Consider the following 72,089-nt stretch of genomic DNA (forward strand, 5'->3'; position numbering starts at 1 on the left):
CTTTATGCCCAGTTAAGGACTTTAGGTGGCTTAATTAAGTACTGACTTGGGGTTCTTGCATCATATTTCTCTTTCGTCACTCATACGGCATGCTATTGTATGAGTGCCACTTGTTTGAGTGGTAGTGTATGGATCATTTGCCTCTACGCCTCGGTAAGTGTGAGTTGTGAGAGCATGATCGGATACACCGCCGATCTAGGGTGAATGCTTATATGATGCTGGAGTAATTACATGTTCTATGCATGTTTTACAAAGGTATCTCATGTGTGGGTCTTCTGTCTGTTGAGGCGATGCCGTCAATAGGACGATGGTTCGGGTAGTTACTACCGTTGTACACGTATCTAGGGATTCGTGTAGAGCGTGTAGATAAAATTTACTGCTTTTATGCATTCATTGGGAATTGGGCTAAAATGAATCTTCTGTAGGTACATAACAACGCTATCATGTAGAACGTATTAGCTACGTATTTGAGAGATCGTTTGTATGCTACCGAATTCGTCGTTAGAAATTATTCATTTCATAAGTTTGTGAGAACGTACGGCACGTACATACATCATATTACTTGTGCATTTCATTCATGCCATGCATTCCTCCCCTTATAAATTGATTATCTCATTTTGATAAAAGTTGTATCACCTAAAATATGTTTCCCCGGGGTAATAAAAGAACTTTTACTACATATGGCCCGCACAAAGCAGACCGCCCGTAAGTCCACCAGAGGAAGAGCACCTTGACGTCCGTTGGCCCTGAGGGAGCACCGCACCATGGATACCTTCTTGAGCGAGTTTGGCATGCCGACCTTGCTTTGAAGAGTGCTCCATGATGTGGGGTACCCAGAGGGTCAAGAGCCGGTGTACTCTTGGAATGAGAGCCAGTTAGCAGAGGATGGACTTGCAGTGGTAGAGATCACGGTTCCTGCTCTCGGTGATGCTCCAGATTAGGATGGTTGGCACGTGGAGTTTGAGGGTCGCACTCCTGCTGAGGGTGCAGAGGGAGCAGCCTTCCGTGTCATCAGGGATATTATGAGCAGATTTCCCAGTGAGCTTACAGCAGCTCTAGCGGGCACCTTTCCTAGGGATGATCCTCGTGATGCCATTTGGGTTCAGCCTTAGGGAAGCGCCTTGGTCAGAGGTCCAGCTGAGGGACAGGCTAGCGACAACCATGCAATGAGTGCTATGTTCACCGCCATCAGAGCATATGAGGGTCTCGAGAGTACCTACTGGACTTTGACTGGCTTGCGTGGTCAGGATAAGCTCAAGGGGAGAAAGCAGAAGAAGAGACAGACACGTGCTATAGCTAGCTTGTAGGAGCAGTTGGCTGATATGAACTTATAGCGAGACTAGGCGATTGAGAGAGGTGATAGAGCTATGCAGCGGGTGCATACATTGACTCAAGCCAACAATAATGCAGACCGCATAATTGGACAGTTGGTTTAGGAAAGGAATGAAGCCTGGGACGAGAGAGACCTTCTACTATAGTGGGTCGATGAGCTAGAGGAATACAACGGCAACCTGCACGAGGAGTTTCACGTGCTCTACAATGGGGTTGTCCCATATGCTCCACCAGATGCCGCTGGCATGGACATCGACAACGACAACGAGGACGAGCCTGTAGTTTCACCTGGGGGTGATGGTGACGTCTCCAATCTCGACGATGGCCCCGAGGAGTAGGCTAGTTGTCTTGCGCTAGTATCTAGGTCCTATCACGATGACCTTTCTTTTGTTGGCATGTAACCTATTGTATGTTGCTTCGAACGTATGAGACTTGGCATGGGGTTGGAACTTGATTTCGAATGCGATATCTGAACGCATAAAAAGTCCAGTGTATGTATGCTGGCAATTTAGTTGTATGGACGTGATGTTTGCTGTTGAAGTAATTTGATTAAGTGCTGTTGTTTTAATTGGGATGTGATTATTGTGCCTCTGTTTTATTGCATGAATTTATTCTCTCCAGTAAATTCGGTACGGCATAATTTTTTCTTCACTCGCAATTATTACAACTTCACTCAATCATTACTTGTTGCTGAAATATGCAGATGACAAACACTCGCCGAACCACATATGTGGCCGCTGAGACCGGTGCTAATGGTGCGGGGACCGGTGGTGGAAACCACGGCAACAACAATGAGCCTCCCCATGAACCGCATTTGCCACCTCCTCCCCCGTTTACCCCCGAGATGTTCCTTGCACAGTTGCTCGGGAGTCAGCGCAACGCGGAACAATCCCAGAAGAACATGGAGGATTTTCTATGCACCATCGCCAACAACGTTCAACGCGGTAACAATCAAGGTGGTGGCATGGGAGTGAACCAATATAGCAGCTTCAAGATTTTATGGACACCAGGCCGCCAGTATTCAAGGAAGCAACAGAGCCACTCGATGCTAAGGAATGGATCAACACGATGGAAGATAAATTCCGTGTGTTGAGGATGACTGAGGTGTTGAAAATGGAGTATGCTGCACTTTAGTTGCAAGGACCAGCGAGAATGTGGTGGAAGCACCATCGCACCACTTTTCCTCCAAATGCTCAGATTTCATGGAGAGAGTTTGCTGAGGCCTTCCGTGGAGTCTATATTCCACTCGGGCTAACCGAGATGAAGTTGGGAGAGTTCCTGGCATTGAACCAGGGCACCAAGACCGTGACGCAATATCTGCATGCCTTCAACAACTTGTGTCGCTATGCTCTCGACATGGTTGACACTGATGTTAAGAGAATAGCCAGTTTTAAGAGGGGACTCAATCCAAAAATGATGAAGCATGTTGGTACCAACAACCATGTCAGATTCAATGACTTCATCAGTGACTGTCTAAAGCAGGAGAAGAATAATAATGCTAGCACCGCAGCCAAGACACGCAAGAGAGCCCTTGAAGGTGGTCCGTCGCAAGCTAGAGCACCTATGGGATTTTGTCCTCCATATCGCCCATCGGCACCCAGCGCTAGGTTCAGGCCACCTCAGCAGAGAAGTTAGAATTTCCGTGGACCCCAGAGGCCTTACAAGATGGCAGTATAGCCCAACAAGGTAGCCACAACTGCGGTACAAGGTAGTTCCAAAGGAGCTATGGGATCTGTCGGGACAGTGAGGGGACCCTGCTATAACTGTGATCAACCCGACCATTTCTCGAGGTTTTGTCCATATCCGCCGAAGAAGAAGCAGCAGACTTATAATGCTAGGGTGCATAGTACGACTATGGATGAAATTCCTGAGGGAGAGCCCATCACTACTGGTAAGTTTCCTGTCAACGAAAACCCTACAGTTGTTCTATTTGATTCTGGATCATCACATTCTTTTATGAGTCAAGCATTTACATAGAAACATGAACAACTATGCACAGAATTGGGTTATGGTTACCGTATAAGTTCAGCAGGGGCTGATGTTTTGACCAACCGGATGGTTCAAGGGGCAACCCTTGAATTAGGTAGCAGGAAGTTCTGAGTAAACTTGATAGTTATGCCTAGACTAGTTTTGGATGTCATTATAGGGATAAATTGGATAAAGGATTGGGGAGCAGTCATAGATACTGGAAGTCGAGTACTTACCCTTAAGGATCCCCTAGGTGAGGGTACTTTCCAAGTACCATTGCCTTGAAGAACAGACCTTATAAGTGTTACATGTGCTACGGCAGTCATTCCTATTTATCAGATTCCGGTAGTGTGTGAGTTTTCGGATGTATTCCCGGATGAGCTACTTGGTCTTCTGTCGGATAGGGAGATTAAGTTTGGAATTGAGTTAATCCCCGAAATAGCTCTGATTTCAAGGAGATCCTATCGGATGCCTCCAGATGAGTTAGCTGAGCTGAAGAAGCAATTAGAAGATTTATCAAAAAAGGGGTTTATTCAGCCAAGCAAGTCTAAATGGGGATGTCCCGCCTTGTTTGTGAAGAAGAAGAAAGAGGGCACATTGAGAATGTGCGTAGATTACAGGCCACTCAACGCTATAACCATAAAGAATAAGTATCCCTTGCCTCATATTGATGTTCTGTTTGACCAAGTTAGCCAAGGCCAAGGTGTTCTCAAAAATAGATTTGAGATCCAGGTTATCATCAGATCAAGATTAGGCCACAGGATATACCGAAAACTACATTTTCCACCAGATACGGGTTGTATGAGTATCTTGTCATGTCCTTTGGCTTGACGAAATGCTCCTGCATACTTTATGTTTTCGATGAATACAGTTTTCATGCTAGAATTGGATAAGTTTGTGGTAGTGTTCATTCGATGACATTCTGGTGTACTTCGAGAACGAGAAAGGATCATGAAGAGCATCTGAGAATTGTCTTGACCTAGACTTAGGGATCATCAACTATATGCTAAGTTTAGCAAATGTGCAATTCTGGTTGAAGGAAGTTCCTTTCCTTGGTCACATTCTGTCAGAGAATGGAGTTTCAGTCGATCCAAGTAAGGTGCAAGAAGTTATGAATTTGAAAGCACCGACCATAGTTCCTGAGATTAGAAGTTTCTTAGGACTAGCCTGGTTATTACCGTTGCTTTATACCAGACTTCTCGAAGATTGCCAAACCGATGACGAGTCTGCCTACAGAAGGATCATAAGTTTGTGTGGACAGAGGAGTGTGAAGTAGCTTTCCACACTTTGCAGGAAACTATTGACCACTGCTCCTGTTCTAGCACAACCAGATATCGAGAAACCATTTGATGTGTTTTGCGACGCATCGAAGACTGGATTAGGGCTGTGTTCTTATGCAAGAAAGGAGAGTCATTGCCTATGCCTCACAGTCAATTGAGGAAGCACGAGGTCAACTATCCAACACATGATCTTGAACTTGCTGCAGTTGTGCATGCCCTAAAAATTTGGAGACATTATCTACTTGGTAATGTGTGCAACATTTTCACAGATCATAAGAGTCTTAAGTACATCTTTACCCAACCAGAGCTGAACATGAGACAGCGTAGATGGTTGGAATTGATCAAGGATTACAACATGAATGTGCAATATCATCCTGGAAAAGCCAATGTAGTGACAGATGCTTTGAGCAGAAAGTCACATTACTTGAATGTGCAGCCATTACTTGAAGATGGGTTCGATCTGATGCATCCTGCTGTGTTACATAGTATTCAGATTAGTTGCTCTTGGGAGAGTAAGATAATAGAAGGCCAAAAAACCGACAAGGGAATATTCCACATCAAAGAGAAAATAAAAGAAAAGTCGTCTCAGCACTTTAAAGTGGATGAACAGGGCGTGTTGTGGTTTGACGACCGTCTTGTGGTTCCCAAGGATCGAGAGCTTAGGAATAAACTTATGGATGAAGCTCACCTTTCTAAGCTATCTATCCATCCCGGAAGTAGTAAGATGTATCAAGAACTAAGATCTCATTATTGGTGGACCAAAATAAAGAAAGAAATTACAGCATATGTTGTCAGATGTGACACATGTTGTCAAGTGAAAGCCATTCATATGAAGCCTGCCGGTATGTTGCAACCCTTGTTAGTCCCTAGTTGGAAGTGGGACGATATAAGTATGGATTTTATCTCAGGTTTGCCCACTACTCAAAAAGGACATGATTCGATTTGGATAATTGTGGACCGTCTTACCAAGACCGCTCATTTCTTGCCTATCAAAATAGAATATCGACCACCTCAATATGCCGAGAAGTATATCGCAGAAATTGTGAGGTTGCATGGTATACCAAAGACCATAGTATCCGATAGAGGCTCACAGTTCACGTCTCACTTTTGGGAACATTTACATAAAGGCTTAGGAACTAGTTTGATTCGCAGTACCGCTTATCATCTTCAGACAGATGGTCAGACTGAACGAGTGAATGCTGTTTTGGAGGATATGTTAAGAGCCTGTGTATTGTCTTCTAAGGGATCATGGGAGTCATGGTTGCCATTAGCTGAGTTTTCTTATAATAATAGTTATCAAGAAAGCATCAAGATGGCCCCCTTCGAAGCTTTATATGGCAGAAAATGTAGAACACCATTGAATTGGGTCGAGCCTGGAGATAGAAGGTATTATGGCATTGACTTTGTAGAAGAAGCCGAGAAAAAAGTTCATATTATTCAGCAGAATATGAAGGCGGCCCAATCATGTCAGAAAAGTTATGCAGACAAAAGAAGGAGACCCCTTGTGTTTGAAGTTGGTGACTATGTTTATCTGAAAGTCACGCCAATGAAGAAGAAAAGGTTTGGAGTCCGAAGAAAGCTTGCTGCTAGATTCGTAGAACCATACAAGATCCTGGAACGAAGAGGTCTGGTAGCCTACAAGTTAGAGTTACCTGAGACAATGAGTACCGTTTTCCCAGTTTTCCATGTATCACATCTTAAGAAATGTTTGCGTGTTCTAGAGGAAAGAATAGAACCTCAAGGTATCCAACTCAAATCAGATTTGGTGTATCGTGAGCAACCAGTCTAGGTGTTAGACACTAAGGAACATGCTACTCAGAATAGTGTGGTGAAAACATACAAGATACAGTGGGATCATCATGATGAGGGAGATGCAACTTGGGAAACGGGAGAGTATCTACAAAAAGCTTATGAAGATTTTTATAACAAATGGTTCGTAACCCAAATCTTGGGACAAGATTTTTATAAGGGGGAGGGCTATAACACCCCGGTGTTATGCCTACATTTAGGCACTGCAAATCATGCATATCATGCATCATCAAGCATCCTAATCATACATGCCTAATCATGAAAATAATAACTGAAACACTGCTTCGAAACATATGAAACATGTTGTGAAACCTGAATGTTGCATACACTTGTTAGAGTTGTTTTGCCCTGATTTTGCTTGCTAGGTTAGTAGAACTTGTTTGGTTATGCTTGTAAATCATCTAGGATTATTTAGTTCAATTCTTGGAGCAAAGGTTTGTATTCAAATTATTTCAAAAATTTCCTTTAAAATTAATTCCCAAAATTAAGGTTTTGAGTTAAATTGACTTAATTTTTGCATTCAAAATCTATCAAGAACTTTGGCTTTGGTCAAAAAATCAAAGTTTGTAGATATTGCAAACTGGAACAAATTTCATTTTTACAAACCAATTTGTGAATGCTTTAATGGCTCAAAAATGGGATTTAATTCTGTTTATTTGAGAAATAAAAAGAAAAGATTTCATTTCGCTAACAGGCCGCCGCTCAGCTCCCTGGCCACGGCCGAAGCCCGCCTGGCCCCGCGTCCCCGCCTGCCGCGCGTTTTGCCCTGGCTAGTACCGCTTCGTCGCGTGGCGGCCATGCCCGTCGACACCGCCGCGTTCGCAGCCAGCCTGCGCCCTCTCCCAGTGCACGCCTACATCTGCTGAAGCTGCTGCGCTCGCCTTCACTCTCCCGCTGCCTCTCTTCTCGCACGCCGAGCTCGCTCTCTCCCCCTCGCCGCGGCCACCGACGCCGCCGAAATTCGCCGCCCCTCCTCCACCTCGGCCAGCAATCGAGCGCCAGCAGCTCCGCCTCGCTCTCCGTCACTTGGTGCTCGCGCTTGTGCCGACTGTTGAGCCCAGGTAGCGCCTTCTCGCGCCTCGCCACCATCGGCCATGGCGTCGCCGTGCTCGGCCGCCGTGGAAGGCACTCTTCCTCCCTTCTCCTCCCTACCTAGCTACATGCCCGCATTCGCCAGCTTCTTGCGAATCGATGGCTCGCTCGCTTGCCATAGCACACCGGTAATGGCCGCCGGCCCCTGGCCGAGCCACGCCGCCGACGTCACGGCGCCGGCATGGCCTTCGCCTCGGCCGAGCTGGGCCAAGAGGCCATGGGCCAACGCCCGGCCAGGCCGCCTCCCTTTCCCGTCGCTCGGGCCACGCAGGCCAAGTGTGGCCGTGGGCCGGCTGATTCCCGCGGGCCGGCCCAGTAGCAATAGGGTGGTTTGTTTCAATTTTTCTTTATTATTTGAAAAGAGAAATGGTTTGGAAAATGTTTGGATACTCAAATTTGCTCCAAATCTGTTGAAATAAATTTTGCTAGTTCCTTATCACTAGATCTACTTGGGAAAATTATTGTATGTCATTTTTGAGATACTTTTCTGTAGAACTTTATTTAATCATGTATATTGCTGATAACTTGAAAAATATGTAGAAAAACCTATAAGCTTCAGAAAAATATGATTTCCAAGATTGTTAACCTTCTTATGTAATGTACTTCCTAGGAAAAATATGTGTCATGCTTGTGCTGTAGAAAAATTTTGAGGTGTAGTTCAAGTACCTTTAATAGCTGATTTTTGTTATTTTTGCTAGAGAGCAAACTTTGTATAAAACATGCATGTGATAATTTTTGTACAGTGATGTATGCTATGAAGATCATAGGAAAATGCTAACTCTGTTGTTTGACACTTTTCACAGTACAAAGTAATTTCATGTTCATAATCCCATAGTTGTTATTTTTGTGTAGGCTAATCCACTCATTCAAATACCATGAAAATCTGTATAGACTACTTAGGGTAGTGCTGTCTATGTAATTTCTAAGATTTTTCTAAGCAATAAAATAGATGTTGCTATTCAAACCTATTATTAATTAGGGTTTAATCAAGTGTTGCTTTATGTGTGATTAAGAAATTAGTGAAGCTTTGGTGTATCTTTGAAGCATTTAATAAGATGTGTTGATTTAGCATATTAGTAGTAGAAGAGAATAGTAGATGACATGTGCTTGTAGTATATGTTCTTGGATGATGTTGACTACCTTGCATTCAAGCATATCCATTTATTCATCCATCCGATGCACCGATTGCATAAGCACTTACGCACATTGCATCATACAGGATCGCAAACTGAGAACCCAGTCGTCATACCCGAGGAACCCGAGGAGCTGGTTCGAGGTGCAGCCACAGGAAGTGCCCGAAGCCGATGAGGAGGACGTTGAGGAACTTCTAGAGTGTCCCGATCACCTGCCTAAGCTCCTTCGAGAGAGGCAAGCCCCGGAGCATTTTCTCCTGGTTTGCAATTATTAATTAAATTCTTTACTTTAATTGATGCATTACTGTTCAGGAGTTGTTTGCAACCGTTGCTGCATTATACCTTGTTTACCTTTGTTATACTATATCCTTGTTACCCTGGTATCCTATAGTCGAAGTCAATGCTTAGCTGGCTTAGACCAGATAGAAGTCAGGGTGATTTTCTGTCACCTACGAGCTATAGGTAGGTTACCTGGATCTGCTTGGATGACTATGAAGTCATGGTATAACTAAGTGTTAAATGAAGTTGAGACCGGACGGAGACTTGCAGAGTTTTGGACTGTAGTGCTTTCCGTCTGTGTCGATTAAGGACCGACCGTTGTTGGGCCTCGAGTCATGTTGAACGCATACCTTACATTTAGCTGGCCGGATAAAGTACCTTCCGACCGTGAAGCTGGGAGATTATTCGGGCCGAGTAGATTGCCCGCAGCACACTGTGCCGGAGCAGGTGTGGTAGGACACGGGGGCGAGATGATAAGACCAAAGTGCAGTCGGTCGGCCCCCGGGTACATGTGGTTCTTGGCAAACTCGAGATACCTGGATAGTTGACTCGATGATCAATATCTCACTTTAGCGGGTGAGTGAGGTTTGTGTAAGGAATAAATCACCAGCTGGCTAGGAATCGATTCGAATCGCCATCGCTCCTGGATAGTGAGCACTTGACTTGAGTGACTTCATCGTAGTAATGTTGATGGAACCCTTGGACAGTTATAATGAATATGACAATATGGAAGTTGTTAATGATCATTGGTTATCATTATCTGCTTAATCACATGTTTGCTCTAGTATAGGTGCAAATCTAGTCGACAGGTTAATAACAATTAACTTGACAATAATGCTTTTGAAAAGGGTCTTGAAATGCTAAAAATGCTTCTTTTTGCAAATGAGTCAGCTACCCTACTATAAAGCCTTCATAATCCTTGGTGTCACTTATTTTTGGTTATGTCAGGTAAGTCTAGCTGAGTACCTTCTCGTACTCTAGGTTTTATTCTCACTTGTTGCAGATGGGCAGATGTATTACGGCTACTGTATCAACTGCCTTTATCCTGCGATGGGTGATGCTTAGGACCATGGGCATGGTCATTCCTTATGTCTCATCTGATGCTTTTGTTGAAGATGATCATTCGCTGGCACTGTAATTGAACTCCGTGTGAGTGTGTGCGTGGTTTGAACAAATGGTTTCCGCTACTTTTATTCGAACTTGTTTTGTAATAACTATGTTAAACTCTGATGTATCTGAGATGCAAACTTTTATGTAATATGTGATGGTGACCGCTAAACTTATTACGATCTTGGCTGGAATGGAAGTTGGTTTGAAATCCTTCGTGATTTCACGGACTACCGGGTTATACGGGCTTAAGTTTGCTAAATTGTCTGCTCTGGCGGATGATTTTCTTACTTAATTTCGTATAATTGGTCGGTTCTGTTACACTTCTCAAAGTATGTAACTTTTGCTTTGTAACTAAGAACGATTTATAATTTAAAACAGATAGACCAATAGCTCTTTCAGAAAAACAGCTGAAAAACAAAAAATTTGGCCCACCACTCTGATGCAGGGTTGATCCATACAAGTTGCCGGGCCGGGAAGACTTACCGAGTCAAGTCGTCGGCTCCCACAACATGCATGTTGGTAGCTTCTCCTCGCTTTCTTTTCTGTATACATAAACACGACTACTCTTTCCATTCTAAATTATACTCCCTCTGTTCCAAATTATAAGTCGCTTTGATTTTTTAGGTTGATTCATTTAGACATATTGTTATATCTAGATGCATAGCAAAATGGATATACCAAAAAAGTCAAAGCGACCTATAATTTGAAATGGATGGAGTACTAACTATATTGTTCTGTCTTCTCAAAGTATGTAACCTTTGCTTTGTAACTAGGAACGAGATAGACGAATAGCTCTTGTTCGTAGCTGCGGCTGCAAGTTGCAGACGTCTGCGAGGTGCATATCATCGCTGACGTCATCGTGGGGTGCAAGTTGTAGACGTCTGCGTGGTTTTGTACCTACCTGCCTGTTTAATTCCAGCTGAGCCCACGGTTTTAGTGAAAGTGATAACTAATAATAACTAATTAATAGTACAGTTGGCCTGCACCAAATAATTATTTTATAGTGCTTCGCTTTTTTGAGGGAATAATAGTACGTGCTTCGCTTCATTCACTTTCTTTCTGAGACACCTAGTAATAAGCCTATACAACCGTGACTACACTTATTTTGTTGATATCATTGAAACTTATAACTTGTAGGCCAACGATCTTAACCGTCAAATTCTATGTAAAAGTTATAGTACTGTAAGATACAAGTCGAAAAATCTAAACCGGTGATATTAAAGGGAACTCCCAATTGAAGATACTAAAGGGAACTCATATTTTCTAATTGCACATAAGGAATGGTTACAGTGTTTGGTTCCAATAACATGGGACCAGACGAGATGTTTCCATTTCCATGGTGTTTGGTTGGGAGACAGAAGGGACAGAGTCAACTAGCGAATATTCCCCATATATATACACATGGCAACTCCATCCCTTCAAAAAAGGCGGATGAGCTCATCGTCTTCGGGTCATGCTTTGCGTTTCCCGTCTCCTCTCATCCTTGCATAACTAGGTGCGGGTTGGGCGTATAGGGTGCCATTGACCATGGTGCGCGACTAGGTAGGGGTCAGGCGGATGACGACCATGGCACGGATGGGCAGGGGTCAGGTTGGTCGGGCGGACAAGGTAGGGGCGCGGCCGAGCAGGGACCTCGTGAGGACGCTGATGGCCATGGCATGGGGACGCGCAGGAGCCATCCAGAGCGGAGTGGTCAGGAGGCGGCGCAGCAGGACGGGTGTCATGAATGGGCGGATGCCAACCGGGGCGTGGCGAGGTCAATGTACAGAGGCCGGCGAAAGGAAGTAGGTGAGGAAGGAAACTGATAGTTGTGGCCTACGTAAGCGTAACGGTGGCAAACGGACCAAAAAATACCATCCATGTAATCTCTTCTCATCCTTTCTACCAAACATAAAGCAGGGATATCCTCATTCCCTAACCAAATAGAGATATATGTCCCATCATAGAAAACTAGAACGGTCCATTCCATCACTTCTCGTCTCTGAATTAAACACAACCTAATGTATTGATCTTTTCCTTGTCTTTTATATGGTACTATTGCGCTAATAACACGGATGGCAACACAACCACAAGTTCACCACCCACGGAAAGCTAGCTAGCTAGAAGCTACTACTACCTAGAGCTGATGACGAAGTACCCAACGGCAAGGCTTCTGCCCTCCATCTCTCCTCTCCTGCTCTGCCTCCCGGCGGCTGTCTGGGTGCTAGCCGCAGCCGCCGACGTCCCGCCGGCGCACCGGCCCGCAGGCTGCAAATCGAGGTGTGGCGACGTCGACATCCCATACCCGTTCGGCGTCGGCGATCAGTGCGCCATCAACGGTGGCTTCAATCTCACCTGCAGTCTTGTCAACGGCACCGAAAGGCCTTTCAGTGGGCCGTTCGAGGTGACCAAGATCTCAGTGCCCGACGCCAAAGCATGGCTGAAGATGGACATCACTTGGTGGTGCTATGATTATGGCGCGCGCCAGATGAAGCAGGGCACGGGGGGCGAAGGAAATTTCACACTCGGCATTCAGGTTCTCACAAGAGGATAACAAAATCTTTGTCATCGGCTGCAACACGGTTGCCTATATCACGACCGAATATGTAAGTTTCATTGAACTCTTTTTTCTTCCAAGAAAAACAGTATAGATAAATAAATAATCATCTCTTTATCCCTAAATAAATCAATTCCTAGAGTTGTCTTAAATAAAAAAATTTCAACTTTGACTAAAATTACAGAAAAAGCACAAATATTTGTGACACCAAATGTGTACTTTATAAAAACATTGTTTATAGCGTATCTACTAATATACTAATTTAGTGTCTTAAATCTTGACTTTCTTTTCTATTAATTATATTAAATTTAATCAAGTTTAACTAAAGACAACTCTAGGAATTGATTTATTTTGAGACGAAGGAAGTATTTGTGTATACGCACATATACTTATAAATTTGTGTATATACACATATACTTATAAATAAATAGATACATATGTATACACACATATATACTTATTCCAATCAAACATATGCATATATATATCCCTAAAAACACCTTCAATAGACTATGGTAGTATGTTAAGATTGACAAAGTCACTGGAAAGATGCCTCACTATTGAGACCCACATCGTCAACTGTCCTCAATTGAAGACTCAAACTTAGTACGTGAACTGATTCCGTTCCACCACAAGGAGCCTACCTCATTAAGCTGCTCTCTCGATATAGATGTTTGTAAGTTTTTTTTTTTAATTTAAGATAACACTAGGTAGCATGCCCGTGCGTTGCTACGGGATAGCTAATATTTTATACTAAAAACACACGGATCGCACGACAAGATAATAATACTGTAAAAATTAAATATCTACATTAAAGTGACATATAATCCAAAAGGCAAAGTTTATGAATTTAACACAGTCACGGAGAGCGCAACGTCGCAGATTTACAGGCTCTACTGTATAGATCTTTCCGTGATACGACTAAGATAATGTTTTATATCGACAGGAAGAAATCTCCGATATTCATTTCTTTCGTGCGCCAATAAATCCACGGATAAGTTCCGCCGCATCTCCACACCATCTTGTACATAGGTTCGAGTATATATGTAAATATAGGTAAATGCTCGTGCATTGCAACGGGAAAAAACAATATTACGATAACATATGTATGAACATGTGTTGTACTATTACCTATAAGTACGATGTACGGAACACCAATATTACATAAGTCTTCATGTTGTATAGACCATTATAAAGTTCAAGAAATTATTAGTATTTTACCTTCTAACTTGACTATAAACCATAGGTTTAAGGGCCCTAGCATACATGAAAAAAAACAAAGGAAATATCTTTCAGAACAAGATAATTAGATTTGGACATGTAACTATAAACGTATCATACAACCATCTGGACCAATTCCCAACCTACAGAAGTATACATCGTGTGTCCGACGAAAAACTTGTTCGCCGAGTGCCCGACAAAATACACTCGGCAAAAATAAAAACATTCGATAAATTTGACGTTTTCGGCAGTGACAAGCACATATGGACACTCATATGAGAACCCATAGAAGAGTAGCCCACACGAGATATTTGACGTCGTTACATGATTCAACGTACTCACTCGCAATGATGTACCCTATGCTAGACAAATAGAGTGTCAAATTGGTATTTTATCCCTGGCGGGAAGAGGTTTACAAGTCACAACAACCTATGTGTACATTATATACTTGGAAGTTACACACAGAACACGCCGGGTAAATAAAACAAGACGAACACAAGATGGTAGTTATATTTCCCTGAGGAGTCGGTGAAATGGAATCTATGTGTACTATCTTAATACTGTGTTATTACAAAAGGCAGAACGTTAAAGCAGAATTTTTATTTTAAAAAGCACTTTTTATGAAAATATATAAAAATATAGCTTGTATAAGTTAAATTCCAAAATTAATATATTTTTGTCTTATAGTAAAATGACTTTCAAAAATCGTTCTCAGGGAAAACGAATTTTATGAAATTGCAATCATTTATCGGAAAAATGATCTTACTTAAAGTATAATTTCTTTAATGATTGCTCTATTGGGAAATGCTTTTTTTAGGTGATCTAAAAATTTAAGAAATTGTTTTCCTAGAAAATGAATTTTCTGAAAGTAGTTCTCACAAAGAAAGACATTTAGTTTTTGTGTTGCTTTTCCTTAATAATTTCGTTGATCTAAAACGAAGAATACGAGAAATCTAAAATTAATATAATTCTTAAATAGATCTTAAAATCAAGTATGACCCATTTTACTTATATCGTCTAGCGTCATAGGTTTTGCTTTTTTATAAATAAATATATTTTACTTTGTAGTTAAGTTGTTTCATCCCAAAAATACAAAAAATCCTATCTAAATTCATCATCTTGAAATCAATACTTTTCCATTTAACCCTAGCATATGTGCTCAAGTGAAAATTCTTAACAAAGTTTGGATTTCACTTGAGCACGTAAGCTAAGTAATTAATGAAAAAAAAATACTAATTCTGAACCATAAATTTAGATGAACTTTTTTATTTTGTGAAATACATTTTGGGTTAAACAGTTTAACCATAAAGTCAAATACAATATTTTCTATTTTGGGAAAAAAAACATTTACAAATTTGCAAAACCTATGATGCCATGTAAAAGCAAAATAGTCCGCGTTCAATTTTTAACATCTATTTAAAAATATTATACAACTTTTAGAGGTTTTTGGGTTCTTTTTTAGATCAAAAAAATTATTAAGGAAAGAAGTTTTAAATGTCGTTATTTGGGAGAATGACTTTTAGAAAGTCTTTATCTAGGAAAATGATTCCTATGATTTTCATTAAAAATCATTTATTTGGTAAAATCATTTTCCCATAGAATGGTTTTCATTAAAAAAATCATATTTTGAAGCGGCGTGAACTTCTACTGCTACCTCCAAATGCTGACACATCCTCAACTAAAATATGTCTCTAGGTTATTCTCCTCACGGGACACAAGTGTCTGCCCGGATATACATAAAATCGTTTCTCACAGGCGGATAATTTCTGAAAGTTGTTCCACCACAAGATGGCAATGAATTGTTTTTTAAGTTTAGCAAAAACAAGGTATATTTTTGTAATTACCACGTTAATGGCTAGAAAATTTAGAAATAATAAGGGAGTAAACATACCATCAGCCCGTTCGCCTGGTACACAAAACTACTGTGTATTAGTTTGTTCCGGCTAGTTTTGGTTGATTCAATAGTGTTCTATGAGAGAGAATAAGCTGAAACAAGCCGAGCCGAATACGCTGCATAACATTTCTTAAAGAGAGTGTCGGTACAGAAAGTGACCAACTAGTGAATATTTATAGTTTTGCTGTACGTTGTGATCGGAGGTGGCCTAGCACTCAATGACACAGGATTTATACTGGTTCAGACAACGTGCCTTACGTCTAGTTTGGGTCGGTCGGTGACTTTATTCCTAAGCCCAGGTGCTCGAAGTCTGCAGTGGGGTTACCAACGGGAAGGAGAAAGACGGGAGGTACCAAAGGCCCGGTTGGCTCCGGTCAGAAGGGCCGAGAGCGACGGGAACTCCGCTATGAGCTAAGTTTTCAAGCGTATGCTTGAGGTCCGAACCTGGCGGTTCTGTGGTTGTAAGCTATTGGACTAATGAATCTAAAGGAACTAAGCTTGAGTGAATCGGTCCTCCCGTTGGAGGGAGTGCATCCCCTTTTATAGATGAAGGGGATGGCTTTTATAGGTGAGAGGGTGAGGGTACGGATGCTTTTAAGCCTTGTTGCCCACGCTGATGAGGATTAGATAATGGTAGGCGCCCACAACAGTGTTGATGTCACTGTAGAATGTCAGGTGCACGTGGGAGGTTGCGTTGTCTTCTTCAGGAAGGGTTGACGTCGGTACCTGCAAAATACTGCTGGAGGCCTAGAGGTATGTGAGGAGTCTCACCATGTTTACCGGGTATGGTGAATCCCGGCGCCTACAACACTATTGATGCCCAGAGGCATGTGAGGGGCTTTTCGCCGTACGGGAGTCCAATGGCGCCCACAATACTGTAGGGATAAATGTTGGTGCCTACAATACTATTTGATGAGTACAGGCCCGATCTTCCGAGAGGTAGCCGGTAAGTTCGATTTGTGGAGATCTCGACGTTGGCGATCCGGCTTCAAATCAGACACGATTCGAACCCTGCAACCGTTACACCACCGCTCCGTTGGTTATCAACCAAGCACAACTTGATTGACCTCGCCAAGAAGGCTTTTCCTGCAAGCGAATCGAAGAGCACAAGCAAGAAGGTAAAACACGCAATCTGAAATTGCAAATATGAATGACGCGAATATCAATAGAGGGTTCAAGAACTCGGTTCCAAAGGACTAATCGACACAGTGGAGGAGATCAAGAACGGGGGCCCTGGATCACTGCAAAAGGATTTGTCACCACAGTTACAATGAACGATTCAGTTTCTCGATGGAAAACTAAACTCTAAACAAAACCCAATTGTGTAGCAGCGGCGGCGGCTGTGTTTATAGTCTAAGACTCGACCTAGGGTTGGGGACGGCCAGGGGTTGGGCGCCCACAACTTGGGCTTAAGGCCCGACACGATACATGGCCAAGTTGGCCCAAATAGGTGACGCAGCACCTTGCCGTGGTCACACAGAATGATCCACAGACCTTCTGGAGCTGGGACCAGATCCAAAACGACGGCGTCGTCGTCCCCTTTCCAACGCATCCAAGAACGGCCTGTTTCGATGTCGTATGAGGAAGTTATGACCGAAACAGTGACGACGTGTCTGCTGAATCCGAGGACGACGTGGCAGCTGAGTTGGAAACGAATTGCAACTTGGGGAAGACCATGGCGTCGATGTGTCCAGCGTGGCGATGTCCTCATCATCCTCCCCTTCTTGAATTGGAGTCGTCCTCGACTCCATCTTGGCGATGTCCTCATTATCCCCTCCTTGTAGAATTGGAGTCATCCTCGACTCCATCCCATCATCAGCGAACTCCTGCAAAAGGTTAGTGACAGCAGGCAATGCACCAGACATAAAAGGTTGACAAAACATAGTATAACATGGTGCATCAGGATTATCACATAACTCAGCAGTAGCAGGAGTTGTAGCAAGAAAAGCACCTCCTTTTAACTTAATCCCATTATTTTTAGCAATGTCTGTTGGAGGTTTATTTTTTATCTCATTAGCATGTTTAATAATATCCGTAGGAGACAAAGGTAGCAATGTAATTTTCTTGTCCTTATGTATGATAGTGTATGTATTAGTTCTACCATGGTGTAAAGCATCATTATCAAATTCCCATGGGCGACCTAACAAAATAGAACAAGCTTGCATAGGGACAACATCAAAATCAGCAGTATCATGATAAGAGCCTATGAAAAAGCTAATGCGTGCTGATTTAGATACCTTAGTCTTAGCACTATTATTGAACCATTGAAGTTTATATGGATACGAATGTTGTCGTGTGGTCAAGCCAAGCTTGTCAACCAAATCTGAACTCACCAAGTTGTTGCAACTCCCGCTATCAATGATAGTGAGAACACGACAACCCTGCACAATGAGATACATGTGGAACAAATTGTGGCGTTGGATCTTCATCTCTTCTTCATGTACCACATGTGTACTCAACACACGCTGCACAAGAAGGCTAGGGTAGTCCGCGGCAGCAGCCACGGAGTCAATGGTGATGGCCTCCTTGTCTTGATCGCCCTCGATGGGATCTGCATCAATGTTAGCAGCAAGGGCTAAATCATCTTCAACATCACTAGCACTTACATATCCATCCTCGGTAGCAATGAAAGCGCGACGACTGGGGCATTCCTTCATGACATGTCCCATGCCTTTGCATCGGTGGCAAATGATTTTAGAGCTGGACGAGGAGGAGCTAGTAGAAGCACCCAGAGTGCCACCTTTCTTCAGCTGTGGAAACTGCACATTAGACAATTTACTTACCCCGGAAGAAAATGGAGGTGTAGATGGCTGTGGTGCAACAGGAAGCTTGGGCGTCTCTGGCTCGGAACGCTGTTGAAAATTCCTCCCATTGTTAGACCTGAAAGGCTGGTGTTGTTTGCGTCCCTGTACTTCTCGTTCGGCCTTAATAGCAAGATGATACAATTGGGAAAAATTGCGCCATTCTTTGTAATCAAGTATGTTCTGTATATCATGGTTTAAACCACCAAAAAATCTAGCACTAGCATCATCATCATCTTCATTTATACCACAACGTGCTAAACCAATAAGCAATTGTTGATAGTATGCTTCTACTCCTTTATCACCTTGTTTTAAAGTTTGTAGTTTCAAACGTAAATCACGTTGGTAATAAGGAGGAACAAAACGAGATTTCATACGTTGCTTTAAAACATTCCAAGTTTGAGGCACAGCAGCAGCATTATTAGCATTGCAAAGATCACTCCACCAGAACAAAGCAAAATTAGTAAACTCACTAGTAGCAAGTCTAACTCTATGCTCAGGAGGAACATTATGAGAATCAAATTTTTGTTGAACAGCAAGCTCCCAATCTAAATATGCCTCTGGATCAACATTACCAGCAAAAGGAGGTAGACTAAATTTAATTTTAGCAAAAGGATCATTATTACCATGATTATTACCTCCCATGCCGCGACGATTGAAGTTGAGGCGGCGACGGGCACCACCGTCAGCATACGCATCTTCATCACCAAAAGCATCCGCATCTTCATCATCAGCACGATAAGGCGGAGGGCGTTGCTCAAGCTGTTCAATGCGGGTGACCAGATTATTCACGTTGCGCGTCAGCTCGGTCATAAGATTGCGTTGTTCAGTCATGAACGTTGCAAGCTCGCCCTTGGACACGCACTCATTGAAGTCCGTCGGAGTTCCTGCCATGGTTAGAAGATAGAAAAAGACAACACCAAAGTATTATCCCTATCAACTAAAAGGAAACAAGTGGTGGTGATGGTGGTGAAAGTGGAATGCAAAATCACAAGCGGCTTACCACCGTCTTGCCTGTATTCTTACCAACGCCAAACAGGAGCAAAACCAAAGTGGCGAAGCAATCTGTTGTTGAGCGTGGGTAACAGTTGCAAGATGAACCTGTGCTGACAGAAGAATATGTGGAGCTATGGGTAGGCACACAATATGACAACAAGGATTAGCAATTAACGAGTGCAGAGTAGCGATTGTTCAATCTGGATCCAAAGTACAAATCACAGGTGCTGGCTAAGACGTGTCGAGACGTAGCGCAACAAGGTGAAAACAAAGGACGATCGAAAGAACTCACGGAACAAGCAAATAGCCCGGATTTCGCCTTTTTCCTGAATTTTTCCCCGGATTTTTCCAAAAGGCACTAGTAGGAATCAAAATTTTTTTTTTTTTTACTATTTTTTTTATACTTTTCTCTGAACAAGGATCACAAAAGATGCAACCACAAAAATTGGCACCTACAACTGAGGTGGGATGTGGTCTACAGAAATTCAGCACGTTCCCTGAAAAGCGTGCAAAAACCTTGACAATTTTTTTTCTATATTTTCCCGAATTTTTTTGGCAATTTTGACGAAACCAAACAGGGCGAAGCCGAGTTTGGGTCGGGTCCAAATGGTGTCAAGAAGCTGCACAAAAAATTTCAGATTTTTCTGATAAACGAGCGAAAAGTTATGCCTGTTTTACCGAAGGTATCTCAAGGTATGTTTTCCGTGAGGCACAACACGGCGGCGGCAGTTAGGGCAAAACGTCCCTAAACTCTAACACCGATCACAGTAGTAGGTATTCGCCTGATGATGTAAGGAGGGCTGCGATGCAGGCAAAATAAGAGCGGCTGGCAACCTATCTAGGGTTTGCGCGGCGGCGAGAAGTTACACAAGGCGGCTAGCGGGGCAAGTCGAGTAATGTGGTGGCTTCGACTTGTTGTTTGGGAACGGTGGATGGGATAGCGGCGGAAAACAAAATCACAGCAACGGGCGATTGAACTACGACCACGAACACAATCCTAAACCAGCAACAAGACTCGACCACGGACACAAACTCAACAACACGAATCTGAAACGAAATTGCAAAGGCACAAAGGGCGATAGGACAGCGGAAATTGAAATATATTTGGGCTTTTTGTGGACTCTAGGTAATGAACAAATATGAATCTAAGGCAAACGAGATTATACCTCGCGGTAAACCTGAAAGCTCTGATACCAATTGATGAGTACAGGCCCGATCTTCCGAGAGGTAGCCGGTAAGTTCGATTTGTGGAGATCTCGACGTTGGCGATCCGGCTTCAAATCAGACACGATTCGAACCCTGCAACCGTTACACCACCGCTCCGTTGGTTATCAACCAAGCACAACTTGATTGACCTCGCCAAGAAGGCTTTTCCTGCAAGCGAATCGAAGAGCACAAGCAAGAAGGTAAAACACGCAATCTGAAATTGCAAATATGAATGACGCGAATATCAATAGAGGGTTCAAGAACTCGGTTCCAAAGGACTAATCGACACAGTGGAGGAGATCAAGAACGGGGGCCCTGGATCACTGCAAAAGGATTTGTCACCACAGTTACAATGAACGATTCAGTTTCTCGATGGAAAACTAAACTCTAAACAAAACCCAATTGTGTAGCAGCGGCGGCGGCTGTGTTTATAGTCTAAGACTCGACCTAGGGTTGGGGACGGCCAGGGGTTGGGCGCCCACAACTTGGGCTTAAGGCCCGACACGATACATGGCCAAGTTGGCCCAAATAGGTGACGCAGCACCTTGCCGTGGTCACACAGAATGATCCACAGACCTTCTGGAGCTGGGACCAGATCCAAAACGACGGCGTCGTCGTCCCCTTTCCAACGCATCCAAGAACGGCCTGTTTCGATGTCGTATGAGGAAGTTATGACCGAAACAGTGACGACGTGTCTGCTGAATCCGAGGACGACGTGGCAGCTGAGTTGGAAACGAATTGCAACTTGGGGAAGACAATGGCGTCGATGTGTCCAGCGTGGCGATGTCCTCATCACTATTTGTGTCAGGGTGGTTGTGGAACACTGTTTCCATAGGTGTACAAGGTATGGTCCCTGTACCATGGTTTGACTCGCGTGCTGCTTTCTTCGTTCGTCCCTGGTCCCTTCCGATCTGGCATCCCTGGTCGGACGGCCCCAGTCGGCTTAGGTTGCACCGGTCAGAGAAGAGCGGCGAGTAGGGTTCTTACGTACCCCGGTCGGAGAGACGCGGGGTCAGAGTTGGAAGTAGGGCTCGGGGTAGGCCTTCCGATCGGAGAGGCCATCCGGAGGCGGCTGGAGCCCGAATCGAGCGCTCCGATCGGATAGGTGGGCCGAAGTAGCTGACGAGCGGGGGTTGCTCTTCTTGGGCCAGGCCTTCCGGTCGATTGCTGGACCGCCCCTTTGCCCTGTTGTTTTTACTCTCAGGTCGAGCCTTGGCATGGAAGTCGGTCCCTAAGGGACCCCGGGTTTATGAACCCGACAGGAGCCCCTGAGTCCCTTAGCGATTCGGGTAGAATTGTTCGAGGGATTTTTGTCTTACCGGCGGGTGCGCGCGAGCGCACCCGCGGGTGTAGCCCCCGAATCCTTGGGGGGGTTCGGGCAGAACTGTCTGGGAGTGTTGTTTTAGCGAGCGTGTGTGCGTGTTTTTAGTCTGAGATGAAATTTTGTCAACCAAGGCGTCGTTGTGCAGCCGAGGCATTTTTAGGCGTGAAGATGAGACATAACTTATTGATCCCGGTGTCGATGCGCGCCATGGATCGGGTGAGGAAGTTAGTCCAAGCATGGGTGAGGGAGTTAGTTTGGACGTGAGAGAGCTCACTGGTCCTGGCATCGATGCGCGCCATGGGATCGGGTGAGGGAGTTAGTTCAGGCATGAGAGAGCTCACTGATCCTGGCATCGATGCGCGCCGTGGGATCAGGTGAGGGAGTTAGTTTGGACAACCCCTGGCATCGATGCGTGCCATGGTTTCTAAATAGTTAGTTTATGGGTCGGACAAGACCGAGACCGTGGGTCCTGGCGTCGGTGCGCGCTGTGGGACCGGGCGGGTCGGAGTCATGGATCCCGGCCTCGGCGCAGCCTGCGTAGCCGAGGTAGTTAGTTCAGTTAGTTTTCACACGAGTTCAGAGTCGTGGTCCCTGGATTTTTGGAGCGCAGTCAGAAGTGAAGCCGTTACGTGAGTTCGGAGTCGCGGTCCCTGGATTTTTTGGAGCGCGGTCGGAAGTGAAGCCGTTACGCGAGTTCAGAGTCACGGTCCCTGGATTTTTGGAGCGCAGTCAGAAGTGAAGCCGTTACGTGAGTTTGGAGTCATGATCCCTGGGTTTTTTGGAGCACAGTCAGAAGTGAAGCCGTTACGTGAGTTTGGAGTCGCGGTCCCTGGATTTTTTGGAGCGCAGTCAGAAGTGAAGCCATTACGCGAGTTCAGGGTCACGGTCCCTGGATTTTTTGGAGCGCGGTCAAAAGTGAAGCCATATGGAGCTGAAGCGTAGTTAGTTAGTTAAAGATCGAATGAGACGGTGCTCGTGGATCTTGGCGTCGATGCGCACCGTGGGACCGGGCAAGTTGGGGTCGTGGATCTGGCGAGTTCAAGGTCACTATCCTTGGCGTTTATCTTGAGCCCCCGATCCCTGTCGGGACTTTATGGGGGTCGATGTGAGTTGTGTGCGTTACCCCATCCTTGGTTCCTCACAATCGGAGGGGCTGAGTTTCATTGCTTGTCCCGATCGCTCGGGCTTGAAGACTAGCTCAGTGAGTTCGCTAACGGGTGTGATCGAGCAGAATCCGAGTCCGTCGTTCATGACAGGGTCGGCATAGCCCTCTTGTGACATTCCACTACTCCTTTACCTATAACCTGGCAGATGCCTAGGTCATTCCGGTGACCGGCCCGGGTGGCCTAACAGCCTCCCCTTGACAGAGATTCTATGGGCCTGGCGAGAGGTTCAGGATTGAATGAGAAGGTTAAGATGACCCGGTTTGCCGGACCGAGCGAGGGCCACACGGTGCACATCTACGGTTTTCTCCCCTGGCTCTGTTGGTTGCTCATGTCGAATGAGGCAACTGCCACTTCGTGACGCAACATGGAGCCTTCTAATGCATTTCACTGCACGTGCGATGCTTAGTTCCTGAGCCCCCAGGCGGTTCAGGGCCTAAATCATCCAGGAGGCGTGGGCGTATGGAATGAATGTGCGCATGGATGTATGAAATGATTTATAATGAAATAGAGGGGGTTTGATAGTGTTTACCTTGACGACTGGAGTGACGGGGCTTTGGAGAGCTTCAGTCAGAAAATGTCCGACCAGGACCTATGCTCGTCGTTCGTGATGGAGTTGGCATGGCCTACATGGGGCATCCCTTCGCTTCCTACCTATGTCTCGGTGTGGATACTGAGTGACTCGATCGACTCAGGGGGCCGGTTGGTCTCTCACGGCGGAGATTTCATTTTTGGTCTCCTAGGTCTGTCCTGGGGAAGCGGGGAGCCGCCCATGTGCGGTGACACTTTGGTTTTTGTGCCCGGTCGTGTGATAGTGGTGGGCCATACCTAGGCCATGTTTCGCCTTGCCAGGCGATGTTTCGTCTGACACGGTGTTGCTCCATCAGTCAGTGTGCGTCCCTTCGGCTAGGGCGTGTCCCATCGTTTCCCATCCGCATTGAATGGGGGTAGAGTTTTGCGCTCTGATTGTTTGCTTTTCTTCTTTAAATAGGGGGAGGGAGAGGGCTCTCCGTCGTAGTCCTTTGCCTGTTCTCCAACTATTGTCTCTCTTCCTTCTTCCTTCTTACCGAGAGTGCCTGTATGCCGTGGCGGTTCCTAAGTGAGAGAGAGAGTGAGCGAGGGGGAGGACTTACAGATCCTTTTGTGAACCCAAAGCGTGATGTCGGACTAGAGGCCACCGCGGATGATGCTAGATCTGATCTGCGAGGCCTTCTTTGGGATGGAGCTATGTGTAGATTTTCTCTGGTGGATCTTTATTGGGCAAGCTTTGTCGGAGGGGAGGTTACTCATGATTGTGCCGGTGGAGGGTTCCATGCCTACAGCTACTCAAGTCGTCCAGTTCATAATGTTTGATGAGATTTCTTCCAGCCATGGTGACCATACCTTGGTAGCGGCGCCCCTACCCAGGAGCTGCCTCGGCCACATGAGTAGGTCAGGAGCTCCATGTTCTTCTACTGAGCATCTATAGGTGCGATGCCCTGGAGGTATCCATTGCGTTTGCCGAAGTCAAGGGAGCGGAGCCGAGCGGGTCCCTGGTGGTTGCATTTGGTTTCTTCTTTGGCTTCCAGGCAATGTCGTTGAGCGGCCGCAGTAGTATTTGTAGCAGTAGAGAATGTAATAGTTAAGTTTGTGGGTGAGTCCCCGTGTGAATAGTTTTCTGTATCAATGAATATATCCTTGCTGCCCTTGTGATAGAACCACAATATTCATTCTTTTATGTTTATCTTAGCATAACTTTTGTTTTTATCCTTTCTTTATTGTACCTGCCTATTTGTCCCGTAGGGTGCGACCTCGGGAGCCCGTGGCGTGGCCCACGAGGCTTGTCTGTTCGTACCCGTAGGGAAAGGCGGGGTGCGTCCAGTTGGGAGTAAGAACAGAGTTACATAAGGTAATCAGAGGAATGAAATGTGTTTCCGTTTGGGGACAAAGTTGTTTTATCGTGTGATAGTAAAAAGGAACAGAGGTAATATTCAATATTGTACCCTTATGGAGCCCCCGAGCAACCCGGGCTGAAAGTGTTTCGGGCAGGGGTGCTCTTACGGGAGCATGTTTTAACTAAAAAAGCAGTTTAGACCAAATTTAGGGGGGAAACGACGTAGCTGTTCAATATTCTAGGTATTGTTGAAACGTTGCCGTTGTTGTCCTCCAGTCGGTAGGTGCCCAGTTGGATTACTTCGGCTATCGTATAGGGTCCTTCCCATGGTGGAGAGAGCTTATGTTTTTCCTTCGTTGATTGGGTTCTCCGGAGTACGAGATCGGTGACTTCAAGTATTTTTCCCCTGATCTTCCTTTCGTGGTATCTGCGGAGGGTTTGTTGGTAGTGGGTGGAGCGGATGACGGTCGTCTCATGGGCTTCTTCGAGTAGGTCGACTACGTCTTGTTGAGCCTCCGTGGCTTGGTCGCGGTCGAAAGCCTTCACTCTTGGTGTGCCATGGTCGAGGTCGGAGGGCAATACTGCCTTAGGTCCGTAAGCCAAAAAGAAAGGTGTGAATCCCGTGGATCGGTTTGGGGTCGTCCTTAGGCTCCAAAGGATCACTGGGACCTCTGCAACCCATCGCCCAGTGTACTTGTTGAGTCAGTCGAAGATGCGTGACTTAAGTCTTTGGAGGTCCATGCCATTGGCATGCTCGACCTGACCATTGGTACGCGGGTGTCCGACCGAGGCCTAGTTGATTCTAATGTCGTACCCATCACTGAAGTCCAGGAACTTCTTCCCGGTGAAGTTAGTCCCGTGGTCAGTGATGATGTAGTTGGGAATGCCAAACCAGTAGATGATGTCGAGGAAGAATTTGACCGCTTCTTCTGAGTGGATGTTGGTGATGGGCTTGGCCTCTATCCACTTGGTAAACTTATCAGTTGCTACAAGTAGGTGAGTGAAGCCACCTGGGCCCTTCTTGAGGGGTCCCACCATGTCGAGATGCCAGACCGCGAATGGCTAGGTGATTGGGATGGTTTGGAGCTCCTATGCCGATAAATGGGTTTGCCGAGCGTAGAACTGGCATCCTTCGCACCTACGGACGACCTCCTCTACATCTCGTAGCATGGTGGGCTAGTAAAAACCTTGGCAAAAGGTTTTTCCAACCAGAGACCTTGGGGCCATGTGATGTTCGCAGATCTCGACATGGACCTCGAGGAGGATCTACTTCCCTCGGTTGACGGGGACGCACTTCATGAGTACCCCCGACGGACTCCGTTTGTAGAGTTTGTTACCGAGCACGACAAAGGTCTTGGTGCGTCGAGCGATTCATTGGGCTTCAGTCCTTTTAGGTGGGAGAACCTCCTCAAGGAGGTAGGCAAGTAGCGGTACTCACCAGTCGGTTTGATCGAGTGCCAGTACGGCAACGTTCACGGGTGACGTAGAGGTACTGGGGTTGGAGCCCCCGGGCACTGGCTGGGCATCGGGGTCGGAGCCCCCGAGCGCTTGCTGGGCATCGAGGTGTGTCTAGGTCAGACCTTCTAGGATGCGGGCAGATGGCTCATGGATGTCGTTGATGAAGACCCTGCTTGGGGATGGATCCCGCCTGGCAGCCAGTTTCGCGAGGAAAATCGGCGGCATCGTTGTCCCTTCAAGGGACTAATGCAGTACGATCCCCTAGAATTTGTCCTCGACCTTGCGCACCTCTTGGTAGTATGCTGTCATGAGGGGGCTTTTGCAGAACTCCTTCATGACCTGATCAATGACTAGTTCCAAGTCGCCGTGGACGTAGAGTTGCGTAGCACCGAGCTCGATGGCAATATAGAGTCTGTTGATAAGGGCCTCATATTCTATGGCATTGTTTGAAGCTAAGAAGTGGAGGCGGATGGCATAGTGGAGCCTACTCCCATCCGAGGAGATCAGAACCACTCCGGCCCCTGAGCCGGGCACCATTACAAACTCGTCGAAGTACATTGTTCAGTAATCATGGGTGACGTCTAGGGTCGGTAGCTGGACCTCTGTCTATTCGGTGACAAAATCCGTGAAAGCCTGAGACTTAATAGCGGTGCTGAGGGTATATCTGATGTCATGGCCCATGAGTTCAAGTGCCCACTTAGAGATTCGTCCTGCGGTGTCGCGGTTGCGGATGATGTCTCTGAGCGGGTACGAAGTGACGACTGTGACTTCGTGGTCGGTGAAGTAGTGTAGGAGCTTCCTGGTCACCATTAGTACGGCATATAGGAGTTTCTGCACCTAGGGGTACCAGACCTTGGGGTCAGTAAGTACTTCTCCAACGAAGTATATGGGTCGTTGTACCTTGAGCTGGTGTCCCAGTTCCTCCCTCTCGACGACCAGGGCGGCGCTCACCACATGGTTACTTGCCACGATGTAAAGGAGGAGGGGTTCTCCCTGTTCAGGAGCGACGAGGATTGGGGCTGACATCAGGGACGTTTTGAGGCTTTCGAGAGCCTGTTGGGCTTCCTCAGCCCAGACAAAGGCGCCCGTCTTTTTGTGGAGCTTGTAGAGTGGCATCCCTCGTTCGTTGAGCCGGGAGATGAAGCGGCTTAGGGAAGCTAGGTAGCCGGTGAGCCTCTGCACGCCCTTGATGTTGCGTATGGGACCCATGTTGGAGATGACTACGATCTTTTTGTGGTTGGCCTTGATGCCACGCTCGGATACGATGTATCCGAGCAGCTTCCCCTTCGAGACCCCAAAAACACATTTTTGGGATTCAGCTTGATGTTGAACCTTCGGAGGTTTGCGAACATCGTGGCCAAGTTTGCGATCAAATTGCACGCTCGAGCTGTTTTGACCACTATGTCATCAAAGATGATGATTGTTGGTTTCGGCCGTTTGGCCTGATCAGGCTGATCGGGCGGGTTGATTTGGTCGACGAAGCATTGCTGCATGCACCTTTGGTAGGTGGCGCCAGTGTTCTTCAAGCCGAAAGGCATGGTCACGTAGCAGTACGAACCATATGGGGTGATGAACGAGGTTGTGAGTTGATCGGACTCTTTCATCGCGATCTAGTGATAGCCTGAGTAGGCGTCCAAAAAGGAGAGGATCTCACAACCCGAGGTGGAGTCAATTATCTGGTCTATGCGCGGCAAGGGAAAGTGATCCTTTAGACATGCCTTATTGAGTCCAGTATAGTCAACACAAATTCTCCACTTCCCAATCTTTTTTCTGACAAGGACGTGATTGGTGAGCCAGTCGGAGTAGAAAACCTCCCTGATGAATCCGGCTACCAGGAGCTTAGCGATCTCTTCGCCTATGGCCCTACGCCTCTCGTCGTCGAAATGACGCAGGCGTTGCTTGGCGGGCTTTGAGTCTGGGATAAGGCGTAGTGCGTGCTCGGCGACCTCCCATGGTATCCTCGGCATGTCAGAAGGCTACCATGCGAAGACATCACGATTATCGCACAGGAAGTCAATGAGCTCGCATTCCTATTTGGCCAGGAGCTGGGTCCCGATTCGCACTGTTTTTGCTAGGTCGGTGGGGTCGACACCCATCGCCTTGGTTTCCTCGAGCAGGCAGAAGGCCATTGAGGAGGTCGGTTTGTTGCAGTCTGGGACTGCTAGGGTTGATGACTCCCCAAGCTGCAGGAGCTCGGATGAGTTGACGACCACAGTGGTGAGCTCGTAGTGCTCGCGGTCGCACGCGAAGGCGTGCGAGAAGGCGCTACTCAAGGTGATGATGTCGTTTGGTCCCAGCATCTTTAGCTTGAGGTAGGTGTAGTTGGAGATTGCCATGAATCTTGCATAGCATGGCCACCCCAAGATGGCGTGGTAGGATCTTGGAAAGTCCACCACTTCGAAGGTGAGGACCTCCGAGCAGAAGTTGGCCCGGCTACCGAGCGTGATGGGTAGATCTATCTATCCAAGCGGGTATGCCTACACTCTAGGGATTACCCCATGGAAGGGGGAGCCTGCTAGGCGTAGCTCTGATCGAGGGATGCGCATGGCATCGAGGGTGTCGATGTACAGGATGTTGAGGCCGCTGCCCCCGTCCATCAGTACCTTGGTGAGGCGCTTCTTGCGGATGATGGGGTTGACGATGAGCGGGTAGCATCCCGGTCTTGTGACGTAGGAGGGATGGTCCCTCTGATCAAAGGTGATCGGGGATTCCGACCAGCTAAGGAAGGAGGGGACGGCCGTCTCGGTGGCGCATGCCTCCCTATAGTGTACCTTATGCTGGCGTTTAGTCCAGATGGCATCGAACCCGCCGAAGATCATGATGCACTCTTTAAATTCGGGGAAACCGTCTCTGTCTTTGCCTGCCACGCCTCCCTTCTTGGCTGTCGGCTCCTTACCGTCTCGCTCCTTTGACCCGCCGGCCTATCAGAGGAAATGTTTGAGGAGCTCGCGCTCCTTGTAGAGGTGTTTGACGGGGTAGGCGTGGTTGGGGCATGGACCATCCATGAGTTTGTTCAAGTGGTTAGGCAGTCCCTGTTGGGGCTACCTAGGTGTGCGATCAGCCACGGCGACCAATGTGGTATTGTTCGACCGGTGCCGATCCTTCTTGTTCTTCTTGCCCCTCTGAGTGGAGGGGCCTTCGTCTGGATCCGCGCGCATGGGCTTGCCTTTGTCCTAGCCTTCGCTGTAGACCTCTTTGACTGCCTCCTCGCTAGAGGCGTGGTTGGTGGCAACGTCGAGCAGATCACGGGTGGTATGGGGTTTTAGGCAGCCAAGCTTGTGGATCAGGGACTCACAGTTTGTCCCGAAGAGGAATGCGCTGATGATGTCTGTGTCGACGACATCAGGGAGGGAATTGCATCATTGAGAAAACATGTAGATGTAATCCCATAGGGACTCGTTGGGCTCCTACTGACAGCTCTTGAGGTCCTAGGAGTTTCTCGGGCGGACGTACGTCCCCTGGAAATTCCCGACGAAGACCCTCTTGAGGTCTGCCCAGTCACGGATGTTGTCGTGTGGAAGGAATTCAAGCCATGCCCGAACATGTTTCCCCACACAAATGGGACGATATTGGATGATGAAATAGTCATCATCCACTCTTTTGGCTTGATAGGCGAGCCAGAAGTCTTCGAGCCAAATGCCTGGGTTTGTCTCCCCAGTGTATTTGGTGATGTTGGAGGGAGGCCAGAAACACTGCGAGAGCGGTGCTCTCCGAATACGTTGGCTGAAGGCGCATGGCCCTGGGCCCTCAAGGCTAGGGTTCCGGTCGTCCGGGCGGTGACCGTGCCTGGGGCGCGTTTCACCGCTTCCCTCGATGGTTTGGCTAGGATTCGTGTCACCTACTACCGTACGGCGGACATCGTTATCGTGTCAGGCCTGATGCCGGTCGCTGATGACGCTACGAGCGTCCTGGTGCGGATCGGGCCGCTTGTGTACCAGCGATCGGTGTGGAGCAGGCGCCCAGTCGGACCATGGCGCAGCTGCTGCACCCCGAGCCGAGCCTGTCGGCTGCATCGGCGAGCGAGCCGGTGGGGAGAGAGGGCGTGGGTTGGAGTCACAACGCGGAGCTTTTCGCTTGTTGGACAGCGGCGGCCTCTACTAGAACCCAGAGGTTCGAGTAGACTTCCTACTCCTAGGGGTCGACGGGCTCGGGAACACCGCACAAAATCATTGCTGCAGCAGTGATATTCTGGCCGGCCCGGGTGAATTGTGGGACATCACTCCCCTCATTTACGATGTCGTGCTGGACCTGATGAGCGTGACCCCAGGCGCTACTCGTCGGGCCATGCGCATGGGGCGCAACGTGCCGCACCGACTATGCCAGCGTAGACGACGACTGGTTCTGCCGCCGTTGTCGTAATTCCTCGATGTCCGCTTACGCAGACGCGAGGGCCTCTACACGCGGGTCCAGAGAGGTGTGAGTTTGCATAGACTCCACAACCACTAGCGGCTATCCTAGACCGTCCGCCATAGCGCACTCCCGGGACGGATGGTGGCGGGGCACCACGTCACCGATGTTGGAACCGTCACTCTCGCCCTCGTTATCCAGGAGTTCGTGGGAAACGATAGGAGCGAAGCCTGCCATTCCTACGAATTCAGACATGAGTGGGGATGGTGCCAGCGCCCTTCGGAGCCCCTGAGCGTAAGCATCCGTGGAGGACGTGAGGCCATAGGGGAACCATTTGTACGGTGTTTGTGGTGTAGGCGGTGCAGTCCCTCCGGGTGATTGGTGGGAGATAGTAAATAAAGGGCGAATAGAAGTATGCATATTACTTATAGTGGGGTTTGAGCAAAGAGTTTGCTTGGAATGAAGCGCAGATGCCACATCGTTGAAGTCGCGTGTCCCGGAGTCGATGGAGGATGTCTCTCCAACGGGTGCCAGGTCATGAGTCTCCTCATGGAGGTAGAGTACGCCAAGCCGGTCGGCGACGAAGTCTAAGCTTTCAAAGAGGAAGGCCTGGGATGGCTCGAAAATGGGTGGAACCTGCATCCCGACAGGCGAGAGTGCGGGAAACTCCAATGAGCCGAAGCGAATCGTATCGCCCGAGCCCGCCACGGCGGGGGTGGTGGAAGAATGGGCCATCCAATGACAAAAAAGTGTTGAACATACAACATCTTCTCCATGGATGACGCCAACTGTCGGTACAGAAAGTGACCAACTAGTGAATATTTATAGTTTTGTTGTACGTTGTGATCGGAGGTGGCCTAGCATTCAATGACACAGGATTTATACTAGTTCAGGCAACATGCCCTATATCCAGTTTGGGTCGGTCGGTGACTTTATTCCTGAGCCCAGGTGCTCGAAGTCTGCAGTGGGGTTATAAACAAGAAGGAGAAAGACGGGGGGGGGGGGGGTTACCAGAGGCCCGGTCAGCTCCGGTCGGAAGGGCCGAGAGCGACGGAAACTCTGCTATGAGCTAAGTGTTCAAGCGTATGCTTGAGGTCCGAACCTAGCGGTTCTGTGGTTGTGAGCTATTGAACTATTGAATCTAAAGGAACTGAGCTTGAGTGAATCGGTCCTCCCGTTGGAGGGAGTGCATCCCCTTTTATAGATGAAGGGGATGGCTTTTACAGGTGAGAGGGAGAGGGTACGGATGCTTTTAAGCCTTGTTGCCCACGCTAATGAGAATTGGATAATGGTAGGCGCCCACAACACAGTTGATGTCACTGTAGAATATCAGGTGCATATTGGAGGTTGCGTTGTCTTCTTCAGGAAGGGTTGACGTCGGTACCTGCAAAATACTGCTGGAGGCCTAGAGGTATGTGAGGAGTCTCACCACATTTACGGGGTATGGTGAATCCTGGCGCCTACAACACTATTGATGCCCAGAGGCATGTGAGGGGCTTTTCGCAGTACGGGAGTCCAACGGCGCCTACAATACTGTAGGGAGAAATATCGGCGCCTACAATACTATTTGTGTCAGGGTGGTTGTGGAACACTGTTCCCGCAGATGTACAAGGTATGATCCCTGTACCGTGGTTTGGCTCGTGTGCTGCTTTCTTCGTTCGTCCCTGGTCCCTTCCGATCGGGCGTCCCTGGTCGGATGGCCCCAGTCGGCTTAGGTTGCGCCGGTCGGAGAAGAGCGGCGAGCAGGGTTCTTACGTACCCCGGTCGGAGAGACGCGGGGTCGGAGTCGGAAGTAGGGCTCGGGGCAGGCCTTCCGATCGGAGAGGCCGTCCGGAGGCGGTTGGAGCCCGAATCGAGCGCTCCGGTCGGATAGGTGGGTCGAAGTAACTGACGAGCGGGGGTTGCTCTTCTTGGGCCAGGCCTTCCGGTCGGTTGCTGGACCGCCCCTTTGCCCTATTGTTTTTACTCTCGGGTCGAGCCTTGGCATGGAAGCCGGTCCCTGAGGGACCCCGGGTTTATGAACCCGACAGAGGGTGTCAAGTTTCAACTTGTTGGCCATCCAATTTTAAGATCTAGCATTGTAATTTCAGTGTAAACTAACTATAGCCAGATTTTAAACACTTGAATTTAATCACAAGATAGGTGGGAGAGGTCAGAGGTGTACAACGAGCCAACTGATTTTTTTGGAATTCATTGAAATATATATACTTCTTGTTATTATTGACTTTTTGTGTTGTTTAAGATCTAACTTTAAACCGAGTTTAACACGCCAATAAAGAAATTCAGGTTCATTCCAAGTCAGCCAATTTGGACTTTGAAAAAAGTGCAATAGGAACAATTTTGAAACGAGATCGAACCTATCCTTTTGTCCAGTCTCTTGTGACCTTTTCCATGTGTGGATCCATATTATCCACTGTGGGTGCGGTCATATCGCCTAAACAAAAAAAATCAAAGACGAACCTTAAAAATTCTTTCCACTATTATATAGTAGCTAGATAGTAATAAAATATGGCTTTCTCCTTATTTTGCTCTAGCTAGGGATCAAAACGGTACGGATATTTTTTGACCGTATTCGAGACCGAATCTGTTTAGAGGGATTCAGATCTGTCCGTATCCAAGTCCATATATTCGACATCCAATACCGTATCCGTATTCGAATACTCAAATCACATATTTATAATGTTGACATCCAATCGTATCCTATGCTGACACTATCCGACCTAGACCCAAGTCGTGGCCCAAATGTTAGGCCCCTACCCCCACAAATGTTAGGCCCAACGACAAGACAAGGGCATGGTAGCCAGGGAGCGGGCTTAAGGATGGTAATGGGTAAATCCTCATCGGGTGTGGCCACCCCAGACCCATCCCCGCCATAAAAATTTGGTACCGCCAGAATACCCATACCCGCCATGGGTGGAGAATTTTCCCCAGACCCATACCCGGCCGAGTAAATCATACCCGGCAGGTCACCCGTACCCGCCAATAATTTATTCACGCACATGAAAATCAATAATTCAACAGCAACCACCACTAACCAGAGCACATAAAATTAGACAAATAATAGCATATCACCGTTCTTGCTTGAGTTGCTCCATCGCCGGCATGGCGTGGCGAGTTCCTGACGCTTCGATGCGATGCGAATACACGAGACGCCGAGACGAGGTCACGAGGGGCGGGCAGGCGGCGTAGTTTTTTTTCGACGGTGGCGGCGTTTTTTTTTTGCGAGTGGTGATTGCGGTGCCAGGCTGCCAGCGCTGAGATGAGGTAACGACGCGTTTTACTCACGCGCCTATTTTTTCGGCGGCGGGAGGCCAGGTGTCGAGCCTCCCTCGAGCAGTCGAGGGCTCCAGCGGCCAAGTCGTCAGGCGGGACCGGTGGGTGAACCTAAGATTTTACATGGACTAGTGGGCTTATTTAGTTTTGGGCCGGGTATTTTTCACCCATGAGTAAACGGGTACAGAGATTGCTAGAACATACCCATACCTACGTACCCAATAGGTGAAAAATTTGGTCCATTTACGTACCCATGAGTAGTGTGTTTAGTCCGTATTTAGGCTGGCCAGTCCCGATGACCGACCTCCCGTTCCCGTCCTCCGCCGGTCCCCCACGCCAGCCGCCACAATCACCGATCCGCGCCACCACCAGCCGCCGGAGCGGCGGAGCCGGCTTCCTCCATCCTCCCTTGTTCTGCCGTCGTCCGTCGACCGTGCGCCCCTTGCCCCCCTTCCGGGAAGCGGCGGCGTATCCGTGCACGACGGCAAGAGGCAGGCCACGGCCACCGGTCGCAGGCGCAGGCACAGGCGAAGGCGAGTGGGGACGGGGCCAGTCACGGGCACGTGACCGGCGGCTCGGCCGATCGGCGGGGCGTGGGGTAACCGGCAGGGTGGCAGGCGCGGGGGCACAACCAATCCCCAAATGGCGTTGCTCCCTTTGCCGCTCTGCGCGTGCAGGCCCCTGCTCCGGCGCCGGCTGCCTGCGGCGAGGCCGCCCGCCTCCGCGTCCAGGGGCCAAGCAAGGTATGAATCAGTAATGGTTGGGCATTGTTTCATTTCTTGCTAGCTGTTGGTGTCACTGGCTCACTGCCATTAGTATTTTTTGGGGCTGGGGATTAATTGGTAGAACTACCATACTTAATTTGGCATGCTAAACTGTATACTGTGTCAAAATCTTGCATTGAGGTGAACATAACTCACTTTTCAAGTGCATACGACTCTGTAGCTAGTTAACATTGGGTACATATGACCTTATTGCAATGTACTCCATCTGTCCCAAAATTAGTGCACATCTCGCACTTCGAGAAGTCAAACATGAAAATAGCTCCTATTTTCTAAAAACTCGCCTCTGTTAATGGATTTTTGGAGGTGGTGTTGTCTCCCAAAATGAGATGTACGCCTCTGAAAATCGGTGCCTATTTTTAGAGATTGGCTTACTTTTTATCCGCCTCTGTTAATCAAACACACTGTCCCCCAAAATCATTTTTTTAGTAGTGAGTGACGATGATTAATAAGGTGAATATGAATTTTGATGGTATAAAGCAATACATACACATTGAGTTTTTCATACTAGCTCTGCCTGGTTTGTGGCTTCTCATGGAACTCCTGTATATTATATATTACTATCAAATCACAAGGATCGATCACCTTCATTTAGTAGACTAGGTTTCTTTCAGTTTCCTTTTAATTACCAGCAGAAGACTACCAGGGCTAACGCGTGTCGTGCATTTCTGCTAATTGTGCAGTATAGCATAGGTTGCTTGTCTGAATGCTATGGTGAACCGAGAAACATGAGTTCATGCTCCCCTGGGTCTGGCTGCTGTGAGGCAGATGTCCCAGCTAATATGGGGTATTGCAAATCTTACTTCAATCCAGACTACAACGACACCACTGCCTGCGGCTATACTGTAGTGATGGAAGCGAAGGCGTTTAGCAATAGCACAACATATAGGTCGTCCTCATCGTTCTGGTATGCAAACAACGGCACAGTTCCAGTTGTAATGGACTGGAGGATTACATTCGACACATGCGAGCGTGCACAGTTGAACGACCCCAGTTCATATGCATGTGTTAGCGACAATAGTGAATGTGTCAATACCACCAACGGGCCAGGCTACCGTTGCAAGTGCCTGGACGGGTATCAAGGCAATCCCTACGTCAGAGAAGGAGGATGCACAGGTTCATTTTCTGTGCTCTCTCTTGAGAAATTAGCATGAAAATTCGATGCGACGATTCTAAGCGGTGGTCTATATATATATATGAAGTATTGTTATTCCCTTTCAGATATCGACGAATGCCAGAGTAATACTACGAATAATTGCGCGGCAAGAGGTGCGAAGACTTGCATAAATATACAGGGAGGCTATACATGTTTATGTCCACCGGGAAAAACAATGATGAATGACAGGTGCATAGCAAATCAGAAGTCCTCTTCTTGGGACCAGTCATAGGTAGGTTCCCCTACTCCCCTGCCCTGCAGCAAGGCACTCCCTTCCTGTTTGAGCTGTGCTCCAAACTGTCCAAGCATGCCCTTAACAATTTGTTTGTTATACTATTTCCTACAAACAGTTGTGATTTTCATAGCCGCTGTCTATATATTCTTCTTCTTTAATTTTATAACAAAAAACATACTAATCTATTAGTGTGGTGAATCTTGCATGCAGGTTCAAAGTGGTCCTAGTCGTTACCATAACATGTGCATACTTGATCCTACAAAGGAGAAAGCTGCAGCACATCAAACAGAGATACTTCCAACAGCACGGAGGTATGATGTTGTTTGAGGAGATTAAATCACAACAAGGTAGTAGTATTGCTTTCAAAATATTCTCTGAAGCAGAATTGCAAGAAGCCACCGACAAGTTCTATGAGAAACGAGTGCTGGGTCAGGGAGGACATGGAACTGTGTACAAGGGGCGGCTTCTCAAAGGCAATGTGGAAGTGGCTGTAAAAAGATGTATGTCCATTGACGAGCAGCACAAGAAAGAATTCGGCAAGGAAATGCTAATCCTCTCTCAAATCAACCACAGAAACATCGTTAAGCTACTCGGCTGCTGCCTCGAAGTGCAGGTCCCCATGCTGGTATATGAGTTCGTCCCGAATGGCACATTGTTCCAACTCATACATGGGAACCATGGCAGGCAGATTTCCTTGGCAACTCGCATACAGATCGCCCATCAGTCTGCTGAGGCGCTTGCCTACCTGCACTCATGGGCATCCCCACCAATCCTCCATGGAGATGTCAAGTCTTCCAACATCCTCATCGATTGTGATTACACCGCAAAAGTATCAGACTTCGGTGCTTCCATCCTGGCACCAACTGATGAATCGCAGTTTGTCACACTTGTTCAAGGAACTTGTGGGTACCTTGACCTGGAGTACATGCAGACTTGCCATTTGACAGACAAGAGTGATTTGTATAGCTTTGGGGTTGTTCTCCTTGAGCTGCTCACACGCAAGAAGCCCTTTAACCTTGATGCACCTGAAGATGAGAAGAGCCTAGCATTGAGGTTTATTTCTGTGACAAAGGAGGGCAGGCTGGAGGAGATACTGGATGATCAACTCAAGAATGATGAAAACATGGAGTTTCTAGAAGAGATTGTCGAGTTAGCAAAGCAGTGCTTGGAGATATCTGGTGCCAATAGGCCGTCGATAAGGGAAGTCTCTGAAAGGCTTGATAGGTTGAGAAAGGTGATGCAACATCCATGGGAACAGCAGCAGAACCCTGAGGAGATGGAGTTGTTGCTTGGAGAGTCATCCTTGGCAAGCTCCGAGATTGTCAACACTGGAATTTTAAGCATCGAGAAGAAGGCTGCCAGGAATCTAGAATCAGGACGTTAATCACCAGGAATTACAAAAGGAAGGTGAGATTATTTTATTGATTACCTGCGCCTATAGCCTATGGTAAGCTAATGTCAAAGTTGGGTCACACTGATCCAGGGTCACTTTAGGCTATTTTTGTAATGTTAGAGATGTGTATTTTAATTTTAAAAACATAATAGAACAGTGGCTATTATTACCAATGGCGATTACAATAGTGTAAATTGATGGTTGAATGTCTCTAATTTTCTTTTTTTAAAAGAATCTATGTTTATATTTTCCTAGTGCGTCTTGTGGGAACAAATTAGTAACCATAAGATGGTATGATACCTATGTATGCTTTGCTTTAACCAATTAGATAGTATGATACCTATGTATGGTATTGATACCTATGTATGCACCTGGATTCCCCTGACTAACAGTGTGACTACAGCTTCCCAGTTGTATGTCTCAGGAACAGCAGGCATCCATATGGATGGCAGCAGAACATACAGGTGATTGACCAGTCAGTGATGCATTGAAGCTACCATAGACAGACTGATAGCTTCTCCTGAAAACTGCATGTAATTGGACAGGAGCCGGGAAAAGGGACGAAATTAGATTACAATCAATGCCACAACCTGTGAATGTGATGGAACTCTCATGGAAGGCCATACCAAAGCATGGATCGTTGTTGGACCAGAACTTACATGAGTTCTATTGACATTGCTGTCAGCCTGTCACAGCTCAAAACATGCATCTTCAGACGAAGACCAGCACTTTCGTGTCTGAATATCTGATCTGATTGAGGCCCACATGTTTGATTGCTGTGACTGCAACCAGCTTGCTGGAACACGGGCAGAACGCAATCGCGTATGGAGTCCGGAGGATCTGAGAATTGAGATGGCCCGTGGCCAGGCTATGCCAGGTCGTATCGTATCGACAGTTCTACCAAGCTTGTCCTGTTGGATTTCGGGCCTGTTTGGATGGCGCCCTTGTCTGAGAGAGCTCCTGTCTAGGCACATTGATCTAGTCCCAGCTGCTAGAAAATGAACGCTTAGGATTGATGCCTGGCAAAGCAAGTCTGCCTGGAAGCTGGAAAAGCAATCCTAAAGGGTCCATGCATGGTCATGGAAGCTGCAGTTCAATCATTCCCTTGACAAGAAATAAGGGCAGGCAGGCAGGTGTAGTAAGGCACAAAGGAAGTTATTTCATAGCAAGAATGGATCATGGATGTAATCCATAGCTTCTACAAATAGGGTACTTGCACTTTCTATTTGTCCTAACCAAAAAACTGACGTGAAATGCAGTCCAGCATATCGTGGTGATCCATTCCAATGCATCGCCATGGCTAAGACAAATTTAACTAAGGTGTTCTGCAGAATTTAGCAATCATGAGTGAAGGATTTGATTTGTTCTCTGAAACCAATGTTCGACTCACACATGCATGTAGCAACAAGTTTTCCGCTTGGCTGAATAGTGATCAAAAGTTTGGTTTCTTCTTCCTGGCTCTTCCTATCGTGTTCATTCAGTTATCTGCCCAGAAAAAGATAGAACTAGAAAAGATAAATAATGCCTAAATTGACCTACTATCGTTCCCTCATCTTTAACACATTATCTTCCTAAAGACACTCTTGTTTATGTTTTTCAACAGAGAAGATTTACTCTCGATTGAACAAGAACTCTGGAATAATTTCCTTGCCAGGTTGATCAAAGTCAAATAGCCAAGCCCGAATCAGCTGTCGAGCATCGCAGGAGACAAATAGTGTGTGCTAACCGGTAACAAATGCGCCAGTATAATCTCATTGATATCCAATACGAGTTTGCTACCATGAACCATAACATGAATACATAAAAAAAAGGAAAATATCAGGAAACTAATTGCATCACGCTGAAGTTCTGCCTTCTGCCAGCAGGAACTACTCTGCTGTGTAGTTTTATCAAAGGGTTACCGAAGAAAAAAGTGGGTTACCAAGGACAACAGTGTCTGCATCTGCATCTTCGAGCTTATAGTTTATACCTTACATCTAGTTTGTCCCATATCAAACGCTGTGTATACAACAGTCCCTCCCAGCACCCGAAAATCGTGAGAACATTCAGCAACTTCTGTTTCGTCGTTCTAGTTTTATTGCTTCATAAGAATCCATAACCTCTTTGAATTTTGCCTCAGCAACCTCTGCCATAGTCAAAAGAGGAAGCTTCTGAGCACATGTATACACAATGAGCATATTAGCCTTACATAAGGGACAGGAGAGACAAGGAAACTGTATTTACCTTTATTACTTTGGTTTTGGTCTGGATGATACTCCATTGCTTTTCTCCTGAAAGCATTCTGTAATGAAATTATAAGCAAGTGAGCAAGATGTACAGATAATTGCCTGAAAAATTTGGCCATCTGACATGAACGAAAATAACAAAGAATACATACAAGCCTAATTTGCAGGTCACTAATGAACACTGAAATTTAAAGACTTGGGCACAACAGGGGATGATTGAAAACTTGCAGGAGAATGTCTCTTTGTGCAACCATACCTTGCTTACATGACTTATCTACCCTTGGTATAGACTACAGAGTAAATATGTGTTTATTCTACCACATCAGAGGACACTTATGGGCAAATGTCAATTTTCATATACAATATATTTAATTAATAGAACATCTCCCCTCCCTCCTTTCGCTCATAGTTACCATTTCAGGATTGTAGAGAGCTCCTTAGAAGTTCAGTACAAAATTTCAAATGCGTAAACTTTAGTTTGCTTTTTATATTTTGAACTGTTCAACATAAAACTTGACTGTAGGTTGTACAGAATTAAACAAAGGACATTGCACTCTTTTCGGTAGAAAAATATTCAGTAGACACAAAATGAACAGGTAGAAGGCACACCTTGATTTCAGCATCTGAAAATGGCTCTGACCTTGACCTGGGGAATGGAGAGGAAAAACTTTGGTTACGGGCAATTATGATGATATCAGATGCTCAACATCACTACAGGCAGTCGGGCATGTTAGCGTCAATTTCAGGGTAACATAAACGCAAAGTGTGTGAAAGACTAAGCAGCTGTTTCTTCTCTCCACAAAGCAGGGTAATATCTTTTCTTTAATCAGGTGCAATCATAAGGTACAATGGTGACAAAATTTGTGTTATATACATTCAAAGGTAAGTGGTGTAACAATGCTTCTTTGCTAATATTGACTGCCACAGATAGAACAGGTGATTAGGGGACCAAGAATGACAGTGGTTCACAACAAACTAGGCCATCGTCACATACAGCTGGCAAATATATAGGAATGTTCATTGACATGAAAGGCTGTTAGTACATACCTGTCAAGGCCCAAAACAGAATAGTGATGTGACATAGTGTAACTCATAGCTTCCCTGGGCGTTGCCCTGAAATTTGTCCTTTGATTCGCATAAAACGTTTCTGCGTTCCAGTACCAGTCATCTCTTTGATGATGCTGATAATAGTTGGGATTATGGCTTTCCCAAGTTCGATAATCCCAACATTTGCATCTCTCCTTTTTAAATACATCTTGCATGCGCCGTATGCGTTCCTACAGAAATCACTACTGTTGGCTCAGGATTAGTTGAAACGAATCAGCATGCAAACAAAAAGAATGAAATGTGACTAACATAGTGACACCAATTTGTGAGATGGTTCTTTATATTGTCATATCAAAGTTTTCATCTGCTTGTTCTCAAGGGGAAAAGAAAAGTTGAGGAAATATTACTTGCTACCATGTATGACCTTGGCTGCTTCATACTAACATTTTCCTAAGTCAATAATCCATACAAATTGATGTTTTTCCGGAACTTCATGTTCATCTCTAAGAAGCAACTCAATAATAACAACACGCCTAAGGGCTGTAGAGTGAATAAGCTAATGGAACCACTTTCGATGTGCAAATGTTTAAATGCATTTGTAATAAATATCTTGTATGCAAACAGGGCACTGACCACTCTTTCCCTTTGATCCTCGGTCCTTTCACACAGGCACGGAGCCAACGGTGGGGCTAGGGGGGCTCCAGCCCCCTCTACCGCTCGCGAGCAAGCGAAACCCCGTAGAGCCGGTGTCTGAAATTTCAACTGTAGATGTACAGGTAGGAGGGGCTGAGATTTGTTGAACCTCTTTTCTTGCTAATTACCGTTGTTTAGCCCCTTTTCCTAGCTTCCTCCCTGCTTTCACACATCCTCTGGTGATACCGTTCCCAGGCTTCACCACGCCGAATTGGTCGACGACGAGGTATGTCTTCCCAGAACACATACGGTTCCGACCTACTAAGCTTCAATGGAGGAAAAAAAGGTTTCACCGATCTGCCCCCAAAACTCACCTTCAAGGCAATGCTGCTCCAGAAAGCAAATGCTAAAATGACACCTTTTTTCGTAAAATTTTTGGAAAAAGTCTACTTAACCCCCCACCTATCATACTTGGTCTACTTCACCCCCTCAACTATGAAACCGTCTGTTTTACCCCCTGAACTATCTAAAACCGTCTGTTTCACCCCCTGGGCGGTTTTTAGTGGCGGTTTTGCTACAGCAACAACGGGCTGCTACAGTAAAGATGGGTTTGCTACAGTTCCTGTGGTTTTGAATTTTCTTTTTTTTATTTATTTTCGGTGAATTTTTGAAAAATCATAGAAAAATCATAAAATGAAAAATCTAATTTTATTGGACTCCACATGAGTAGATCTACATAGTAAATATATAATACGGTATGCTTTAGTACAAATTTTTTACTGTAACCTTAGATTAATTGGAAAATCTAATTTTGTATTCAAATTAATTGGAATAATTCATAGCTGCAGCTTTTATTGTCCAATTATGGTGAAATTTTTATGGTACGCTAATTATTGTATGCTTGAACTATAGTAAAAATTTTGTACTCATTGGACTATGTATAACTTAGTTATATATAAATTCTAATTAATTACAGACAAAATTAGATTTTTTCAATTAATCTAAAGCTACAAAAAAAATTGTACTAAAACATACCGTATTATATATTCACTGTGTAGATCTACTCATGTGGAGTCCAATAAAATTATATTTTTCATTTTATGATTTTTCTATGATTTACTATGATTTTTTAAAAATTCACCGAAAAAAGAAATTTCGAAAGAACATGCACTGTAGCAAACCCGATGTTACTGTAGCAAACCCGCCGCTGAAAAACCGCCCAAGGGGTAAAACAGACGGTTTTAGATAGTTCAGGGGGTAAAACAGACGGTTTCATAGTGGGGGGTGAAGTAGACTAACTATGATAGGTGGAGGATTAAGTAGACTTTTTCCTAAAATTTTTATACCTGTGTGTCGAACCAGCTGACCGTCCGGCGCAGTTGTCCGACCTACAAGTCCGCAAGCAAATGCATCATCGCACTCGCACACGGAAATCCACGAGCAGTAACAGTTGAAAGGGACCATCATTTCAGAAAATTTGTCTCAGCGTCGGGGCGAGGGATCGAGGGAAGGGAGAAGCGAAGCCTCAGGGAGGCCGGGCCGCGGGACCGATGAAAGGGAGAAGCGGGACACGGAGAGCAGAGCAGCAGGCTTACGGCGGCGGTGGTGGCGGTGGTGGCGGTGGCGCCGACGAGGGTGAAGAGGATGATGGCGGAGGGGAAGGCGCCCGAGTCCTCCTCCACCGCGGCCGTCCCGGATGGCCACAGGCTCGGCTGGCGCTTGCCTTCGCGGCGGCCGGCCATGGCTCGCGGAGCAGGTGGCTGGCTGTCCGAATTGGGGATCTGGAGTCGCGTGACGCCGGCGAGGGGACCCGCGTGCCGGATCGGAGAGACGAGAGAGTGAAGGGGCTGAGGCTGCAAGTGGGCCCTTGTCTTTTCCTGGAGTTGGGTGGGCTAGTAGAAGGAACGGACCGATGGGCTGACGCTTGTGCATGGCCCAACTTTGATTGCTGTTACCAGGCCGCGCCGGCCTTCGTTGCGGAAAAACGAGGAGGGGTCAAGCCCAGTGCCGTTGCGGAAAAAGTCCATTTTACATCCCTGAACTATTCTAGGTCTAGTTTTTCTTCCTGAACTCTAAAATCAGGTAAACCACCTTCCTTAACTTTTAAAACAGTTCATTTTACCTCCCTGATCCGGTTATAGCTGGTTTTCAAAGATGGTTTTGTCTTTTTCTTTTTTATTTATTTATGTTGAATTTTTGAAAAATCATAGTAAATCATAGAAAAATCATAAAATGAAAAGTAAATTTTTCTTGGACTCCACATGAGTAGATCTACACAATGAATATATAATATAGTATGTTTTAGTACAAAGTTTTTGATGTAGCTTTAGATCTATGTTTTTCTGTAATTAATTCAAAGCTGCAGTTTCTATAGTCCAACTGTGGTGAAATTTTATGGTGGGCTAATTATTATATGACTGAACTGTAGTAAAAATTTCATGCACATTGTATCACGTATAACTGAGTTATAAATTTATTTATTTTTATGCTTGTTTAATAGTTTTAAAATAGTTAAAAGTGTGTCAAAATAGAAATGAGTACGAAATTTTTACTACAATTTAATCATACAACAATTAGACCACCATAAAAATTTAACCACAATTGGAGTATATAACTGCAGCTATGAATTAATTACAGAAACGCATAGTTCTAAAGCTACAACAAAAACTTTGTATTAAACCATATCATATTATATGTTTACTGTGTAGATTTACTTATTTGGAGTCCAACAAAATTATATTTTCTATTTTATGATTTTCTATGATTTTTCAAATATTGAGCCGAAATAAATAAAAAAGAAAAAGACAAAACCGCCTTTGAAAACCACCTGTAACTGGGTCATGGAGGTAAAATGAATGGTTTTAAAAATTGAGGGATATGATTTACCCTGTTTTCGAGTTTAGAGAGGAAAACTAAACTTCGAGGATAGTTCAAGGAGGTAAAATAGACTTTTTCCTATCCCAATAGCTAACTCGAGGCTCAGTCCACCATGGTTAGTAAGCAATGAGAGCAGGCGTAACATTTACGTGGTCTTGATCTTCTAAAAAAATACATGGTCTTGAAGAAAGGATTATCTTTTTTAATTAAAATATAAAAGAAAAGATGAGCTCTTGAGTGTTGTCTGAGTGTTTTACATCCCTTTTAAAATATATGTTGTCTTAGTTTTCTATTAAGTCAAAGTTTTATTACCTTGATCATGTTTATAGTATGACCATTTGTTGTCGCGAATGTTGATACAACTTTTTACGAACTTGGTTGTGAGACCCAGCCCAAATGGGCTAGTTGGGCCAGGCCAGATGCGAGTACTGTAGCATCACGGGAAAAACATTGTAGCACCAGAATTAGTACCACCTCGAAAGCTAAAGCAGAGCCGAACCAGCTTAAAAGCCTGGACCTCAGAGACTGTTAACTCCAGATTAATTTTTTTGCGTGAAGCGAGAACGAAAGCGTAAGCAAGTTAATTAGCAGGTGTGGTAGGGGCGTTACATTGGTCCAGCTAAAAAGTGTTTAACCCAGGAAACTAGAAGTACTTGTGAGATGGATGGATCAATAGTTATAGCTTAAAACTAGTTCTGAGATTTATCCTTTCGGGTTAAAAATAATATTGTCGCATTTAACTCTAAATGGTCTTTAATGTACATCATTGATCACTAATATCTTGTAAAATATATTCTTAATAATTTATTAGATCTTGCAAATATTTTTCAATACTATATATTACATGTTTTTAAACTAAATAATTTAATAATATAGCCATTGATGTCTATAATTTTTAATGTTTGATGACCGAATTTTACTTATGATAAGTTTAGCTTAAAGTAGAAGAAGTTTTAATGTTTGACCAAACTAAATAATATTCTTTATCAGTTGGATGGATTAGTAGTTATAGCTTAAAATATAACAAGTTTGAGATATATTCTTTCTGGTTAAAAAAATACTTTTGTGACATTTAACCCTACATGGTCTTTAATGGATATTTTGATCACTAATATCTTGTAGAATATATTCTTAATAATTTATTGGATCTTGCAAATATGTTTTAATACTATAGATATGTATATGATATGTCTTCAAACTAAATAATTTAATAATATTTATTGATGTCCGTAGTTTTTAATGCTTGAACAAATTTTACTCATGACAAGTCGCCAAGCTGGCCTCCAATCCATGGCTACTACCACTATAAAAATACCTCACTACTGGAAACTTAAAATTCCCTGTCGGTTCAAGACAAACCGACAGGAAAATTGAATATTTCTGTCGGTTACCTACTAACCGACAAAAAATAATGAAACCGACAGAATAAATATAATTTTACTGTCGGTTTTCCAGCTACCGACGGAAAAATATATAGTTTTTCTGTGTGTTTTGGTGACACCGACGGAAAAATTCATTTTGACGAGCGCTGGAGAACGAAACGCGCAGCCAACTTGGGCCTAGGCTGCGTTGGCCTTTCAGCCGGCCCAACAGCGGGCGGGTTATGCCGCGGCATATAAAAGCGGCGCCCCAAACCCTAGCGCCACACTCTGTCTCTCTTCCTCTCCCACCCGTTCGCCGCCTCCTGCACTTTGTGAGACCGCGACGGCGGGAGATCCGGTTCTCGGCTCGCTTGCCCCACGACGGCGCGACCCCCAAGCGGCGGCGCCTCCTCCGGTCACCAAGCTACGGCGCCTCCTCCAGCCACCAAGCAGCGGCACCCTCCCCGTTGGCCCCCAAGTGGTGGCGCGCAAGGCTAGGGCGGCGGCGGCGGTGGATCTGACTCCCTCGCGCGGCCCCAAGCAGCGGCGTCCCCGGTACGAGCGGCATCCCTGGTATAAGCGGCGACGATCCTACTACCTCGTGTCCCCAAGCAGCAGCGGCGCCCCGCCCCCGGATCTGACTCCGACGACGGCAGATCGGGCACCCTCACCTCGTCTCCACCTCGTTTTGGGGCTACGGCGGCGGATCCGGCTACCTCGCGTGCTCTCCATGTTCCTGGTCAAGCCAACACTAGCTCCACGCTCGAGGAATGCTGTGGTGCCATGCGTCCAGCAGCTCCCCGCCAGTTGTCCGGCGTTGGCTTTTCATGCTGCAGGTTCTAAATCTCGTCTCTCCCAATCTCATATCTCCAATTTTTTGTATGCATATATCCACACATAAACCAGCCAAAAACCTCCCAATTTTTGTAGTATTATGAAATATATATTTGTATATCTCCACACAGAAACCAGCCAGAAACGAGATCCTTCTCCACTCTAAACTAAAAATCAATCTAGCTGATAGATTAATGCAATGCAAACACAGTTGTAGCATGAATGTATGTGTTGTCATTTATTCTCATAATTTATTGGCCTGATGAGTTACTGAGTCCTGATTGTGTATTCAACATAATACTATGTGTGGCTATTAAAGTTGTTTTTCTTTCTCCAGCCTATGCATAATTTTGTGTTCTGTAGGGAGAAGTAAGGAACTGAAAAACTTGAATTATACTGAGTGGTGTAAAGGTGCACTTGATAATACTGTCAGCACACTATAGTCTCTCCCATCGGCCTAGTTTTTATACCATAAGCAGCATATGTTTCATGCAATGGGTGTTTTAGATTTTGGTAAATTAGCATTGGTGTTTTCTGTTTGGTCAGTATGAAGGAATTGGAAAGGCCAACCTTTGACATGCTATCTTTGACATATCATACATTTGCATTACAAGTAAGAGACAACCAAAATGAGCTTTCTGAGGCATGTATTTGTTCTATGCAGTGGATCTTCACTATATACTGAAGCAGGGCAAATAAGAGCAGCAACAAAAAATTCTACATATGGGCCTAAATTTGTCCAAGCCGCTATCTGTTGATAAAAAAAGTAAGTTAACTGGACAACCAGACTCTTTCTTTAATTTATCTAGCAATGTCTTTGCATAGTCCGAAGCATTTCAATCAAACCTATATTACCTAGTTAAGAATACTCATCTGTAATTTGTTTCAGATTGAGAAATAGAAAACTTTAGAGAGTTAATTAAGTTCCTTTTTTCTATCTCTATGGAGACAAGTGAATAAGCTTGGACCAAATTGGATATCGAAATCTCTTTCAATCCTTAATGAGTCGGTCTCATATGTGCTGTAAAATAGAGGAACTGCCCCACTATTGGTGTAGGACCCACGGGATACCCCGCAAGGAAGGGAAAAGAACTAGCCTAACTAGGATTCTTTCCCTGTAATCTTAGTAGTAGTATTATTCTGTAATCCTACTATGAACTCTCATTGTAAACCGACTAGGACTCTGGCCTCCTGACTATATAAAGGAGGGCAGGACTCCTTAGATCGGGGGTTCAGCGAACAATTGTACGCAACACAACACTTTACAATCAATCCAACACAAAGGCTAACGCCGACTGGACGTAGGGCTATTACTCGATCAAAGATCGGGGGTCCGAACCAGGATAAATCGACTGTCTCTTGCGTTAACCGTCAAGTTCCGCATACGCTGAAGCCCGAACATACTGCCTCGAGGACCTCCGTGGTAGGCTATTGATGGTCAAACATCGACAGCTGGCGCGCCAGGTAGGGGCTTTCGGCAACTTTGCATCTGAGAGCTCGACGGACCTCGACAACATGATCTTCTCGACGGGATCAACCTTCATCTTTGGTTCATGGATCTACGAGGCAGGCGACGACGGCAAGCTCCAAGGCCGTCTCCTCGAAGATTCAGATCATCATCAGGACTTTTTGATTTCGACGATAACGACAGATCAGCTTGCTGGAAGATTCACGCAGCTCGTAATGTCCAATCCAACTCAGATTCTGCGATTTCATGCATCCGATTCAAACTCAAGTTCCGCTTTCGAGATGAAGTCTTATCCGAGTTCTTTCGGAAAACCGAGTTCTTTTCTGACAAAGCTCCGGAACATGATGTCAACCTATCAAGAATACTACTCGAAGAACACTCAGAGTAGTTCAAAGAAGTCGGGTCCTTTTCCGTTCAGACTACACAACATGGCAACATCTTATCAGACATGGCTCGAAGGATCCACCTATCTCGTGCTTAAAATGCCGCTGAAGGGAGCCCAGGAAGGTCTCGTTTTAACTATAACATCTCAAGACTGCATCGTTCACTGGCCAGGTACCGTTCCTGAGGATGACAGCACTCAACTAGTCGATGATACGACAACAACAACTCTACCCTACCAAGAAGGAGACTCAATCTGTGACCTTGAAACCTCTACTGAAGTTATCAACAGCTCTAGCAGTACGGAAATCAACAACGATGATAGAATAACTCACGCTAGAGAAGTATTCATGATTCGCCGTCCTCGATCACCATTGATCCCCCCTAGAAGTACCCGATGTTAGGTCTTTAGATGAATCCGAATCCAACATATCACCATTTATCCAGGGGCACGATGGTGAGACTGAGAGTCAGAGGCAAGCGAGAGAAAGAAAGAACAAATTGAAACAAGGACGTCAACGCCATGCTAAGCAGCGAAAGGACACTTGGATCAAATATGAGTCAGATCTAACCGAGTACAACAGAAGAAAATCAGAGTGAGAGGTCGAAGAAGGACGAGCAACGAATACACCCTACGATAAGATCTGAGAAGCACTAGAAGAACTCAGGGCGACTTCACATCCCAATGAAAAACAAGAACAGCTTCGGGACTTCCTCCGATCAACAGTCCTAAGGACGCAAGACGGAAGGCCCCGCTCAAGACTACCAGATAGGTCAACATCACATGAACAGGAAGATCAAAATCAAAGGAAGTCCGCCTTTGAGAGACTTGGACCAAGCGGAAGTCACAACGGAAAAGTAGAAGAAATCATAATAAAAAAGACCAGGTCAAACAAACAAGGAAAGCCAGAAGCAAAGCACCCACAAGGATAGCTACGCAAAACTACTCTCACCAAGACAACAGTTGGCAAGAAGGGGGCGCTGAGTTAGAATACACAGAAGCCAGAACACATGATAGATTCCCCTGTTTTGCAAACAGACTAGCTTCAATACGACTACCTCACAAGTTCAAACTGTCCAACCACTCCAAGTACGATGGCAAGACCGAACCAAAGTAATGGCTCAGGATTTACTCGCAATCGATTGAATTGGCCAGAGGAGACGATGACATCAAGACCTTGTTCTTTCCCATGGCCCTAGAAACCATGCCCCTTCAGTGGCTTGACAAATTAAATCCAGGATCAATCAGAAATTGGGAAGACTTGCAAAGAGCTTTCTGTGAAAATTTCGCGGGAATTATTACACATCCAGTCACCCACGTGGAGTTAAAAGGACTCAAGCAGAAAGGAGGGGAAAGTCTAAGAAATTACTATCGATGATTTGGCAAACTACGAGCTCAAGTACATGACATCACCCAACGAGAAGTAATCGAAGCTTTCTCGCACGGAATCATGGCCAGGTGGCAATTTCAAGACTTCTGCAAAGAAAACCCAAGAAATAATGAAGAATTCAGACAAACAGTGGAAAAGATGATTACTGCAGAGGAAAAAACAAGAGAAAGATTCCTAGATAGAAACAATAGAGACAACCCGGACATGCAAATTCCTCGAAACAGCAGACATTAGGACAGAAAGCATGGTCCAGACAACATAGTAGCAACGACTGACAAATCAAAGAAGTTTTCAAAACCCAAAAGATATGACAACATTGAGAACATACGTTGCCCCTTGCACCCCAATGGAAAACACACCATCGGAAATTGCTACACCTTCAACGAAAGATACACAAGAAAAGATAGTAAGGGGATCAATAAAGAAGACAATCAGAAAAAAGATGAGAACAACCACAAAGACAAGGGATTCCAAAAATCTAGCGGGACGGTAGCAGTGATCTTCGCTGGGGCCCCGGATTCTAGAAGCAAACATCAAGAAAAATTAGCACTACGAACTAACATGGCGGCAGAACTGGCTACTCCAAGATATCTCAATTGGTCACAGTACCCGATCCAATTTTCAAGAGAAGACCAATGGACTAGCGTAGGAAACACTGGCCATTACCCACTGGTTCTAGATCCAACTATTGCCGATATGACTGTCACCAAGGTACTAATCGACAGGGGAGCCGGACTCAACATCATCTTTTCAGAAACACTAAGAAAGATGGGACTACAACTCGCCGGGATGATTACACCAACAAGTACACCTTTTTATGGCATAGTACCCGGCAAGGCAGCCATGCCACTCGGACAAATTACTCTACCAGTTACTTTTGGAACTCCCTCGAACTACCGTACAAAGTTCATCAAGTTTGAGGTTGCAGATTTCGATTCATCATACGATGCAATCCTCGGGCGTCCAGCGCTAGCAAAATTTATGGCAAAACCGCATTATCCGTACCTACTACTTAAGATGCCAGGGCCTAACGGTGCCCTTTCTCTTCGAAGTGATTTGAAGCACGCTTTTGACTGCGACGTTCAGGCAATCCAAATTGCAGCCAAAGCACAAGCCGACAATGGTAGAAAAGAAATAGCCACTATTGCCGTAGAAATAAGCCAAGAAGAACTAGAGATACCGGCTAAAAAGCCCAGCATCATCGCACCGCCAAAAGAAGTCGACATCAAGCAAATCGACCTGGGCATCGGTGATCCCTCCAAAACAGCAACCATCAGTGCCCACCTCTTGGCAAAATAGGAACTCACGCTCACCAACTTTCTTTGGGACAACAGAGATATCTTTGCTTGGATGCCGGCCGACATGCCAGGTGTCCCAAGAGAGTTGGCTGAGCACAGAATTGATATCAATGAAGGCTCAAAGCCTGTAAAGCAACGGCTACGACGATTCTCACCTGACAGGAAGGCAACGATTAAAAAAGAAATCACAAAGCTAATGGCAGTCGGATTCATCAGAGAGATCCTTCATCCAGATTGGCTAGCAAACCCAGTTCTAGTACAGAAAAAGAATACGGATGAGTGGAGCATGCGTGTCGACTACACAGATCTCAACATTGCCCGAAAGATCCATTCGGGCTACCACGCATTGATCAGATAGTTGATTCAACAACAGGATCTACCCTATTATCCTTTCTTGATTGCTATTCCGGATATCATCAGATCACATTAAAAAAATAGGACCAAAGCAAGACATCTTTCATCACTCTGTTCGGCGCCTACTGCTACAAGACCATGTCGTTTGGACTCAAGAATGCTAGAGCCACTTACCAAAGAGCTATCCAAATATACCTTGGTGACCAGATTGGTGAAAACGTAGAAGCATACATGGACGACGTGGTTGTAAAAACATAGAACCCGGATGCACTAATTGAAGAGTTAAAACAAACCTTCAAGAATCTGAAAAGGTGGAGGTGAAAATTGAACCCAAACAAGTGTGTATTCGGAGTTCCTTCAGGACAACTACTCGGATTCTCTGTCAGTCATTGCAGAATCGAAGCAAGTGCCAAGCAAATTCGAGCCATAACAGAGATGGGCCCTCCTCGAAGCGTCAAAGATGTACAAAAACTAACAGGCTGCATGGTGGCTGTAACACCCTAGGTGTTTGGCTTCCACTAATTGCATTTCATTCATAAGCATGTGCATTATCTATATCATCATGTCATTATCATTGAAACATACATATGCAACATTTGAAATTGTATGTGTGTCGTACTTGAGTGCTTATGAATGATAGTAGTGCAACTTGAGAATGCAACATGAAATTCTTATACTTGGAAACATGGCAACATGGTAGAAAGATGACAAGTGTAGAATAACAACCAAGCCATGAAACATATGAAACATTTCATTGCAACATATGATTGAATTGTTTGTTTTAATTGTTTTATTTCATGTGATCATTAGAAGTGATATAACAACTTTGTAAAATGGTTGATCATGGTCTAATACACCTTAACTACATTTAGTTTACTTGTTGGAACATTGTTCATGTAGGTCAAAATGACAGAATTGCCCTTGAATGGAGGTTTGACTAGAATTGACCATAAGAGTCTCATTGTTTGACTGTATAAAAAGTGCAACTTAGAGACTTTGCATGGCTGTGCACTCTTTACAAAAGTTGTAGCAAATTTATCAAGGAACAAAAGTTGTTTTATAGCCAAGTCATGAAAATGTGTGGAACATGGTCAAACATGGCCCACAAGTCAGAGATACACGCTGTTTTCAACACTTAGAAAAATATTCTAAGTCATAGTGTTTTCCAGTTGCATCAAGCCAACTCTAGCTTCATATAACTTCGGATCCATGACTTTTTAGGTGTTGATCTTTGAAAAGAAAGTGTAGAGGGCAGATAGGTCTATAGTTTTGATGTTCAAATCTTCCACTAACTCGTCACGGTTTGGGAGCAAATGATCGTTGAAATTGCTCTGTCAGTCACCTTCGACGATGACTGAATCGCGTTTTCAGAAGAACGATTCAGTGAACAGGGCCGACCGGGTTCAGAAAGCGCCAGACGCGTGTGCGCCGCGCGTCGACGGCCGGCTGACCGCGCTGGCCACGCGCCGTGCACCTCCTGGCGTCGCAGCCGCGTCTTGAGCACCCCGCGCGCCTGTCCGACGCACTCGCCTCCCCATTTCGTTTTCCTCTCCTCCCACAGAACGCAGCAACGCACGAGCTCTGCGGTCCGCCATTGCCGACCAAGCATCGCCGCTGCCGTACGAGCTAACCACCGCGAAAACGCGTTGCCCCGTCCGCCTGCAGCCTCGCCGTGACCCCCTCCACCTCCTCCACCCTTCAGCCGGGTCGTTTGAGCCTCGGTATGAGCACATTTCCGTTTTTCCCCACCGCGGCCATGGCGGGAGCTCACCGGAGTTGGCGCTCCACGCGGCCAGCTGCCCTCGCGCCGCTCCCATTCCTTCCTCGGCCGCGCGCTAGGTCATAGGAACACCACTGAAGCTTGTAGGGTCACCGCTAGGAACTGTGTCGTCGTCGGTCCACCGGAGCCGGCCATGCCGTGGCCGTGCGCCGCCGTGTCAGTCGCCGACCCCGCTAGCCACCACCATAGCACCGATTGAGGTCACCAATAGATGCGCATGTTCAAGGCGAATGTCGTAGCGTAGATGGTCTCGCCGGAGGAGCCACCGGCGGCGAGCTACGCCACCGACCGACGCTCCTCCCCTGTTTCGCTCACTGCCGAGCGGGCCCTCCCTGTCAGCGTCGTGGTTCAGGCGGGAGTCCAGCTCGGGCCGCGCCGTAGTCTTGGGCCGCCGTTCTTGGGCTGGCCCGTGTAGGGCTGAGTGTTGTTTTCCCATTTTATTTCGTTTATTTATTTCACAGATTTATGTACATCTTGAAAAATATGTAGCTCCTAGTATATAAATCCAAATGCTATGGTTCTAATTTTGTTGGTTTCCTGGTCATGTCTAGTATTTAACAAAAATATTATATGGGCACTTGTTTTAGAAATTTTTGATGATTTAAATAGGACTTTGAAATGTGTTTTTAGGAGCATGCAAACTTGTTTGAATTTTATCTTGAGTTTCTGTGGTCCAAAAATTATGAAATTTTGTGGGTCCTCTATTTAGGTCTATTAGAAGCTCTGGTAAAAATTTCGGAGCTAGTGCATGTGTAGTTTTTAAGTTATAGAATTTCCTTTTATTAATAGGTGGATCTTGTGTGAATTTTCATAATTTTTCTATAGATCCAGTCAAGGTGAAATTTTATGGGTATTATTATTATGCTATAATGATGCTAGGAAAAATGTGAAATCTGTTGCTTGACACTTTTCATTAGGATTTCTTAATTATGCCATTTTAAGCTAGTATGCCTTATCATTTTTGTGTAGACTGTTATACTTACTCAATGGCTTTGAAATTTTTATAGTAGTCTATGTGAAGCATGAAATAGCTACTGTAATTTTTGTAGATTTTTCTGAACAGGTTTACTATATATTGCTTTAATCACCTAATTAACTAGATAAATTAGAAAAGGATATTAAAGAATTTATTTAGAAGTTAGCACTGTACTTTCTGATGTTGCTTAGGTATGAAAAACAAGTTGGTTAACTTGGTTTGGTCAAATTAGGCTTTTGCACCATCATTAAATAATTAAGTTAGCAACCCTGTCATTGCGGGACAGATCCTAGGTCTACGGAAATTGGAGTTGGTCAACTTTAGAATCATGCTTTGATGTTTACAAATAAATTGTAGAGAATTTCATGAGCTTTCCAGAATGTCCTCTTGTACGTCATTTGGAGTTATAGAACTCGGGTTATGATAGATTTAAGTTGCTACTTGTTGCATATGAAGCTTTAACTGTTATTTTAAGTATGTCTTTACTATCCTAAGTTCATGGTACTGTTCCTAGGTGTTAGGCCTTTAACTGAAGATGAGCATCTTTATCTTAGGTTATGCAAGCTAGGTAAGTTGCTCTTGTTATTAAGTTAAGTTGGATACATGCTTAAAGTGATTTGAATAGAGCTAAGTACTCGGTAAACGAGTGTCCAGTAATACTTTCGTAAACACTCACTGTGATTCATTCATCATAAGCATCACGCCATTCCTTATGCATCCATGATATTCATCGTTTGCATTGGCATGCAATAGGTGTACCGGAAGGAGTAACCCTGCTGGAATTCGAGGAACTGAACGAGCAGCAGCAGCCGACACCGGAGATTCAGGAGGAGCAGCCTTCAGGAGAAGTGCCAGACGAGGTCGCCGTTGAGTGCCCTGACCACCGTCCTTGCAACTTTGTGAAAGGCAAGCCCCGGAGCATATTAAGCCTCCTATTTTCCGAACTGCAGTTACAGTATTGTTATTACATATATTGTTGCATTAAGTTTAGGTGTTGGATGCAAATACTTGCTGCATTGGTTACCCATTCCTTGTCCAGATATTGTTACCCTGAATCCTATGTAGCTCAGGCTCGAGTAGTGCTTAGCCCTGCTTAAACGCGGTAGAAGTCGGGTGATTTCCTGTCACCTGCGAGATATAGGATGATACATGTGGCACGGTTGGCTATATTTGCTATCGTGGAAAAGAACCAGTCTTAATTTGAAATGAAGACCGGACGGAGGCTTGCCGGTTTGCAGTGACTCCGTCTGTGTCGATTAAGGACTGGATCTTGGAGCCTTTCCTGTTCATGTTGAACGCATGCCTCTCTCTTAGTTGGCCGGCCTGAAGACCGACCGCGAAGCCGAGTAGCTCAACTCAGGCCGGGAGTCGATAAGTATAAAGTACGCCTCGGAAGGGAGCCGTAGGCGTGAGTCCAAGGGCAGGTGATTTAAAAGTCCTGATCGTCCTGGCAGAAGGGTAATCCCTGAGAGCGCTGGCGCTGATCGAACCCGCGAATTTGGTTCCTGAGTTGTACCAAAGGTAACCCACGGCTACCCTTGCTAAGTATGCCAGGGTGAGAGTTAGGAATACCCCCTCAGCTGAGTTGCAATTCGATTCGAATCGCCGTCTCTCCCGGTTAGTGAGAACTTGACGGGTTTATCTCCAATGTAGATACACTTAATAACATAATGGTTCGGAAATGATGATATGATGATGACAGCCTTATTATACCTGCTATGGTTAATATTGTTTGCTCCTAATAAGTGAGTGCTCTAGTACAGGTGCTAATCTAGTAGACAGGTAAATAATGATAAGCTTGATGCTAAGTTTAAATTGGTTACTGTAATCATAAGCTCTTTTATGCAACTGTGTCAAGCTAGCCCACCTAAAAAGCCTTGCATGATCCTTGGTGTCTTTTGTTTCTGATTTTCGTCGGGTAAGTCTAGCTGAGTACCTTCTCGTACTCAGGGTTTATTTCCCACCTGTTGCAGATGACCAGTTCTACTTTGGTTGCTGCAAGTACTGCCTTCTCCCTGCCGGGGATGAAGACTAGACCGTTGGGCGCGGTTTCTACTAGTTCTCGTACCTGATAATGCTTTTGTGGGACATGACTCTGATCTTGGCAATGTATTTGAAAACTATGATGTTTTGTACTAAACTATGTTACTTCCGCACACTCAAACTTGGTTTGTAATATTTATTTGACTCTGATGGATGTAACCCGAATGCTACTTATGAAATGTTGTAACGGATGATGTGTTGTGTTGAATCATTACGATCTTGGTTTGTATGTCGAGAGTTGGTTGAAATCCTTCGTGATTTCCGGACTACCGGGATTATGGGAGCTTAAGTACAGGAATTTGATCGCTTCGGTGATTGTTTTTGTACTTACGTTCTTATGATTTGGTCGGTTCTGTTACAGCTGGCATCAGAGCAAGATTTGACACTAAACACGTCATTTGTGTATTTAAAACAAAAGTATTTGTGAAAATCCTAAATTAAATACTAAGTATTGCCAGTGGTCATATCCCTTTTGCCCAAATAAGGACTCTTAGGTGGCTTATTAAAGTACTAACTTGGGGGTTCCTGCTTGTTTCTGTTTCGTCGTCCATACGGCGTGCTATAGTATGGATGCCATCCACTTGGGTGGTAATGTATGGATCAAAATACCTCTACGCTCTGGTAAGAGTGAGTTGTGAGAGCATGACCGTCCAATCGTCGGTCTAGGGGAGAGTAGTTGTGGTTGCTCGCATACTTACATGTTTAACCATGTATTTATGAGAGTACTTAATTGTGGGTATCTCTGACAGGTAGCTGTGATACTAGGGTATATACATCAGGGGATGTATGTATGAAAGTATTTAGTTATTGCCTGCTTTTATGCATTTTGGGAAATTACTGGGCTGAAATGAAATCTTCTGCAGGTACGCTAACAACGTATCGTTGTAGATCGACTAGTTATCGTATACGAGAGAACGTATGTATGCCACCGTATATTTCGCTAGCCTTTAAATTTTTCTAGGTTTGTGAGGACGTACGGATCGTGCATGCATCATGTTCAAGCATACATGGCATTTCTTGCATTACTCCCTCCTTAAAATTGATGGTCCCGAATAATTAAATTTCGCATCCCTTAAATGATTCTCCCCTTACGTTATAACTTTTTGCTACAGATGGCGCGCACGAAACGCACTGCTCACAAGTCCGCTGGAGGTAGGGCGCCTCGTCATCGTTTAGCTCCTCATGAGCCCCGTCCTGAACCTACTGAGGCAGAAAGGCTGAGGGCAGAGCTAGCTCAGGTGACTGCTGAAAGGACTGTAGTTCAGCAGCGTTTGGAGCAAGTCACGCTGGAACGGGATCAAGAGAACCTAGAGGTTCAAAGGTTGACAGTTGCTCACCGCAACTGTGAGCGTATGTTGGTTCACATGTTAAACCAACGGAATGAAGCCTGGCACGAGGAGAATGTGTTGAGAGCAAGGCAGGTTGAGCTAGAGCAGCAGTTGGCAGCTGCAGAAGAGTACAATGACAATCTCCATGAGGAGGTTCACCTACTGCATAATCAACTTCACCCTATCCTGCCACCAGATGATGAGAATGAGATGGGTTCTGGTGTCATCATGGCTGAAGGTGATGATGACATGGAAGTCAATGGGCCTGAGGACGCTCCACCTGATGAGGAGGAAGATGAGGAGTTAGAGCCTCCTAGTGATGAAGATGGAGGAGAGATCCTCGACACTAACTCCGAGGACGATGCGTAGTTTAGCTTACTACTGAGCTAATGCACTAGATCTAGTCTTTTGTTGATCATCATGCATGAACAAGTAACTTTGTAGCAAGTTAATCGTTGGGATGTAATATCGAACCCTATGTTACCCTTGATGTAAGTTGGGACCACTATGGCTCGATGTAACTTATCAAACGTATTATGCTTCACGTATGTGAGCTTTTGTGGAATTTCGCCTTTGCGATTTATGGATCTCATTGTTGGTTAAGTTCATCGCATTCATAGGTCAATTGATGCGCTTGATGAGTTGTGTGATTGTGATGAATGATTGTGCCTCGGTTGATTATTTAAATACATTCCCTCCAATGGACCCAGTTTGGCATAATTATACGGTTCATCTACAAAAATTTCCACATCGTCAGTGCTCATTGGCTATACATTTTGCAGATGGCTCATAACCTTCGTCGCGGTCGTGGCATGGGAAATGAGGAACAACCACCTCCGCCACCGCCCACACCAGCTGAGCTAATGCAGACAATTGTGGAGAGTCAGCGCATGCTAGCTGAGGCTATGCGCCAGATGGCCAACCGTGAGGATCGGCATGCCCGCCAGGGACCCGAGCCGAACCAGTATAGCACTTTTAAGGACTTCATGGACACAAAGCCTCCTATCTTTCGTGAGGCAGAAGAACCCTTACAAGCAGATGAATGGTTGAGCACGATAGAGCAAAGATTTGGATTGCTCTGTTTGACTGAAGGCATGAAGGCTACGTACGCAGGACACCAGCTCCAAGGTCCTGCAGGCATCTGGTGGACCCATCATAGGACCACCTTCCCTGCTAACGTTGAGATCGTCTGGAATCAGTTCCAGGCAGCCTTCAGGGGACACTTTATCCCTCCTGGTCTCATGGCCATCAAGCATACTGAGTTTATGAAGCTCACCCAAGGCAATAAGAGTCTCAATGAGTACCTCCAAGCATTCAACAACTTAGCAAGATATGCTCCTGAGTTCGTCGATACTGACGCCAAGAGAATAGCTAGCTTCAAGAGGGGACTTTCCCCAAAACTAATGAAGTCAATGGGCAACTGCAAGTGTGTCACCTTCAATGAGTTTATCAGTGACACTCTGACTCAGGAGAACAATGACAAGATATATGCTGCTTCCAAGAACCGAAAAAGGAACTTTGAGGCTGGTGCTTCCCAGTCCAAGGCTCCAATGGTATCTAAGGCCCCGTACCGTCCACCCACTGCTAATGTCCGGTACCGCCCACCGCAGAAGAAGAACCAAGCTAAAACCGGTTTCCGCAAGGGGTATACCATTTCCTTGCCGAAGAATACATCTGGGCAGAGTAGCTCCAATGTTCCACCATCAAACAGGCCGTGCTGGAACTGTAACCAACCTGGTCATTGGGCAAACAGATGTCCCCATCCTCCCAAGAATGCTCAAGGAAACGTCCGTCAGGGGCGTGTTCACTATACTACAGTGGAGGAAATTCCTGCTGGTGAAGTGGTCACTGCTGGTAAGTTTCTTGTTAATGATCACCCTGCAGTTGTGCTCTTTGATTCAGGTGCTTCGCACTCCTTTGTGAGTTCTACTTTTGCATCTGAGCATAATATGAATGTGATTACAATTGTCAAGGGTGGGTATTGTATTAGTGCTGCTGGAAATAATATCCTGACAAACCAAGTAGTTAAGGATGTAAAGATTGAGATCGGGGATCGAGAGTTCCTTGTGGATCTTGTAGTTCTACCGGGGGTAGGAATCGATGTAATCCTAGGAATGAAGTGGATGAGCGGGAATGGAGTGTTGATCGATACATCAACCCGTGTGGTTATGTTGAGGGATCCTGTGGATAAGAAGGGTTTTCTAGTGCAGTTACCTCGTGATATTGCTATCCACAGTGCAGCCAATGCTACCTTAGCCAAAGCCATTAAGGATCTACCGGTTGTCTGTGAGTTTCCAGATGTCTTTCCTGATGACTTGCCTGGATTACCTCCGGACCGTGATGTAGAATTTAAGATAGAACTCATTCCGGGTACGGCTCCCATTTCTCGAAGGCCCTATAGAATGCCGCCCAATGAGTTGGCTGAGCTGAAGAGTCAGTTGAATGAGCTATTGAAGAAAGGGTTGATTCGGCCTAGTTCTTCTCCTTGGGGTTGTCCAGCTATATTTGTGAAGAAGAAGGACGAGTCTCTACGCATGTGCGTGGATTATCGCCCCCTTAATGCTGTTACTATCAAGAACAAATACCCTCTTCCTCGCATCGATATTCTGTTTGATCAGCTTTCTAAAGCTAAGGTATTCTCCAAGATCGATTTGCGGTCTGGCTATCATCAGATCAAAATTCGTCCTGAAGATATACCTAAGACGGCTTTCTCTACTCGTTATGGCTTGTTCGAATACCTCGTCATGTCATTTGGGTTGACCAATGCTCCGGCACGCTTTATGTACCTGATGAATTCTGTATTCATGCCAGAATGGGACAAATTTGTCGTCGTGTTCATTGATGATATCCTGGTATATTCTCAGAATGAAAAAGAGCATGCTGAACATCTGAGAATTGTTTTAACTCGGCTACGTGACAACCAGCTTTATGCTAAGTTCAGCAAGTGCGAGTTTTGGTTGAACAAGATACCTTTTCTTGGTCATGTACTATCTGGTGATGGAATTTCGGTTGACCCTACTAAGGTGCAAGAAGTTCTTGAGTGGAAGGCACCTACTACGGTCACAGAAGTCCGAAGTTTTCTGGGTCTGGCTGGTTATTATCGTCGCTTTATCCCAGATTTCTCAAAGATCGCCAAGCCCATGACTCGACTACTGCAAAAGGATGAGAAGTTTGAGTGGACTCCGAAGTGTGAAGAGGCTTTCCACACTTTGCGGACCTTACTAACCTCTGCTCCTGTATTGGCACAGCCTGACATCGGGAAGCCTTTTGATGTCTACTGCGATGCATGTGGCACCGGTTTGGGGTGTGTCCTTATGCAGGAGGGTCGAGTAATTGCTTATGCTTCGCGCCAGCTCCGAAAGCATGAAGTCAACTATCCTACCCATGACTTAGAACTGGCCGCAGTTGTTCATGCCCTGAAGATTTGGAGACATTACTTGCTGGGTAATGTGTGCAACATCTATACTGACCATAAAAGCCTCAAGTACATTTTTACTCAACCCGAGTTGAACATGCGTCAACGGCGCTGGTTAGAATTGATCAAAGACTACAACCTTCAAGTGCATTACCATCCTGGTAAGGCAAATGTGGTTGCTGATGCCTTAAGCAGAAAGGCCCATTGCAATTCCTTAGTTAGTGAAGACTTTCATCTGGCACACCTCCTTCATCCTGTAGTACTCCACAATATCACTGTGGATTGCTCTCTTAGAAGTCGAATTATCGAACTCCAGAAGACGGATGTGGGTGTGTTTCACATCAAGCGGAAAATGAAAGAGAAAGAGACCAAGCACTTTAAAGTCGATGACAAGGGAATTCTCTGGTTTAATGATAGGCTTGTGGTACCCAAAGATAAAGAACTTAGAGATCAAATTATGAATGAAGCCCATTCTTCAAAATTGTCCATCCATCCTGGTAGCAGTAAAATGTATCAAGATCTCAAGCTATATTATTGGTGGACCAAGATGAAGAAAGAAATCGCAGCTTATGTGGCAAGGTGTGATAACTGTTGCAGAGTCAAGGCTATTCACATAAGGCCCGGACTATTGCAGCCACTATCTATTCCTGGCTGGAAGTGGGAAGAAATTAGTATGGATTTTATTGTTGGACTACCCACTACCAAAAAGGGTTGTGATTCCATCTGGGTTATCGTAGATCGTCTAACTAAATCTGCTCACTTTATTCCGGTCAAGTCTACCTATCATCCTCACAATTATGCTGAGATTTATTTTCAACAAGTGGTACGTCTCCATGGTGTACCCAAATCCATTGTTTCTGATAGAGGCCCTCAGTTCACGGCTCGCTTTTGGGAGTGCTTACATCAGAATCTTGGCACTCATCTAATCCGCAGTTCTGCCTATCATCCGCAAACATCAGGACAGACTGAGCGTGTTAATCAAATTCTTGAAGACATGCTTAGAGCTTGTCTTATCTCTTGCAAAGGCTCTTGGGAAGACTGGTTACCTCTCGCTGAATTCTCTTATAACAACAGTTATCAAGAGAGTATCAAAATGGCTCCTTTTGAAGCTCTTTATGGCCGCAAGTGTAGAACTCCTTTGAACTGGGTGGAACCCGGAGAAAGAAGATTCTATGGCATTGATTTTGTAAAAGAAGCCGAAGAGCAAGTCCGAACTATACAGAAGAATATGACTGCCGCTCAGGCCAGACAAAAGAGCTATGCTGACAAGAGGAGAAAACCTATTGAGTTTGAAGTAGGTGACCATGTTTATCTGAAGGTATCCCCTATGAAAGGAGTCAAGCGTTTTGGAATTAAAAGGAAGCTTGAGCCTCGATATGTTGGACCCTACCGCATTATCGAGAAAAGTGGAAGAGTAGCCTATAAACTCGATCTACCCCGTGAGATGGGAGCTATATTTCCGGTATTCCATGTGTCCCAGCTGAAGAAGTGTCTTCGTATTCCCGAGGAAAGAATAGCAACAAGGAAAGTCAACTTGAAATCTGATCTTTCTTATGAGGAAAAGCCCGTGCAAGTTCTGGATACTCAAGAAAGAGTGACTCGTACACGAGTGGTTAAGATATACAAGGTAGTTTGGAGTAATCATAGTGAGCGGGATGCAACCTGGGAGCGGGAAGATTATTTAAAAGAAAACTATCTAGCTTTTTATATTAAATGGTACGCTTTCCAAATCTCGGGACGAGATTTTTCTAAGGGGGGAGGGCTGTAACACCCTAGGTGTTTGGCTTCCACTAATTGCATTTCATTCATAAGCATGTGCATTATCTATATCATCATGTCATTATCATTGAAACATACATATGCAACATTTGAAATTGTATGTGTGTCGTACTTGAGTGCTTATGAATGATAGTAGTGCAACTTGAGAATGCAACATGAAATTCTTATACTTGGAAACATGGCAACATGGTAGAAAGATGACAAGTGTAGAATAACAACCAAGCCATGAAACATATGAAACATTTCATTGCAACATATGATTGAATTGTTTGTTTTAATTGTTTTATTTCATGTGATCATTAGAAGTGATATAACAACTTTGTAAAATGGTTGATCATGGTCTAATACACCTTAACTACATTTAGTTTACTTGTTGGAACATTGTTCATGTAGGTCAAAATGACAGAATTGCCCTTGAATGGAGGTTTGACTAGAATTGACCATAAGAGTCTCATTGTTTGACTGTATAAAAAGTGCAACTTAGAGACTTTGCATGGCTGTGCACTCTTTACAAAAGTTGTAGCAAATTTATCAAGGAACAAAAGTTGTTTTATAGCCAAGTCATGAAAATGTGTGGAACATGGTCAAACATGGCCCACAAGTCAGAGATACACGCTGTTTTCAACACTTAGAAAAATATTCTAAGTCATAGTGTTTTCCAGTTGCATCAAGCCAACTCTAGCTTCATATAACTTCGGATCCATGACTTTTTAGGTGTTGATCTTTGAAAAGAAAGTGTAGAGGGCAGATAGGTCTATAGTTTTGATGTTCAAATCTTCCACTAACTCGTCACGGTTTGGGAGCAAATGATCGTTGAAATTGCTCTGTCAGTCACCTTCGACGATGACTGAATCGCGTTTTCAGAAGAACGATTCAGTGAACAGGGCCGACCGGGTTCAGAAAGCGCCAGACGCGTGTGCGCCGTGCGTCGACGGCCGGCTGACCGCGCTGGCCACGCGCCGTGCACCTCCTGGCGTCGCAGCCGCGTCTTGAGCACCCCGCGCGCCTGTCCGACGCACTCGCCTCCCCATTTCGTTTTCCTCTCCTCCCACAGAACGCAGCAACGCACGAGCTCTGCGGTCCGCCATTGCCGACCAAGCATCGCCGCTGCCGTACGAGCTAACCACCGCGAAAACGCGTTGCCCCGTCCGCCTGCAGCCTCGCCGTGACCCCCTCCACCTCCTCCACCCTTCAGCCGGGTCGTTTGAGCCTCGGTATGAGCGCATTTCCATTTTTCCCCACCGCGGCCATGGCGGGAGCTCGCCGGAGTTGGCGCTCCACGCGGCCAGCTGCCCTCGCGCCGCTCCCATTCCTTCCTCGGCCGCGCGCTAGGTCATAGGAACACCACTAAAGCTTGTAGGGTCACCGCTAGGAACTGTGTCGTCGTCGGTCCACCGGAGCCGGCCATGCCGTGGCCGTGCGCCGCCGTGTCAGTCGCCGACCCCGCTAGCCACCACCATAGCACCGATTGAGGTCACCAATAGATGCGCATGTTCAAGGCGAATGTCGTAGCGTAGATGGTCTCGCCGGAGGAGCCACCGGCGGCGAGCTACGCCACCGACCGACGCTCCTCCCCTGTTTCGCTCACTGCCGAGCGGGCCCTCCCTGTCAGCGTCGTGGTTCAGGCGGGAGTCCAGCTCGGGCCACGCCGTAGTCTTGGGCCGCCGTTCTTGGGCTGGCCCGTGTAGGGCTGAGTGTTGTTTTCCCATTTTATTTCGTTTATTTATTTCACAGATTTATGTACATCTTGAAAAATATGTAGCTCCTAGTATATAAATCCAAATGCTATGGTTCTAATTTTGTTGGTTTCCTGGTCATGTCTAGTATTTAACAAAAATATTATATGGGCACTTGTTTTAGAAATTTTTGATGATTTAAATAGGACTTTGAAATGTGTTTTTAGGAGCATGCAAACTTGTTTGAATTTTATCTTGAGTTTCTGTGGTCCAAAAATTATGAAATTTTGTGGGTCCTCTATTTAGGTCTATTAGAAGCTCTGGTAAAAATTTCGGAGCTAGTGCATGTGTAGTTTTTAAGTTATAGAATTTCCTTTTATTAATAGGTGGATCTTGTGTGAATTTTCATAATTTTTCTATAGATCCAGTCAAGGTGAAATTTTATGGGTATTATTATTATGCTATAATGATGCTAGGAAAAATGTGAAATCTGTTGCTTGACACTTTTCATTAGGATTTCTTAATTATGCCATTTTAAGCTAGTATGCCTTATCATTTTTGTGTAGACTGTTATACTTACTCAATGGCTTTGAAATTTTTATAGTAGTCTATGTGAAGCATGAAATAGCTACTGTAATTTTTGTAGATTTTTCTGAACAGGTTTACTATATATTGCTTTAATCACCTAATTAACTAGATAAATTAGAAAAGGATATTAAAGAATTTATTTAGAAGTTAGCACTGTACTTTCTGATGTTGCTTAGGTATGAAAAACAAGTTGGTTAACTTGGTTTGGTCAAATTAGGCTTTTGCACCATCATTAAATAATTAAGTTAGCAACCCTGTCATTGCGGGACAGATCCTAGGTCTACGGAAATTGGAGTTGGTCAACTTTAGAATCATGCTTTGATGTTTACAAATAAATTGTAGAGAATTTCATGAGCTTTCCAGAATGTCCTCTTGTACGTCATTTGGAGTTATAGAACTCGGGTTATGATAGATTTAAGTTGCTACTTGTTGCATATGAAGCTTTAACTGTTATTTTAAGTATGTCTTTACTATCCTAAGTTCATGGTACTGTTCCTAGGTGTTAGGCCTTTAACTGAAGATGAGCATCTTTATCTTAGGTTATGCAAGCTAGGTAAGTTGCTCTTGTTATTAAGTTAAGTTGGATACATGCTTAAAGTGATTTGAATAGAGCTAAGTACTCGGTAAACGAGTGTCCAGTAATACTTTCGTAAACACTCACTGTGATTCATTCATCATAAGCATCACGCCATTCCTTATGCATCCATGATATTCATCGTTTGCATTGGCATGCAATAGGTGTACCGGAAGGAGTAACCCTGCTGGAATTCGAGGAACTGAACGAGCAGCAGCAGCCGACACCGGAGATTCAGGAGGAGCAGCCTTCAGGAGAAGTGCCAGACGAGGTCGCCGTTGAGTGCCCTGACCACCGTCCTTGCAACTTTGTGAAAGGCAAGCCCCGGAGCATATTAAGCCTCCTATTTTCCGAACTGCAGTTACAGTATTGTTATTACATATATTGTTGCATTAAGTTTAGGTGTTGGATGCAAATACTTGCTGCATTGGTTACCCATTCCTTGTCCAGATATTGTTACCCTGAATCCTATGTAGCTCAGGCTCGAGTAGTGCTTAGCCCTGCTTAAACGCGGTAGAAGTCGGGTGATTTCCTGTCACCTGCGAGATATAGGATGATACATGTGGCACGGTTGGCTATATTTGCTATCGTGGAAAAGAACCAGTCTTAATTTGAAATGAAGACCGGACGGAGGCTTGCCGGTTTGCAGTGACTCCGTCTGTGTCGATTAAGGACTGGATCTTGGAGCCTTTCCTGTTCATGTTGAACGCATGCCTCTCTCTTAGTTGGCCGGCCTGAAGACCGACCGCGAAGCCGAGTAGCTCAACTCAGGCCGGGAGTCGATAAGTATAAAGTACGCCTCGGAAGGGAGCCGTAGGCGTGAGTCCAAGGGCAGGTGATTTAAAAGTCCTGATCGTCCTGGCAGAAGGGTAATCCCTGAGAGCGCTGGCGCTGATCGAACCCGCGAATTTGGTTCCTGAGTTGTACCAAAGGTAACCCACGGCTACCCTTGCTAAGTATGCCAGGGTGAGAGTTAGGAATACCCCCTCAGCTGAGTTGCAATTCGATTCGAATCGCCGTCTCTCCCGGTTAGTGAGAACTTGACGGGTTTATCTCCAATGTAGATACACTTAATAACATAATGGTTCGGAAATGATGATATGATGATGACAGCCTTATTATACCTGCTATGGTTAATATTGTTTGCTCCTAATAAGTGAGTGCTCTAGTACAGGTGCTAATCTAGTAGACAGGTAAATAATGATAAGCTTGATGCTAAGTTTAAATTGGTTACTGTAATCATAAGCTCTTTTATGCAACTGTGTCAAGCTAGCCCACCTGAAAAGCCTTGCATGATCCTTGGTGTCTTTTGTTTCTGATTTTCGTCGGGTAAGTCTAGCTGAGTACCTTCTCGTACTCAGGGTTTATTTCCCACCTGTTGCAGATGACCAGTTCTACTTTGGTTGCTGCAAGTACTGCCTTCTCCCTGCCGGAGATGAAGACTAGACCGTTGGGCGCGGTTTCTACTAGTTCTCGTACCTGATAATGCTTTTGTGGGACATGACTCTGATCTTGGCAATGTATTTGAAAACTATGATGTTTTGTACTAAACTATGTTGCTTCCGCACACTCAAACTTGGTTTGTAATATTTATTTGACTCTGATGGATGTAACCCGAATGCTACTTATGAAATGTTGTAACGGATGATGTGTTGTGTTGAATCATTACGATCTTGGTTTGTATGTCGAGAGTTGGTTGAAATCCTTCGTGATTTCCGGACTACCGGGATTATGGGAGCTTAAGTACAGGAATTTGATCGCTTCGGTGATTGTTTTTGTACTTACGTTCTTATGATTTGGTCGGTTCTGTTACAGTGGCACTCAATTGTTTCATTTCAAGACTCGGCAAAAAAGGGTTACCTTTCTTTAAACTACTAAAGAAGACAGACAAGTTCGAGTGGACGGAAGAAGCTAATGAAGCTTTCAAGAAACTTAAGGCATACCTCACCTCCTCACCAGTCCTCACACCTCCAAAGAAAGACAAAGACATGATGCTATACATTGCAGCAACTTCTACTATAGTCAGCACGACGATAGTAGTAGAAAGAGAAGAAGGGCGCGTGTATAAAGTACAATGCCCAGTATACTACATCAGCGAAGTACTATCAGAATCAAAAATCCGCTACCCGCATGTGCAAAAACTACTCTACGCCCTACTAATCACTTCACGCAAGCTTCGTCACTATTTTGAAAGCCACAAGATTATCGTGGCGATAGATTTCCTACTAGGAGACATCTTACACAACAGAGACGCAACATGGCGCATATCTAAGTGGGCGGTTGAACTCGGCGCTCTCAACATCGATTTCACCCCCACAAAAAGCAATTAAATCTCAAGCCCTTGCTGATTTTGTTGCCAAATGGATAGAGATTCAACAACCTATGTCAAATACAATCTTTGACCACTGAAAGATGTACTTTGATGGATCACTCAAGCTAGGCGGAGCCGGTGTGGGCGTTCTCCTAATCTCTCCGGATGGAAAACAACTCAAGTATGTCCTCCAGATATTATGGCAAGCTACCAACAATGAAGCAGAATACGAAGCTCTCATCCACAGGCTACGAGTGGCAGTTACCCTTGGAATCAAGCGATTACTCATATACGGCGATTCGACAGTAGTCATCAACCAAGTCAACAAAGATTGGGATTGCACCAAAGAAAACATGGGTGCTTACTGCGCTGAAATCTGAAAACTCGAAAGACATTTCCAAGGATTAGAAATTCTACATGTCTTGCGCGATTCCAACATTGCAGCAGATGTCCTCGCCAAGCTCAGATCAGACAGGGCAAAGGTCCCACCCAGCATATTCATCGAGGAGTTATCAGCTCCTTCTATCAAACAACCCGATGAGACAACCCTAGAACTCACAGCCAAAGGCAACCAGATTCTGGTAATCAACACTTCATGGACACAGGCTTTTATTGATTATATCAAAGAAAATAAGTTGCCAGCAAATAAAGAGGAAGCTACCCGAGTAGTTCGCAGAAGCAAAAACTACGTCCTAGTGGGGGACAAGCTCTACAGAAGAGCCGCATCGTTAGGAGTACTCCTAAAATGCGTCTCATTTGTAGAAGGCAAAGAAATCCTAGGTGAAATACACTTAGATTACTGTGGAAATCATGCTGCTTCAAGAACACTAGTAGGCAAGGCATTTCGCACTGGATTCTACTGGCCAACCGCTTTGAAAGACGTAGAAGAACTTGTCAGAAAATGCAAAGGTTATCAAATGTTCGCAAGACAAGCTCATGTGCCAGCTCACAATCTCATCTGCATCCCACCCGCTTGGCCTTTCTCCTGCTGGGGGCTAGATCAAGTAGGACCTCTCAAGAAAGCAAAGGGTGGTTTTGAGTACATCTTTGTAGCAATTGACAAGTTCACTAAGTGGATCGAATACAAACCACTCACAAAATACAGCGCAGCCAAAGCAGTCGAGTTCATCTAAGACATTATGCACCGCTTCGGCATGCCCAATCGAATCATCACAGATTTGGGTTCTCCCTTCATAGCTACAGAATTCAAAAGTTGGGCACATGATTGTGGCTTCAGCATAGATTACGCATCAGTCGCACATCCAGAAGCTAACGGACAGGTAGAAATGGCTAATGGACTCATACTAGCCGGATTGAAACCAAGACTGTATGAAGAGCTAGCAGACTATGGATCAAGATGGATTGAAGAATTACCCAAAGTAGTATGGGGGCTAAGAACTCAAATAAGCAGAGCCACCGAATACTCGTCTTTCTTCCTAGTTTACGGATTAGAAGCCGTACTACCTTCCGACTTGATTTGGACGTCACCAAGGATAGAACACATCAAAAGATTAGAACTCAACACTACAGAAGAAGTCAGAGTAAACGCTACCCTTCAATCAGCAAGGTACCTCCAAGGATTAAGACGCCACTACAACAAGAATACCCAGTCTCGATCATTACAAGTCGGAGACCTAGTACTAAGAAGAATACAAAAAACCGACGGACGCCATAAACTACTCAGTCCATGGAAAGGGCCTTTTATCATCACAAAGGTCATCGGACCAGGCACATACAAGTTGATAAACGAAGACGGAAAAGAAGTCAACAATACATGGCACATCAGTCAGCTATGAAGATTCTACGCATGAAAACAACTCAATGGAAAACATGTATACAAGACACAACAGATCAACATTCATGGTCAACAAAGATAGCGCTCATCAACAACATATGTACTATTGTGACCTATCAATATTCATGATCAATAAAGATGGTTTCTCGATAACACATGTCTGGCTTTCCTCGAGTTGTTTCTTTAAAGCAAAATGGCTGAAAATACACCTAAGCATCCCGGCCGAGAGCAAAATAGCTGAAAAGACGCTTGAGCCCGCCGATGAGGGTAGCTAACAAGCTAACACCCGAACCAAAAAGCAAAATGGCTGAAAATACGCCTAAGCATCCCGGCCGAGAGCAAAATAACTGAAAAGACGCTTGAGCCCGCCGATGAGGGTAGCTAACAAGCTAACACCCGAACCAAAAAAGCAAAATGGCTGAAAATACGCCTGAGCATCCCGGCCGAAAGCAAAATAGCTGAAAAGACGCTTGAGCCCGCCGATGAGGGTAGCTAACAAGCTAACACCTGAACCAAAAGACAAAATGGCTAAAAATACGCCTAAGCATCCCGACCGAGAGCAAAATAGCTGAAAAGATGCTTGAGCCCATCGATGAGGGTAGCTAACAAGCTAACACAAGAACTAAAAAGCAAAGCAACTGAAACTAAGCCTGAAGCATAAATCAGAGCAATTTTAAGACAAGACCCTCCAGCTCCTTGTGCCAAGAAGCAAGAGGCTCGGGGGCCTATTGATCCTAAGAAGTTTTCGCAACTAAGGAAAGAGACAGATGCTGAACATAGTTCGAGTTAAGCGAGAAAGCTAAAAAGGAGAAGCTGAAGACGTTTTGAGATCTCTGGTCCTAAGTCTTTTCAGTACTAACAAGAGCCCAGAGTTTGTCAAGACAACATTCTATACCAAGTTGTTTACATGACGTAGACAAGAACCGGACAAGCACTCAATAGATCAAGAAAGGTTGTCAACACAAAGACCTACATATAATGAGTTGTTTACATGGCATAGAAGAAGGACAGAAAAGTACTCGACAAATCAAGAAAGTTTGTCAAGATAACGTGTAGAATTGTTTACATGGCAAAGACGAAAGCAAGACAAAGTACTCGGCAAGTCAAGTAACCCTAATCACTTGGACAACTTATCCAAAGAATAAACAAGGCATCCAGGCAGAAAAGACATCAACAAAAAACCTTCATTCAAAAAAGAAGTATAATGCCATATTACAAGACACGAGCATAAAGGTCAATTACATCAAACATCATCATCAAGAGAAGAGATAATAATATTAAGATTATCTACAATTCTACTGGCTAAGTCTTTGACCTCAAGCTCCATCCTCTCAACGGCATCAATGTATTCTTGACTATCGGCTTCCTCTGCTATCTTGGACAAAGGCGCCTCTGGAGCAAGAACCTAGACCTGGGCCAGGACATTTTTGGTACACAGTTGGGCGCACCTCTTCATGAACTCTTGGAAACGAGTCAGAATTCGAGGAATTAACTGAGCCCAAGATTGCCCATCATCCGCTAGAGTTCGGAGAACATTGGCTACTGAACGAAAGGATTTCCACAAAGCTTTCCAGTTTTTAGTAGCCATCGCCAACTTGCCAGACAAGTCTATAATAGTTTTTTAGGCCTGCACAAGATCTTTATCAGCTCCACGCCTAATCAACTTAGCAAGCGCAATTTCTTCCTTAGCATGAGTAATTACCTCCTCAGCCTTGTTGTGACTAGAACAAATAAGAGTCTTCATTTCATCAATGCCCTCCGAGAGCTTCTGCTTTTCAACTCAGAGAGCTGAACAAGACACCAAACAATGAGTCAACAAAAAGGAAAGTTTGAATACAGAAGGAAACAAAAAGAACCTGCAATACCATTGCACTCTTTCTTCATGGCCTCCAAGTTCTTCATGACTTCCAAATTCTTTAAAGCCTCCTAGATAGCAGCATCCCTCTGCTTCTCGGCCTCAACAACCCAGACACAAAGAGCTTGTTCCTCCTTCTGATGCGTTTGGCGCTCAGCCTCCATCTCGGCCTGGTAGAGACCCAGCTCTGTCTTCAGGGCGCTCAACTCAGAAGACAACTTCTTCTTGGTTTCAGATGAGAAAAAGAAGCCGGTATGATCCTAAGAGAAGGACTAAATAAAAAGAAAGAGAGAAAAAGGGCATAAGAATAGGAGAAAGACGAACATCTAAAGAAAGAAATTCAAAAAACTTACTTGGAGTTTTTCTCCAAAAGAAGTTGCAAAGGTCACGAAGTCTCCCCAAGAAGCGGTCAACTCTGACAACCGATGAGTGGCATCAA

At 45.2% G+C, this 72,089-nt stretch overlaps 1 protein-coding gene and 1 pseudogene across 1 annotated transcript; one reads left to right on the forward strand and one right to left on the reverse strand.

Annotated features, from left to right (window-relative positions):
* Window positions 1-12,076: 12,076 nt before the first annotated feature.
* LOC136541276 (putative wall-associated receptor kinase-like 16) lies at window positions 12,077-37,970 on the forward strand (annotated as a pseudogene).
* A 1,423-nt stretch (window positions 37,971-39,393) lies between these two features.
* On the reverse strand, window positions 39,394-43,308 carry LOC136544817 (uncharacterized). Its single transcript, XM_066536883.1, has 8 exons — window positions 43,162-43,308; window positions 42,913-42,954; window positions 41,798-41,892; window positions 41,567-41,591; window positions 40,934-41,163; window positions 40,496-40,532; window positions 39,885-39,942; window positions 39,394-39,786 (listed from the first exon to the last, which is right to left on the reverse strand). The coding sequence occupies exons 1-8, from the start codon at window positions 43,306-43,308 to the stop codon at window positions 39,707-39,709; spliced, it is 714 nt and encodes a 237-aa protein (XP_066392980.1). The 3' UTR covers window positions 39,394-39,706.
* Between the last annotated feature and the right edge of the window lie 28,781 nt (window positions 43,309-72,089).

Source organism: Miscanthus floridulus, chromosome 3 (assembly GCF_019320115.1).
Source record: "Miscanthus floridulus cultivar M001 chromosome 3, ASM1932011v1, whole genome shotgun sequence".
NCBI lineage: Eukaryota > Viridiplantae > Streptophyta > Magnoliopsida > Poales > Poaceae > Miscanthus > Miscanthus floridulus.

Coding starts and splice junctions, on each gene's coding strand:
- LOC136544817 (XM_066536883.1), bottom strand. CDS start 43,308: ATGGCCGGCCGCCGCGAAGGCAAGCGCCAGCCGAGCCTGTGGCCATCC. Junction 42,955..43,161: donor CCACCGCCACCACCGCCGCC/GTAAGCCTGCTG, acceptor GCGGACTTGTAG/GTCGGACAACTGCGCCGGAC. Junction 39,787..39,884: donor CCAAAACCAAAGTAATAAAG/GTAAATACAGTT, acceptor TGACTATGGCAG/AGGTTGCTGAGGCAAAATTC.